This window comes from Odocoileus virginianus, chromosome 4 (genome assembly GCF_023699985.2).
Source record: "Odocoileus virginianus isolate 20LAN1187 ecotype Illinois chromosome 4, Ovbor_1.2, whole genome shotgun sequence".
NCBI classification, from domain to species: domain Eukaryota; kingdom Metazoa; phylum Chordata; class Mammalia; order Artiodactyla; family Cervidae; genus Odocoileus; species Odocoileus virginianus.
In genome coordinates, this window is record NC_069677.1 from 80,980,108 (window position 1) to 81,050,066 (window position 69,959).

At 49.7% G+C, this 69,959-nt stretch overlaps 2 protein-coding genes and 1 long non-coding RNA gene across 19 annotated transcripts; 1 reads left to right on the top strand and 2 right to left on the bottom strand.

The window, feature by feature from the left end:
- Positions 1 to 4,162: 4,162 nt before the first annotated feature.
- CBS (cystathionine beta-synthase) lies at positions 4,163 to 27,377 on the bottom strand. Of its 8 annotated transcripts, none has more exons than XM_020891535.2 (17): positions 25,948 to 26,258; positions 25,422 to 25,560; positions 22,659 to 22,881; positions 18,701 to 18,807; positions 16,590 to 16,724; positions 16,026 to 16,105; positions 15,796 to 15,930; positions 15,218 to 15,287; positions 14,021 to 14,112; positions 13,150 to 13,275; positions 12,459 to 12,543; positions 12,050 to 12,155; positions 10,184 to 10,261; positions 9,886 to 10,020; positions 8,955 to 9,063; positions 6,814 to 6,898; positions 4,163 to 4,996 (listed from the first exon to the last, which is right to left on the bottom strand). In XM_020891535.2, the coding sequence occupies exons 1-17, from the start codon at positions 25,948 to 25,950 to the stop codon at positions 4,839 to 4,841; spliced, it is 1,866 nt and encodes a 621-aa protein (XP_020747194.2). In that variant the 5' UTR covers positions 25,951 to 26,258; the 3' UTR covers positions 4,163 to 4,838. The 8 variants fall into 8 exon arrangements, with proteins under 8 accessions (XP_020747194.2, XP_070322934.1, XP_070322931.1 ...); XM_070466833.1 differs by lacking the exons at positions 4,163 to 4,996; positions 25,948 to 26,258 and adding exons at positions 5,028 to 6,458; positions 26,273 to 26,392; XM_070466830.1 differs by lacking the exon at positions 4,163 to 4,996 and adding an exon at positions 5,028 to 6,458 and having other exon boundaries at positions 25,948 to 26,266.
- Positions 26,705 to 45,755, top strand: LOC110136065 (uncharacterized). Of its 6 annotated transcripts, XR_011487389.1 has the most exons (5): positions 26,705 to 27,761; positions 29,191 to 29,278; positions 32,345 to 32,526; positions 44,517 to 44,659; positions 45,494 to 45,755. It is a non-coding gene; the product is annotated as an uncharacterized lncRNA (long non-coding RNA). The 6 variants fall into 6 exon arrangements; XR_011487388.1 differs by having other exon boundaries at positions 26,709 to 27,761; positions 42,098 to 45,755; XR_011487390.1 differs by having other exon boundaries at positions 26,710 to 28,253; positions 44,517 to 45,755.
- An 839-nt stretch (positions 45,756 to 46,594) lies between these two features.
- Positions 46,595 to 59,144, bottom strand: U2AF1 (U2 small nuclear RNA auxiliary factor 1). 5 transcript variants are annotated; one of them, XM_020891533.2, is made up of 8 exons: positions 59,038 to 59,144; positions 55,447 to 55,534; positions 52,156 to 52,222; positions 48,841 to 48,890; positions 48,599 to 48,697; positions 47,949 to 48,082; positions 47,779 to 47,871; positions 46,595 to 46,872 (listed from the first exon to the last, which is right to left on the bottom strand). In XM_020891533.2, exons 1-8 carry the CDS (start codon positions 59,079 to 59,081, stop codon positions 46,734 to 46,736), a joined length of 714 nt encoding a protein of 237 aa, XP_020747192.1. In that variant the 5' UTR covers positions 59,082 to 59,144; the 3' UTR covers positions 46,595 to 46,733. The 5 variants fall into 5 exon arrangements, with proteins under 5 accessions (XP_020747192.1, XP_020747193.1, XP_070322942.1 ...); XM_020891534.2 differs by lacking the exon at positions 52,156 to 52,222 and adding an exon at positions 53,041 to 53,107; XM_070466841.1 differs by lacking the exons at positions 55,447 to 55,534; positions 59,038 to 59,144 and adding an exon at positions 53,041 to 53,058.
- Positions 59,145 to 69,959: the final 10,815 nt, after the last annotated feature.

Here is a 69,959-nt window from a genome sequence, read left to right on the forward strand (position 1 = left end):
AGAGGCCATGATCTGCAACAAGAGAAGCCAGCACAGTGAGAGGCCTGCACACCACAACTAGAGAAAAGCCCTAACGGCAACGAAGACCCAGCACAGCCAAACATAAATAAAACTGTTTTTTTTTTAAAAGTTAGTGGCGGCACCAAGGGTCACAACAAAGTACTGGAGACAAAAGCCCATCAGTGTGGGTGCGCAAAGCCGCCGGATGGAAAATGACAGGGATGCGGATGAGCTGGAGCAGCACCTGTCAACACCGCCGATCTCGGAAGTGCAGAGCTGAGCGGAGGACGGCTGTACCACGACACGTATGACACTACACATGCCGTCTAAGGACACATGCGTGTGCCGTGAGAGGGCACAGGCAGGGCTCCAGCTCCCTCTGTGAGGGATGCTTTCTTCAGTGGGATGGTTATTCTTTTCACATTTTTGTATGTCTGAAATATTTTATTAAAAGCAGCAGAATACTGGGGACCTTCCTGGTGGTCCAGTGGCTGAGACTCCCCGTTTCCAGTGCAGGGGGTCCGGGTTCAACCCCTGGTCAGGAAACTAGATCCCACATGCTGTGACTAAGACCTGGGGCAGCCAAAAAAAACTTTTGTTTTTAACTATTTGTTAAAAAACTCAACATTCAGAAAAAGAAGATCGTGGCATCTGGTCCCATCGCTTCATGGCAAATAGAAGGGAAACAATGGAAACAGTGAGATACTTTATTTTGGGGGGGGCTCCGAAATCACTGCATATGGTGACTGTAACCATGAAATTAAAAGATGCTTACTCCTTGGAAGGAAAGTTATGACCAACCTAGACAGCATATTAAAAAGCAGAGACATTACTTTACCAACAAAGGTCTGTCTAGTGAAGTCTATGGTTTTTCCAGTAGTCATGTATGGATGTGAGAGTTGGACTGTGAAGAAAGCTGAGCGCCAAAGAATTGATGCTTTTGAATTGTGGTGCTGGAGAAGACTCTTGAGAGTCCCTTGGACTGCAAGGAGATCCAACCAGTCCATCCTAAAGGAAATCAGTCCTGAATATACATTGGAAAGACTGATGCTGAAGCTGAAACTCCAATACTTTGGCCACCTGATTTGAAGAACTGACTTCTTGGAAAAGACCCTGATGCTGGGAAAGATTGAAGGCGGGAAGAGAAGGGGACAACAGAGGATGAGACGGATGGCATCACTGACTTGATGGACATGAGTTTGAGCAAGCTCCAGGAGTTGGTGAAGGACAGAGAAGCCTGGCGTGCTGCAGTTCGTGGGGTCGCAAAGAGTCAGACACGAGTGAGCAACTGAACTGAACTGATTTGTTAAAAAAGGGACTTTCTTGGGGGTCCGGTGGTTAAGAATCTGCCTTACAATGAAGGGAATGCAGGTTTGATCCCTGGTGGGAAAGCTAACAAGCTCTTCTGCTGAGAAGCAAGCCACAACTAGAGAGTCTGAGTATGGCAATGAATAATCCTGCATGATGGAATGTAGATCCTACATGCTGCAACTAAGACTTAACACAGCCAAATAAATAAATAAATTTTTAAAAAGTCAGCAGAATATTGTGCTGAGTGAAAGAAGTGAAACACTCGACTGTAATCTGACGATTCCACTGACAGGAAGCTGCGCTCGTCTCGGGACTGCCGAAACGAAGGATCACTGATGGGGACATAAAGCAACGGACCATCATCCCCCCGCAGCCAGGGTGTCACAGGGCTGTGCTCCCTGGAGAGACATAGGGTGGGGCCTCCTGCCTCTCCCGGCTTCCCAGGTCCCTGGTGGCGTTTCTTGGCGTGTGGCCGCATCCGCCTCCTGTCCGTGTTTCAGACCTCCCCTTGCTTCTCCTGTAGCTGGGCCCTTGTTTCTCGGTACGTGAAGACGTTTAGGCCTGTCTGGGTGACCTGGGATCCCCCGTGCATCTCGAGCCTCAATCTGTTCCAATCTGCAAACACTTCCACCTGGGGACTGGCAAACACTTCCACCTGGGAACATTCTCGGGTTCCAGCATCAGGACCATGCATCTCTGGGGCACATTATTTGTCCTACCCGTTCTGTTGAAAAACACTTTTTAAAAACATTTTGCCTTTCTCAATCAAATCATCCATGAGCCACCCCCAAGGTTGGAGTTCATCTCCCACCAGCTCTGGGTGGTCCCGGGGCCTGGCTGGGAAAACCTCCGCCTGCCGGCTTGTCTCTGGGCCCGAACAGCCTCGGGGGTCGGGGGGGGGTGGTGGTGTGACCTTCTTGTGGCTCTGGGAGACCCCAGGTTGCAGGATACCTGGTCCTCTAGTCTTGGAGAGGACTAGTTGACGACTAAGGGACCAGCCGCTCCCACAAGGCATACCCCGCTGTACCCGGGATCCTCCTTGAGGAGCGAAGCCATGTCCACAACAGGAAGCCTTTCCCAGAAATCACGCTGCTCCGAGATGCAGCCCCCCGGAGATGGCGGGAGGGAGGGAGGCAGCTGGGACGGGGCGGGGCAGGGGGCAGCTGTGAGCCCCCGCCACAAAGCTCCCAAGGGACAATGGCATCGCCCACCAGGCCGTGCCCTCCGTGAGGAAGAGTGTTTCTTCACCAAAAGAAGAGCCACACAAAAGAAGGAAGCTGGACCTCAGACTCCCTCGAGGTACAACAATTAATTCAAGGTGGACCAATGAACTAAAGGTAAAAGCTATAATGATGAACTCTTAGAAGAAAATATGACCTTGGATTTGGCAGCGGGTTCTTAGATATAATACCAAAGGAAAAAAGATAAATTGGACTTCATCACAAATAAAACACTGCTGGGACTTCCCTGGGGGTCCAGTGGTTAAGACTCCAGGCTTCCAATGCAGGGGTCATGGGTTCAAACCCTGGTCAGGGAACTGAGATCCCTCATGCCGCAGGGGGAGGCCAAAGAAACCAAAAACAAACAGAACAACAAAATACTGTTGTGCACCAAAGGTCCCTATCAAGAAAGGGGAAAAGATACATCACAGAATGGGAGACAATGTTTGCAAATCACAGGTCTGATAAGGGCCTGGTATGCAGAACAGGCGAAGAACTTCTACAACTGAACAGAAGACAACCCAGCTTGGAAGTGGGCGAGGGACTTGAACAGACACTCCTCCAAAGACGATACACAAATGACCAAAAAAGCACGTGAAAAGATGCTCAACATCTGTTAGACATTAAGGAAATGCAAATCAAAACCAGGGTGAGCTACCACAAGCAGGGAATGGCCACCCACTCCAGTATCCTTGCCTGGAGAATCCCACGGACAGAGGAGCCTACAGAGTCCTCTGCAGACTATGGCTATAGTCCATAGGGTTGCAAAGAGTCGGACATGACTGAGCGACTGACATACACATCACAGCCACTACCACGGCTGTAAAAACCAAAAGCCAGGGACTTCCCTGGTGGCCCTGTAGCTGGAATTCCATGCTCCCCATACAGGGGGCATGGGTTTGATCCCTGGTTGGGGAACTGGATGCCGCAGGCTAGAGATCATGCATGCCACAATGAAAAGATCCCGCATGCCGCAACTGAGACCCGGTGCAGCCAAATATACGTATAAAAAGTCAGAAAATAAAAGTGTTGGCAAAGACACGGTGCATCTGGAGCCTTTTTGAGCTGCTGGTGGGGATGTAAAATGGTGTTGCTGTGGAACACAATCGGGTGGTCCCTCACAAAAAGAATTGAAACATAATGATAACATGGCCCAGCAAGTCCAGTCCTGAGTATATAACCAAAAGAATTGAAAAGAGGTGTTCAAACAAATAACCTATCCATGAACGTTCATTGCTCTACTAGTCACAATAGCCCAAGATCAGAAACAACTCAAATGTCTACCAACTGTAGTCTACCCATATAAGGAATACCATTCAGCCACAAAAAAAGAAATCTTCCCTGGTCGCTCAGAGGGGAAAGAGTCTGCCTGCAATGCAGGAGACCTGGGTTCAACCCCCAGGTCAGGAAGATCCTCTGGAGAAAGAAATGGCAACCCACTCCAGTATTCTTGCCTGGAGAATCCCATGGACAGAGGAGGCTGGCGGGTCACAGTCCCTGGGGTCGCAAAGAGTCGGACACGACTGGGCCACCAACGCACAGAAAGAAATGAAGCGCTGATTCATGCTACGGTGAGAATGAACCCCAAAAACATAACGTATGATAAAGTAAGCCAGACACGAGAGGTCACAGACTGTGTGATTCTCTTTATACGAAATACCCAGAACAGGTAAATCCATGGGGACAGGAAGCAGAGTGGTAACTCCCAGGCAAAGCGGGGAGATGGGAGTGACAGTTTGAGAGGCGGATGAAAGATTTTGGAATTTGACAGAGTTGGTGGCTGGACAACCTCTAATGAACACTACTGAGTTACACATCTAAAAAGCAATCATTTTAGGTTAAGGGGATATCACCTCCATTAAAAAACCCCAAGCACTCCAGCCACTTCAACTGACCCAGCTCCAAGTGGACTGTTGCCCTGACCCACACTTCCTAGGCAACAGGACCCCACTCTGGACTCCTTGGCAAGGCCCCCTCACCTCCAACTTCAGTCTCCCTACCCTGGTCATTCATGGGTCTATCCGCCTGGCTGGGTTCTCTTTTGATAGATTTGCTTGCTGAAAACTTTTAAAAGAAAGTTAAAGAAAAACACATCTAATGGAATAAACCATAAATAGATTCATTTAGGGGGACAAGTGTTAAAGACGGGGAAACTACAAGATCTCTGCCGGCCCCGGGCTAAGCTGTAAGCAGTCTTGCTACTGGTCTGGACAGAGTGACACCCAGCACCAGGCAGCTAAAAATCACCCATTTGTTTGGTATTTACAAAAGCAAAAGAGAACCACCAAGCAGGCTTGCAGTGAGGAGTCAGAGCTGGGCCTCCGCCCCCGCGCCTCCGAGTTTCAAAGCACCTTCTGGCTTTGTCCTCTGGTTCCGCTCGTGGGCGGCCACGAAGTTCAGCAAGTCGATGGCAGTGACGACCCCGAACACCATCTGTCTCTTACTGGACTCCCCGTGGCAGCGGTCTGAGGAGGGACAAGGCCAAAGGTTCAGAGGGGCCTCTGCCCAGAGCAGAGCTGGGGCCACTGAGCCCATCCCCAGGCATGGGCAGGTGGGCCAGCCCTGAGGCTGCCCCATGTCCATGGGCACCTGTGTGTCTGACCACAAGTGCCCTCCCCTCCCAAGAGTATCCATGCAGGTGAGGCTGCAGAGAGCAGGGCCTGACCCCTCTGAGTCACACCCATGGGGGGAAGCCTGAGGGTCAAAGTCAATGGGAGCAGCTGGTGCCCAAGGTCTGAGTCTTGGCCTGAAATCCCAGTCCCACTCACACCCCCTACCACTACCAGCTCGCATCTCTGGCTTACAATTCTGTGCTCAAACCCACGCCTTTCTTTCAGGCTTAGAATGAACTCGGGCCCCCTGCCCTGCAGCCCAAGGGTAGAAAGGGTGGCTGAGATGGTTAATTCAACATTTCAACCCAACTGGGCCACAAAGTGCCCCCCTATATTGGGTCGAACGTCATTCTGGGTATCTTTCGATGTGAACAACTCTTGACTGGATGGACCCAGTAAAGCAGATTGCCCTGCCCAGTGTGGGTGGGCCTTGTCCAATCAGTTGAAGGCCCAAATAGAACAGAAGAACTGACCCTCCATGAGTAGGAGGAAAGAGTCCTGCCTTTGGGCTTGGGAACATTGGATCTTGGGGTCTCAGGCCTGCCCACTCACCCTGCAGGTCTTCTTGGGGCATGCCAGCCTGTAAGCCAATTCCTTACAGGGAATCTCTATATGCACATGTCCTGCTGGTTCTCTTTCTCGGGAGAATGCTGACTGACAGCAGTGGAGAAGCCCACGGAGGGTGGGGCAGAGCTGAGCAGTGGGTGGGAAATGACCGGGGTGCATCCCATTCCACCAGCTCCCTCCTCGGTCTGTCCCTGACAACCTTGAGGGCAGAGGTCGACAGGGTGGGGGCGGGGAGGCACGGAGGTGCCAGCTTGGAGCACCTCAGAAAAAAGCTCAGGGGCCCAGGAGAGACCAGGGGCTTTAGGCAAAGGGGCAGCTTCGGAGGGGCACTGAACCCCCAGGGGGCGGCGGTCAGAGTGGCCTCCAGGCCCCCTGGGGGCACCGTCCAACACCAGGTCTTTAAACTTTCTGCAAAGGGCTGCTGGGTGTCTGTTGCGACCATGCAGCTCTGCCGACACAGCACAAACGCATCTGTGGCCGTGCTTCCCGGTAGGGCTGCGTCCACAGAAACTACTCACAGACCCTGACACTGGATCCCCGGTCAGGGTGCGCGGGTGCTCAAACACGAGGATACGGTCAACATAGAGGAGGACCCTCCCAGCTGGGCTCAGGGTCCGGGGCTGGATGCCCTCCCCCTGCGCTCGAAGGCTGCGATACTGGCCACAGCGCCACTTCCGAGCTCCAGGGGCGGGCGGGGCGGACATACCTGCCGGCCCCCCCACCTCTCCCGACAAGGCCAGGTTCCGCGCTGTGGAGCCAAGGATGGGAGAGGGGTTAGAGCTGCTGTCCAGGCTCTTGGACCAACCCTCAGTGGGAAAGTGGGTGGGCTCCAAGGCCCCCACCCAATTCTTGGGATTTCTACAACCTTGTTGTAGCTTAGAACCCGAAGGACAGCACCAGCCTCTGGAGAGGCAGCAAGGAGGCCTGGGTTATAAAGTCCCCTAGCTCATTGGTAGCCAGCACCCAGACCTGGCCCACAGCGGGGTCCCTCTGGGATCTACATCCAAGGCAGGAAAGCTCATGTGTCGGAGGCTCGGCAGCCAGCGTCCCACAGAGCTCCTGCCCCTGCCTCCCTCCCCCAGCCCCCAGGGGACCCAGCTTACACTGGATCTGCTCATGGACCACCAGGGCGAAGTGGTCCATCTCCAGGATGTGCGAGAGCTTGCCGAGTGGGTCCGTCAGGAGGATCTGGAAGAGAAGCCATGGTCAGCGCTCGCCGGTTGGAGCCCAAGGAAAGGAGCAGCAGAGAGGCTGGCATCCCCACAGGGCTTCTTCTGGAGCCTCCTGCTGACCCAAGAGACTGAACACGACTTGACACTCATAAAAAGACACCTGGATGAACTGGAAGAATTGATGCTTTTGAACTGTAGTGCTGGAAGATACTGTTGAGAGTCCCTTGGACAACAAGGAGATCAAACCTGTCAATCCAGATCAAACCAGTCAATCCTAGAGAAAGTCAAGCCTGAATATTCATTGGAAGGACTGATGCTGAAACTGAAGCTCTAATATTTTGGCCACCTGATGCAAAGAACTGACTCATTGGAAAAGACCCCCAGGAAAGATTGAAGGCAGGAGGAGAAGGGGACGACAGAGGATGAGATGGCTGGATGGCATCAATGGACGTGAGTTTGAGCAAGCTTCGGGAGTTGGTGATGGACAGGGAAGCCTGGCGTGCTGCAGTCCATGGGGACGCAAAGAGTCGGACATGACTGGGCAACTGAAGAACAGAACTGCAGAACCCAACGACTGGACCCTCAGTGAACTAGGGGCTTCAATTACGAACAATGCAGTATCCACCACCCACTGGCATGAATCCCACATCAGGACAAGACGTAGTGCTGCAGGGGACAGGGAGGGGAAGGCAGCATGGGGCCCTCTGCTCTATCTGCTCGACAGACAACGGTGAGAGCCTCTAAGAGAAAGAAGGAAGCACACTTAGGGTCCATTTTTCAACCCCCAAGGTGACCTCCAAAGCAGTGAGCCCCCGGGAAACCCCACTGGGTATGCTTTCTAGTTTGACTCCAGTAACAGAGGCAGGTTCCCTGAGAGAAGATGCAAGCTCCAGGGCGGGAGGAAATAGGCCAGCAGGCCACCTGTGTGAGGAGGGCCGGGCCCACCTGCCCGCTGGGTTTGCGTGCATGCTGAGGGGCACGCAACACAGCCGTGCTGGGCTGCAGAAGCAACTTCCCCAATGCGTCTCCACGAGGTCAGACGCTGGACGGCGTCAGATCACGGGGGTCAAGACTCCTCCTCCCCTCTGAGAGAACCGGGTTGTCAGGGGAGCCAGAGCTCCATGGGGACCTCTTCGCGTTGCTCAGTGATGGCAGCCAGCCCCCAGAGGTGGCAGTGGTGAGAAGGGGCAGCCCTGGGCAGGGAAGGTGTGCCCAGGAGACGGGACCTGCCTGGGTTTCCACAGTGCTGCATTCTTCTTGGGACACTGTCTGGACAGGGACGGGGATGCGTGGGGCCACTGAAGGACCTCCTGAATCTGCCTGCACCCACCTTAGTGGCCACCTTAGTGGCAAGGCACCGAGACCCTCGAGGATCTGAGTGGCCCTGGAGCCCAAGGCACCGGGACTCAGCCACCCCCTGGAGGAAGGGTGTGGCTGCAGGCCAGCCTGGGACACTAAGGGAGGGGGACTTCAGAGGCTCAGCTCTTCCCTGAGGGAGGGGAGGGGCATGCACACAGCAAAGAATCAACAGGAAAGGCCAGAGACAACGGAACTGGAATCAGGCATGGAAGGGTGGACGGTGTGCAGGCCACACCTTGGAGGGACCTTGAAACACTCTTCTGCGTAAAAGCAGCCAGACAAGGGCACACACATTGGAGCTGTGTGCACATGAGCCCAGAAAGGGCACAAATGGGAGGGCTGTGTGCACACACGAACTCAGGGAGGGCACACACGGGGCTGTGTGCACACGAGCCCGCGGAGGGCACACACGGGGCTGTGTGCACACATGAGCCTGGGGAGCGTGCACCATCTGTGGGACAGGGTGCACACCAGCAGGCCGGGAGGGGAGGGGCGAGGAAGCCTTCAGGTGTGGACGTGGGTGAGACCTCGCCGATGCTGGCCTCTCCCCAGCTGGGGCTTCTCACTTTGTGAAGCCACGGCAAATCCTCAGATTTATGGATCTGATGAGGTGAGCGTCAGGGACCCTGCACCCTCGAGAGGGACTCCCCGCCCCACCTTCCAGGACAGAGCTGGTCTCTGCACCGCCTGCTTGGGTCATGCGGGGCGCGTACCTGTTTGAACTGCTTGTAGATGACTTTGCAGACCTGGTCCGACGGCTGAACCTTCCCTGCGAGCAGGGACGACAGCATGTTCCCCAGGGTCACCATTCCTAGGATCACCCTGGGGAAGTGGACACAGGGCAGCAGTCAGCACTGGCGCCTCCCCTACAATATGGCAGAACTCAGCACAGCCGCCCTCAGGGCCAAACCCGGACTCCTCTCGGAATCAACCACTATCTGCCCTGGTGGCTCGGATGCTAAAGAATCCGCCTGCCATGTGGGAGACCCGGGTTCAATCCTTGGGTCGGGAAGATCCCCTGGAGAAGGAAATCACAACCCACTCCAGTGTTCTTGCCTGGAGAACCCCATGGATAGAGAAGACTGGCAGGCTGCAGTCCATGGGGTCGCAAAGAGCTGGACATGACTGAGTGACTCACATACTAACATTATCTGCCCGGGGCCTCTGTGTGGCACAGCGGTGACCCGACACCCTGCCCTTGGAGCTGACTGTCCGGTGCGGGCAGACAGCAAACCAGTGGGTGAATCCTTTGGGCATTGCCATTCTGACGAGTGTCAAGGGTCACCAACTGGCCCGCGTCCTGGGATGTGGGCCTTTTGGTGCTAGGATTGGGACAGTCCTGGGAGAGTCAGACGGGGGACCGTCACCACTGCACGTCTGCCGTGGTCTTCCAGGCAGGGACGTGCTCCCGTGCACACACTGGGCACAGGCGGGTGGGAAGGGTTAATACGAGCGGCCCCCACCCCGGCCAGGGCTCAGGGGCCAGCTGTCCAACGCTCGGAGCATCTGTATGAAAAGTGCCCAAGGTCAGCTGGCCAGCTGTGGGGCCTGCTGGGCCGCCCTGCCCAGCAGCAAGGGCGCAGAGCAGAGCGGCACACACACAGGGCCGGTAGGGCAGAGCGCTGGACGGAGGCTGAGACTGACCCCGACTCGTCCACCACGGGCGCCTGGTCGAAGCCCTTCTCCCGGAGGATCTCGATGGTGTGCTCACAGGTGACAGTGGGCAGCACGGTCAGTGGGGCTGAGAGGCTCAGCTCCTGAACCTGGAGATGCCACCACCTGAGGGAAGAGGGCGGGCCAGGGAGTCCGTGAACTGAGGGGCGGGTGAGGGGAGCCCGCGGGGGGCGTCCAGCCAGATAGGGGGCTGCACACGTGCTGTTGGGGACCAGGCACTTGAGTCCTGAGCCCCACCTGGGGGGTCTCTGCCCAGAGCTGTCCTCACCATGGTTTCTTCACCGAGATCTCCTCCTCCTTCATGAAGCCCTTCTGCAGCATCCACTTGTCGCTCAGGAACTTGGACCTACAGCATCAGAAGCCACAGGGCTGGGCGGAGGGTCTCAATACCACCCCTACCCCCAAAGAGGGCAGAGGGGCTCAAAGAAAGCCCAGACCCCATCCTCCCCAGACCCCACAGTCCAGCAGAGACCCCAAGGGGCTGGCTGGAGGCTCCATGAAGAGATCTGAGGGCTAGATGCCAGAAAGACTTCCTAGGGAATGGTGGTCAGTGTGGGTATCTGGCCAACCAGACCTGAATAAGCCCAGAGCACAGCAGAAGGCTCTGTGATGGGCTGGGACCTGGGACCCGGGACCCTTCGCTGCAATGCCTGCACCTGGACAAACATCTCTTCCAACAACAGATACAAGGAAACAAGAAGGGACTAGAAGTAACCATGTGCATGTGCAGGATGGGACAAATTGTGTACAAGATACTAAAAGACCCAAAACCCGACTGCCACTTCTGAGGTGTCAGGAGCAAAGGCAGGGCCTTGCTCATGCCCCCTGCACACACCACCACACAGCGGTGGACAAACCACCCAGGCCACCCTCTGGCCCGACCCCATGTAAGGACCCAGCTCGCCACCCCCCACACTCAGGGAGCAAGTCAGGGACCCGTTATTAATATTTGCTTTTGCTCCCACTGCTGCAGCACAGGTCCCGGTAAAGCCCTGCCTGAACTTCCTGTCTGGCCTCAGATCCATTTCTACTGATCAAAGCGTCTAAGACCCCGGTCAGTAACAGTTCTGTCCCAAATCTCGTGTCATCACAGCCCCTCAGGGCTTCTGGCAGGGGGAGCCTGTCCCACCAGGGGTCGGAGGACACCAGGCCAGGCTTCAGGGGCTGCCAGAAACCTGCCCCAAAAGGCAGATGAGGGCCAACAAAGTAGGGTGCAGAGAGGCCCCCCAGGCCCAGCCCAGAGGTCTGTGCCCAAGGACACGATCACTCACTCACTCCAGCCATCTCTCTCTCTCACACACACACAGGCACACGTGTGTGCCCACACAGCAGGCCAGCCAAGCACATGGGGAGATGGACACTCGCATGCACTATGTAGTGTGGGTGGGTAGAAAGGCTCAGGGCAACTCGGCAGTGGACACCCAGAGGTGACTCACCCCCAGCTGGAGTCCTAATTACGGATGCCCCCTGGGGGAAGCTGAGCTCACTCGAGGTGTGTAACCCATCACTCTTGGGTCAGGGAGGACACCAGAGGGTACATGCATCCATGGGGGAGGGCATTAGCCCCATGTGACCTCCCGCCCACACTCCAACCTTGGCGCTTTCAGCCAGTGGCCCGAGGCAGGGCCATGAGCCCAGAGGAGCCGGCGAGCTCCAGGTGCACACATGGCAGGTGCATAGACACTCAGAACCTCTGGACTGGAAGGGGCCTCGGGGGGCAGTGACCCCAGCCTGGGTTCCCCCAGTTCAGGGTCAGACGGTGAGTGAGCAATGGATCCAGTGGGTGGGGGTGGGGAGCTGCTCTCAGGGCGGCCGCATCTTCATCCTCATCCTCCTTGGCTGAAGGGAGGCCTCGAGAGCTCGAAGGAGTGAGGGGGCACACAGGGTCCCTTCCCTGGGGAGTCCCTCCAGGCCCCCCGGTGCTGCCACGATGAACGCGCACAGTGCAAAGACTTCCAAAGGCACCTAGGAGACCCAAGCTGGGGACAAGCCGGCCGAGAACGCGTGAGTTCCAGGGACGCGGAGAGGGGCCGCAGACCCCAGGCTCCCTGGCCCCCGCCGTCAGATCTGGGGGGAATGGCCAGGAGCAGAGACAGCTCAGGCGCTGGCGGCCGGGGGGGAACGGACGCCTCACATGTAGTTCCGCACCGAGTCCGGCAGGATCACCACGCAGCGCTGGCCTTCCTGCAGCTCCCGGGCGGCCTTCACGGCCACGGACATGGCGCTGCCGGAGCTGCCACCTGCCGAGAGGGCGGGAGGGGTCAGACCCGCTGCGGGGGAGCTGCGTGTGCACCCAAGCGTGGGCACGCCCACACCTGCTCTGGAGAGATCGTTGGTGGAGGAGCTGGGCGTGGGGTGCTGGGGAACCCCACTTTTCACTGTCCGTCCACACCTTGCTCCGTCTCCCATCTGCTCCGCACTGCACCACCAGAGCCTTCCACGGAACTCAGAGCCCTGGGGTGCAGGTGGCCGGGTGGCCAGAGCGAGGGTGTCCCTCACACGCTGGATGGAAGCCAGCAGGGCGGAGCGCAGTGTCCACTCACCGCACAGCAGCCCCTCCTGAGCGATCAGCATGCGGGCGAAGGCGAAGGCCTCCTCGTCGTTGCTCTTGAACCACTTGTCCACCACCTGCGGGAAGCCGAGGGCAGCGGTCAGCACTCGGCAGTCGGGTGGGGGAGTGGGGGTGGGCGTGGGACCCACGGCCCAGTTTGCAGTCTCGCAGACGACAGTGGTCCAGGTGGCCGTGACCTTCAGGGAGGTGGCCCAGCATCTGTCTGGGATCCAACACTCACTCTGCAGACCTAGATCGTTCCCCCTGCCCCTGCCCAAGGGTCTGGCACAGTGTGCCCATGGTGCCTAAGCCGCCCGCCAGCCCTGCACCATTGCCTCACTCTAGTCTAGGTCTCTCTGCCTGAAGCTTCCTTGAGGCCCTTAAAAGGAGCCTTCTCTGTGCTCCTCACGTCTCCCTCCTTGGCCGCTCACCTGCCCCAGCCGCTCTGCAGGGAGGTCTGTGTAGAGACAGGACGTGCCGCATCCCCACCCACGGCCTCTGTGTCCCCGGCAGGAGCTCACTGATCACAGTACCGCGAGTCACCATGTGAGGACGCCTGGGACGGCACCTCGTCTACTGCCCTCTACACAGCTCGGAACTCACTTCTCTGCTCCTGCTGGGCCGGCCACCCGTGCCCAGTCGGACAAGGCTGAGGCTGGCCCCGTCACTGCCGCCCTGCCTACCGTGCGGTCCAGCACTGTGGGGATGAAGTCATAGCCGATCCCTTCCACCTCATAAGCCGTCTGCTCCGTCTGGTTCAGCTCCTCGGGCTCTGCGAGGATGGAGCCCTCAGGATCCACGCCAATGATCTGCGGAGTGGGCATCCTTAGGGCTCCAGTCTCATGCGCCCGGCTGGCATCAGGGTGCAGCCCCGCTCCCAGGCCTCAAGACTCAAAACCCAGAAACCCAAGCCCAGGCGCTGGGAGAGCACACGTTGAATGTCCAGCTGGGGGCACTGGGGGTGGAGGCAGTGGGAGGCTGGGGGAAGTGGATTTCCGGGAAGCTCCTCCCGTGCAGGGCACCTGGGACAGCCCTGGAGAGACGCCAATGGACAGTGGGAGCCTGGGGTGAGGGGCAGTGCTGGGATGACCTCTCCTGGACATCAGAGAAACGGGCAGCAAGAGAGGATGCGTGGGCACCACCAGTGGGGTCTTTCTGAGCCCCTCCCCAGGCCCAAGTGCCCCTCCCTGATCTCAGAGCCCAGGACCTGAGCCTGAGCGCTTATGGCTCTGAGACGATCCTGGGAGGCCCCCCCAACTGGACTCTCCCACCCTAGTCCATCTGGGCACCTGGGTCACGCACTGCTGTCCTTTATCAGCTGGCAGGGACAGGTACACACACTCTACAAGTCAAGGCTATCTAGACAGAAGTGACAGGAACCAGAACTTTCAGCTCTAAAGCAGAAGGCCGCTCTGGGTGCTCAAGGCCAAGCAGACTGATGGCTAAGCCTCTGGCTGCAGTTTAGGCCACAGGTGGGAAACATGCCCACGTCCAGGCCCCCATCTCCGCGCAGGGCAGGGCGGGGTCGTGCCCATGCCCCTCGCAGTCCCTCACCTTACACCCAGGGCACTTCTCCTTCAGCTTCCTGGCCACGCCTGTGATGGTCCCACCCGTGCCCGCCGATGCCACCAGCATGTCCAGCCTCCCTGCGGGTGGAGAAGTGTGTCAGGGAGGACATCCCCAGGAGGGAGTGGCCGTGCCCCCCCAACTCTTCATAGGAATCAAGAACGCTCTCGAACATGACAAAGGCAGGTCATCCAAAGGGCAAAAGCAGACCTGTTCTCAGGTTGAAACCTCTCATCACATCCTCCACCTTGTAAGCATTCACCATAACGGGGACCCAGGAAGTCCCATTTAATCTAAACAGCAGCCAGTTGCTAAAACCCCCAGGAGTTGTGAATCCGTGAGCAGGGGACCTTCCTGCAGGAGCTGGGGCACAGGGGGCTGTCTGGTTTCAGATGACGTGGGTAAGTGAACTGAATTATCAACGGAACTAGAATTAACCGCTCAGCTCAGCTCTGACATTGTCTGGGCTCTCTCGGCACCTGGCGGCCAGCTCAGGCACCCAGCAGGCAAGTCAGCGCGGGAACCCGTGCTGAGACAGACCCAGTGTTTTTGCCAAATGAGAGGATTCTCACATGTAAAACCTGGGTGAGCAAATGCCTGGACCATGCTGCCTGGCTCCTGGGCACAGCATGAGGGCCCTTAAGCCAACACCAGGCTCCAAACAGGAAGCCAAAGGTGCCAAGCCCCTGGCAGCCGCTCCCAGGACTCTCTCAGGAAACAGCCCTTAGAGAACATTGCAGCCCCCATGGGGCTTGGCACCAAGTGTGCAGAGAGCTTTCAAAAAGCCAAGCCGCAAGGCGCCACCCCAGGTCTGCACACAAGAAAACCCGAACGCTGAATTCAGTGCTCACACTGGTGTTTGGGGTCAGTGCCGTTCAGCATGTGAAGGCCCTACTGTGAGCCTAGCACTTGTTCCCTGCACTCAGGAGCTCCTACAGGTCTGGAGGAAAGACTACCAGGTAAACAGATATGACTGCATGATAAGTTGGGTGTTGTAGGCGAGGCACGTGCAGAGTCCAAGAGGGCAGAATGGAGGGTGGAAACTGCTCCTGGGAAATATTCCGGATGGCATTTCACAGAGAAGGGATATTTGAACTGGGTTTTGAAGGATGAATAAGAGTTTACCAAGGAGCGGGTAAGTGTACACTCCCAGTCAAGATGGACAGCAGAGTTAGAGGTACCCACCGTCACACTGCTGCAGTATCTCCTCGGCCGTGATGTCATAGTGAGCGAGGGGGTTGCTGGCGTTGCGGTACTGCCAGGAAAGAGCAAAGGAGCCATGATGAGGTCAATGCACAGACCTGGCAGCAGCCACAGGGTACCAGGCAAATGACTCAGTGCCAGCCAGAGAGGATCCCGTGGCTCAACAGACACCAAGCATCAAAACCAGCTCTCCAGAAGATGAGACTGCTGAACTAAGCCAGAAGTGGGATGAATGACAAAAAAGAGCGTCCAGTTAAAAGCTCTGCATGCATTTCATGTCTTAGAGAGCTCCCAGGGTCCTTTGCAAGGGGCATTCCAACCCAGCATGCTGAGCTGAGCCCTTGAAGGCGGCACACGGGCAGCAGAGCCAAAGGCTCGCTGACCCCATCGGCCACACACTGGGCCTGGAGAGGGCAGGAACTGCATGCCAGCACATCAGTCACTCCCCGCCCCTCCTCCTGCAGAGGCGACACCACCCGCAAGCCCCAGAGATCCCCCAGGGAAGGCCCCACTCGGTCCAAACCTCTAGGAGCATGCTCACCCCCCGGGCCCAACCTCACCTGGTCCAGGATGTGAGAATTGGGGATCTCATTTCTTAGCCTCCAGGCCACCCCTACGTGCGACTCGGGGGAGTCGAATCTGGCGTTGGTGGGCGTCCTCACGATCTCAGCCCCCAGGGCCCGCAGGACGTCCACCTGCAGAGGCACGTGGCGGCCTTCACTTCCAAGCCAGGCCTACAGCGTGGGGACAGAGGCCCGGGAGCCGCCCCATCCTCCGCCCACCTGCTTACCTTCTCCGTGCTCATTTTCTCTGGCATCACGATGATGCAGCGATAGCCCTTCACGGCGGCGGCCAGGGCCAGCCCGATCCCTGGGGACAGGACATGGGGTGAGAGGGGCCATGGCACCCTCCAGGCCCCACCGCCAGCCCCAAAGGCCCAGAGGAGAGGGCGCTGGACAAAGGCCCTCCATCACCCCCTTCTGCCCTCAAATGAGGGGAGAAAATGGGGTGCACATCATGACCCCCAATTCCTCCAGCTCTTACTGGGAGCTGGGGAGGTGATGATAACAGTGGCTAAGACTCTAAGCTCCCAATGAAGGGCGCCTGGGTTTGATTCCTGGTCAGGAAACTAGATCCCACATGCTGCAAGTAAGATCCACATGCCACAGTTAAGACCCGGCACAGCCAAATGAGTAAGTAAATATTTCAAAAAGCAACAGCAGCAGACATTGTGGGGCTCACTGAGGACCCAGGGGCTGCTGCGCCGGAAGGGAGAGTGACCCTGAATGCAGCCAGAGGGGGGCACTGCCCCTCCCACCCCCACCTCGGGCCGGGAGGAGGAGGCAGCACCCACCTGTGTTCCCTGACGTCGGCTCAATGATCGTGTCCCCAGGCTTTAGGGTCCCCTCACGCTCGGCATCCTCAATCATCCGCAGGCTGATACGGTCCTTCACGCTCCCACCCGCGTTGAAGAACTCGCACTTGGCCACTGGGAGCCAGAGACACATCACGAGAAAAAGAGGCCCTGAGCCCTAACTGATGCTTGCCATCCCCTTCCCATCATCCGATACGCCCGGGATGCAGTGGCAGGCTTCAGGGGTTCTGAAAATCGTCACCTTCCACTGCGCCTCCCACACCTGACCTGGATGAAAGTGCTCACCCACTGTGGCTTCTCTTAGTTGTCTATCCCACCCTCCATGGACGATGTGGTGACTCCAGGTGAATGAGACAGAGGCGCCAAAGGGGCGCCCCACTGGATGGACAGAGCAGAGCCACCCCCGTGGGCAACACAGTCCCAAAGAGACATGCCGGGCATGCGCGGGGGCGGGGGGGGGGGGTGACTGGAGCTCAGGAATGCTGCGGGTGGTGACTGGAGCCCCAGGCTTAAATCGGGCCCAGTGGCCCTGCCAAATGACCTCATATCCTGAAGTAACAGCCCCCCATCACACGGCCAGACCACAATCGGCAGACCCTCTGCACCGCAGTCCCCTGGGCCTCCTGGCCCAGTGGGGCTCGCTGCCATCCTCAGCATCCTGCAGACAGGACCGCCCTTGCTGTGCCCAAGCCTCTGCTTGTCTTTCCGAGGGGCACTCCCTCCCACCTCTTAAAACTAGGCCGTGTCAGTAAAAGGGGCGATGTGGCTCCAAATGTGACTGGCAGGGCCCAGGATGGCCTGGAGGGCCCATAGATCGTGCTCCGCCCTGGTCTGTGCTGGCTTCTGAAATCCCACAACCAGAGACAGGCTTTCTCCCCAGGGACTCAGAGAGGCCCGGCTGGGACAGTGAAAGGGGGGCTCTCAAGTGTCTGACCTCGAGGAGGCCTGCACCCTGGACTCTTTGCGGCCACACAATTGAATTAGTTAGAAAATTCTAATGAGCCCATGGAAAGGCTGGCAGGAAGGCAGGGATTCCAGCTGATCGGCCATGGGCAAGGCACGTAACCAATCTGAGCCTCGGTTTTTCCATCTGTAAAATGGACACACTAGTCTGTTTCAAGGGCTCCTGCTGAGCTGAGGTGCAGCAGGCCCATGCCTCCAGGGTACTAGGTGATGGCTTCTATTATCTGACATGAGAGCACAGATTCCACTGTGGCACAGCCCCAACAGTGACCCCCCAAACCTGGTGGTGTGTTCTGTTCACTGCACTGGAGGAAACTCTTCACTGCCTGGGGAGGGGATGCAGGGGTGGGTGGAGGCAGGAAGGCTCTAATGATGATGCCTCTGGGGTGAATTGACCACAGGGCCTCGGCCCCTCTAGGGGGCACCAAGCCCCTAGACCCCTACACTCTCCCCTCCCCAGCTCTCTGCTCCAGCACTGGGCCTGGTCCCCTGTCCCCCCAACCAGGACCTCTGCACCTGCCACTTCCTCTGGGTCAAGGCTGACGTCTACCTGGGCTCCGGGCACCCTCCCCTGGTCCTGGAGATAAACTCCTGCAAAGACGCCCCCTCCCCACAGGACTTTGAGGAGACTCAAGGGTGATCCCCTTGTGTATGGGGCCCAGGCAAACACAGCCCCCGAATTCCCACTGCATGTCATGAGTGACAAGTGTGTCTGTCTAAGCCCCAAGGCAGCCACTTCCTGCCGGGCTGACGGCTGAGACCCTCCTCACTGTCATGTCAGCCAGTCCAAGCCACAGCGTGTCTGCTCCTCCCTGGGACAGGACAGAAGGGTCCCGCTCTGCTCCTGGGGTCAGGCCTCCTCCTCCTGCAGCTGCCGGATTACATCACCCGCATTCCCTGCTCGGGTACCACCCCGACGTCTGCCTGGACACGCTGCTCTCCACACTCAGGTCTCGGCTCTCTGACACTGACGGCTCCGGAGCGGCCTTGGTCACCCCCCAGCACCCCTCCCTGTCGTGTACGCTTCTGACCTTACCCGATGTGCAGGGAACCCACCCAGGGTCTGAGGGGCCCACACACCCCCCAGGCCCACAAGCCTCGCACAGGGCGAGGAAGCCCGCACTCACAGAGCTCACACTTGAGGCCGAAGTTCCTCCCGATCTTGTTGATCCTCACCATCGGGGTATCCCCGATTTTCTTTAGGATATCTGGCAAGATTTTTGGAGATTTTGCCCTTAAACAGAGGAGGAGTCCATGATTACTCAGAAAAAAACAAAATCGGCTTTGGCAGCCCAGCACATTCTTTTAAATAAATCAACGAAATGGCTTTCACAAGCATCAGGATGGCGATCACACAAATCCACACTTGGTAAAAGGTGTGCGCATGCACACACACACACACACACACACACACACACACACACATGGGCAAGTGCACCTCAAAACTCATGAAAACAAATGTGATTTAGTAACAGCTGCACCGGTGTCTCCAGGGTTTGAAAACGCTCTGCGGTATCAGACAGTATCAGTGGGCTGCTGGGTCAATGTCCCCACGATCTCTCTGTGCTATTTCTGCAACTTCTTTTGAGTGTTAAATTATTTCCAAATAAAATAGTTAATAAACACTGGCTTCAAAACAACAGCGGCTCAGACTGTAAAGAAATTGCCTGCCATGCCGGAGACCCGGGTTCAATCTCTGGGTCAGGAAGATCCCCTGGAGAAGGGAATGGCAACCCACTCCAGTATCCTTGCCTGAAGAATTCTCTGGACAGAGGAGCCTGGCAGGCTATAGTCCATGGGGTTGCAGAGAGTCAGACATGACCAAGTGACCAACGCTTTCAGCATGTCCTGGTCTATCTTTTCCAGGGTTCTGTTGTTCATTTTTCTGGCTGCACCACATGGTATGTGGGATCCTAGTTTCCCAACCAGGGATGGAACCTGCGCCCCTATACTGGGAGTGTGGGGTCTCAGACACTGGACCACCAGGGAAGCCCCAGGCTTTTTAGGGTTTTTGATACTCATCTCCTCTCACAGCTCCTGCCTCCTGGAATACCTCCTTTCCTTCTCTTTGATGAAAAAACTGGTGGGGACCCGAGGGCAGGGACCCCTCAGAGGGTCTGGCCACCAGACAGGTACAGCGACTGCAGAGCCCACCCAGGCATCAGTGGGGCGTCTGGCACAGGTGGTGGGAAGCCCGATTCGCAGGCCGAAGAACAAACGCTGGTGACCCCTGTGCTTGGGGCCAGGGTCAGATGACTCCCGGGTGGGCCTCCAGGCTCAGAGTGTGATTCGCTTCTCATGGGTCAACGGTCCCCCTTCAATTTGAGTGACCACCCCCTGCAGCAGTTCTTCCAGCTGAGAAGCTAGTGACAGGTGACAGAGAGTGTGGAACAGCCCAGCAGCTGCTCAGCTGTGTACACACCTTGAACCTGCATCTCCCAAGTGGCCCCCGTGATGCACCCTCCATCTTCACCCTGGAGGAGAGATTCAGGTCCCACACTCTTGCCCTGTCCACGCCAAGGAGGTGCCACCAAATATTCTTCCCAGAATATGCAAAACTGAGCTGAGTTCCAAGAAACACAAAGGCTTCCTATGCCCTGGATCTCTCCTGCACCATCCCCATGGCACCTACAACTGAAGGCACCCCGGCCCCCACGGCCGGAACCCGTTATCCGTGTGAATTCCTCACCCGCCCCCAAGGTGGTGAGCCAGCTCCCCAGGAATGCTGCCATCCGCCCCCAGCCCAGACAGGCGGCAACATGGCCCGGCTGGAACCCTTGCATCTTCCAAGGTGGCAAGGAGCTAAAACAGATGCCCTGGGCCGCCCAGGAGGCAGGCTCAGCCAACAGAGGTGCGGGCATCGGGGTGAGGGGAGAGAGCCTTGGCAGGGACAAAGGGCTCCTGACCCCAGCCTTGGAGGGAGACCAAGTCCTAGGCGCAACCCTGGGGTTGACTCATTAACTAGTTAAAGCCAAGGCAGGAGAAGTAAACACCTGGGGAGGGCAGGAGGGGTAGCTGAGTCATCCACCCCCAGCAGAGGCTGATGGGCTAGAAGGAGCGGGAGGCCTGGCCTGCCTGTAACACATCCCCACCCTACCCCTGCCCGCAGCAGGGGCTGATGGGCAAGCGGAGAACTCAGGGTTCCCGACTCAGCACCAGGCCCTGGGGGCCAGAAAGTCACGGGAGAAGTTGGCCTGAGGTGACCAGGGCAGGAGCCTGGGGGGAGGCTTTTAACACCTCATCTCAGTTGCTTTCCCTTCTTCCTGGAGGAGAGCCCACAGCACCCTGGAACAAACCTGACACCCCTCACCAGGGAGGGGCCTGCTTTCCCCTTCCCCTCTGCAGCTCTTCCCCCGGCCCAGTGCTCCCACTCTGCTCCTCTTTCTAAGTCTACCTGACCTGGGAACCATCCCAGGCACCCACATGGCTAGCATCTCCTGCCCGTCCAGGTACCAGCTCCGAAGTCTCCCCGAGTCGCCCAGCCACGCCACCCGGTGGCCACGCCACCGTCTCATCACCCCTTTGCTCTCCCCACCAGGACCCCCAGGCTGTCTCCTCCAGGGACCCAGGTCTAGAGTCCCACAGTAGGTGAGCCCTAGTGCCTCAGGCCCGAGCCCAGCTCCTCATAACAGTGAACCTGAGCTGTGTCAAGCAGCTTGCGGGGGGAGAGCAACCCCGCCAGGGCACTGGAGGAGCGTCAGGCCACCGCGTGGAGTGCGGGTGTGGTGCCAGGTTACAGGCTGGGTACAGCGGTGTCCAGGCCCGGGTGAGATGCTCACGGAGCCGTGAGCCCTTCGTGGCCCTTCACCTCCTGCCCTGGTTTGCTTTGACAGCGAGGGCTTGTGACGTATGGCCAGCAGCCATCTTGGCCTCCTGAGCTCCCAGCATCGAGACGTGTTTAATGTTGGGAGTTTCTGGGTTTGTACATGTCATTTCTGTCCATTGATCCCACTTCGGAGCACACCCCCTGCACATCCCCAGTTCTGAATCTAAAATCAATAATCATCAGCGTTGGCATAGCAGCGTATAAGGACTAAGAACCAAGCACCTAAAAGGTACATTCTTATGACACTTTTGTTCTACTGTTGGGAGGTTACACCAGGGAAATAAAGATGATCCTAAAATGTAGTGGACTTGATTTGAGTTTCACAATAGGTCAGGGATTTTTGCCTTTTTGTCTTTCCCACTAACTGATCTCCTGCACCTAGAACAGAGCACAGATATAGGAGGTGCCTAATTAAGACGCATGCACTAAAAGAACTCTATTTTCCACTGCAGTTCTTCAAACTGAGATCACTGCAGACAGTGAATGCCTGAGAGCGCTTAAAATCATGGTTTCTTCATCCAACAGTCTCAGTCCAACCACAAAAACCCCATTACAGAAAAATATTTCATTACCTGGAGTTAAGTAGAGAAGGCAGACATGGTCCTAATTACAGGAATGTGCAGTCAGATGGACCTGGATTAGAAACCTCACTCCCTCCTGTCACTCAGAGTGTGTGACTTGGGCTCATCCCTTAATTTATTGAGGATCTGCTCTGGGGCTGAGGGGGGGGGGCACCCACCTAGGTGCTAGCATGTGGGCATACTCAGCCACTCAGCCATGTCCGACTCTTTGCAACCCCATGGACTGCAGCCTGCCAGGCTCCTCTGCTCATTGAATTTCCCAGGCAAGAATACTGGAATGGGTTGCCGTTTCCTCCTCCAAGGGATCTTCCTGACCCAGGGGTCGAACCCGAGTCTCCTGCATTGGCAGGCAGTTTTTGTTTTTTTTCATCACTGAGCCATCAGGGAAGCCCACAGACATCCTTAGCATTGCAAGTGGATTCTTCATCACCCTAGAAGCCCCACCTAGGTGCTGGGCTACAGTGCAAACAAGCCTTGGCCTCTCTGAGCCTTAGGGGACTCAGCTATGAAATACCTCCCAACTCAACTCACCATCCAGCTAGAGTAACAGCAAAGGATGGAGCGGGGTGGGCGCGGGGGGTCATACCCCAGGTCCACATGACCATCTGGCTTCCAGGAAACAGACCCTCCTCCCCAGGGTAACAGATGGACCATCTTATGATCATTAGCAGGACTCACAAGGCAGCGTGGCAATGTGGGGAGTCAGTGACCGGCCTGCCCAGTTGCCAGGAACACCTGCTTGGGGCATCAGGACGGATCCACAGCAGCTCCTTGGCTTCCTTGTCCTCGGGAGGCTCCTTCTCCAGGCTTCCTCTCCCCAAGTGTGCCCCTGAGAGGTGGGGGCACCCTGCAGACCTTCGGAGGGTGTCTGCGGGGGGTGTCTCAGAAGGCATGGTGGGACCTGCCAAAGGGAAGGGGAGGAGAAGCTGTCAGTTCAGCCTGTTTCCAGATTCCTGCAGAAGAGGTTGCTTTACAGCTCTCATCTGGGGACTCCTGCTCACCGGGCCTCCTCTTGAGTGTGGGGTTCCTCTCACTCAAGAAGCTGGACAAGGAGAGGCTTAACTATGCAGGTACCAGCTGCTGTGGAAAACAACTAGGCACTTTCCCAAAAGGCTAAACGTACAGCTACTGTGTGCTGCAGCTATTCCATTCCTACACACCTACCCAAAAACATGGAAACAGATATTTGTCCACCACATTCATAACAGCACTATTCTCAATAGCAAAAACATGCAAACAAACCAAATGTCCCTCAGTGGATGAATGGATAAACAAAATGTGGCTTATCCACACAGTGGAATTGTATTTGGTCACAAGAATGGAATGAAGTTTTAACTCTCAACATATGAACACACACACACAGCAGCTATGTAGAGGTAATGAATGTTATTTATCTTATAGGTTGATTGTGGTGTCTTTTCACAATGTATATGTAAATCAAAACATCAAGTTGTATACCTTAAATATACATACAACTTTTATACATCAAGGATATCTCAACAATGTGTTAAAAAGACTACATTTAATGACGAAAATAATTAGAGGAAGATGAAGATAATAATAAATATATTTTTACCCTAAAAAAAGGAAACATTCTGCTGAGTCCAGTAAATCAGACAAAGAAGAAACATTGCATGACTCCACCTGTATGAGGTGCTCAGAACAGACAGAATCAGAGACAGTGAGAACAGAGCTTTCCAGGAGCTGGGGAAAGGAGTCACTGTTTAATGGGCACAGTTACCATGAAAAAGTATGGGGTACAGATAATAGTGATGGCTGCACAATACTGTGAATGGAAGTATTGTTACCAAATTGTACAGTTATGAATGGTTAAAACAAACAACATATTACATGTATTTTATCAAATTTTTATAATCTCATGGAACCTTAAAACAGATGACCAAAAAAAAAATAAAAGAAAGGAAAGAAAGAAAGGGGAATGGACAGCCATCACCCATCAGGCTGACGACTGAAAACTTACCACGGCTCCAACTCTGTAAGGAGCAGTGAAGACTAAATGGAATGAGGTCTCCAGAAGGGAATCCCAGAACAGAAAAGGGTACTAGGGGAAACTAAGGAACTCTGAGTAAGTATGGACTTTAATTAACAGTAATGTTCATTGATTGCAAAAAAAACCTAAGATGGTAATAAGAGGAGGAACTGTGCCTATGTGTGTGAGGTGGTGGGGGCAGCGGGGAGGGGGGTGTTGGGTTGTGAGAACTCTGTTCTATTCCCAACTTTTTTATAAATCTAAAGTTCCCCTTCCCCAACGTACCTGGAGCCCTGGGGGTTTGGAAGGTCCCTGAGAGGAGCTCAAGGTAGGGATGTGGCTCTAGGTGATCTCTGAATGGAGCCCCACTCCCGCCCTCCTCCTAGAAGCTAGAGGGACCCCAGACCCCAGCCCTGTGCCTCTGCTCCCCAGGAGGCTTAGGAAGGCAGGTATGCTGTGAAGAGGTCGGGTAGTCCAGGCAGAACTGGGCCCCACGCTTGGAAGTAAACATGGAGGGTAACAGACCAGCTGGCTCTCTCCTCCGGAGCAGGTCCTGTGGGTGCCGCTGCCATCAGCAAGGGTAGAGGCAGCCCCAGCTAGTTGTCTGTCTCCCAGGGCAGGGTCAGGTGCAGACCAGCGCCCAGCAAACAGGTCGCCCCAGATGCCCAGGCCGAAGTCTAGGGAGGCGGAGACCCCCACCCTTTGCAATCACATCCATTTCAAACCCCCGAGGCCCTTTCAAAATTTCCCCTGGCTTTCCCAGGCAGAAATCAGTCTTCCAGCTCGTCTGCGCGAAACGTGCCTGAGGCAGTGGTTCCTTCAAACCCTGGGGTCAGCAAATATTTTTTCAGGGGTTTAGGTCCCCTCATGAAACCCTGCAAGTATATCCTACGCCATTCTTGCTCCTTATCAAAAAACCCCTGAGGTAAGCGGGACACTGCCCTGGCTCCACGGGGCGCCCGCCGGGCGGGGGTAGGTGGTTCTTCCATCACGCAGAAGCGCCCCTGTCGTAGACCTCTCTCCCCATCAGAGGCCCACAGGCCGGCAGCCCCAGGCTGTGGCCAGTCCCCCGCAGACGCAGGCAGCCCCGCGCCTCCTAGGTGGCGACCTACCTCGCCTCGAGCAACCTCCGGAAAGGTAAGGAGCTACTGGGAACTCAGACCGGAGCCGACAGTCTCTACAGAACCCACAGGCACTCGGCGCGACGCTCGCTGGGCGACTGGGTCCCGAACCCGCGAACTCGGTCCCGCCCAGCCTGGCTCGGCTCCAGGTGGGCCCAGTTCCACGTAGGCACAGCGCCCAGCGCGCCGACGCACGTGCGTCCAGGGCAGGCGGGCTCACTTAGCGCCGCCCCGCGGGCTCCTGCGGCACCTCAAACCGCAAGACCCTCCTGGGGTCACGACCCCCGACAGCACCCGCACCCCGCCCCCCCGCCCCCCAAACCCCCGCACCGTGCACACGCGCTCCAGTCGGTCCAGGGGTCCAGTCAGGGCCAAGGGCGCGAAAAGTAGTAAATTCCTGTTTCCTAGTGAGACTTTCCAGGCGGGAAATCGAGCCTCTCCGTGGACCTGGAGACCGCGGGTCACCAGCCTATCGGAGGGGCATTTGGGGACACCGTGTGGGATAAACACCCCCAAGTAACCCTTGGGAGGCTACGTTTTGCGCTCCCGCCCCGCCCCCTCCACTTCCCCTCCCTACTGTCGCTCAGCCACCCACCCCGCCTAGGGCTCAAAGTATGGGGTCGAATGGCACCCTCCCCCATTCCCTTGGTTTGTGCCGGGGGCGGGGCCCTGCGTGTCCTGCACTCCCTCGCCACCCTACCCCCGCCCGCGGGCAGCCAGCGCTCGTGCGGCGCGCGCAACCACATCAATATTTTACACACACACACCCCAGTTCATAGAATAGACGGAAAAGAGCAATTTACGAAAAGACCATTTTTCATCCAAAAAGCAGCAAAAAATCAATGATGGAACGCACCATTAGAGCGCACCTTTCAAAAGTTCCCTCCCCAGGTCTCGGCTCCACGCTCCTCGGCTCTCGGCCCCCGCCGTCCCCTGGTCAGCCTCGGGAGCTGGAGCGGAGGCCCTACGCCACGTGGGCGCGGAAACCCCTGCTTCAGGAGCGTCTGGACTCGCGCTAGGAGTGGGTCTGGGACGCCCCAGGCGCGGCCCCGGCTCGGCGGCGAGCAGATGAAGATGATGCAACACTGGCCCGGGGTTGGGCGGCGGGGACCCCCTTCCGAGAACCCAGCCAGATCCTTCCGCCTATGGGTGAGGCGAGTCTCGGTCCTACAGGTGCTCACCTGGACCGAGACCCGGAGAGAGAGGAGGGCTGGGCGCGTCCGGGAGCGGCGAGCGGCGGCCGAGAAAGCTGCGACTCAGAGACGCGACCCCACTGCAGGCTGGCTACCCGCACCCGGCGGCCAGAGTGAGAGGAAGGCGATTGGCCCAGAGCAGGGGGGCGGGGGACGGCACCCGGCCAATCCCGAGTTGCAGATCGAGGCCCCTCCCCTCCCCTCGCCCGTACCCGCCCCGTCGCCACGCCCCCGGCGCACCGCCCCCCTCCCTCCCCCACGGCCTCACCCCCACTGCCCCACCCCGAATTCTGGTTAGACGCCACGAGGGGCAGGTGGCCAGTGTCTTCTCTCCCCTCGCTCCTGGGACCCCCTCCCGCCCCGCCACCCCTTCCCTTCCCGCGCTTCTCTACCCCGAGACCCCAACTTGAGCGAAGGCTCTGTACCCAGTGTCCCGATTCTGTTTTACTTGGATAACTCCTTGCTCTGCGGGAATGTAATATTTTTTGTTGAGTTGCATACAGCCCTGCGATCTGGAGAGAGGAAGGACTTGAGGATGAGCCTCAGCACGTATCACGCGGGCCCCAGGCCGCGACCACCCAAGGTTCTTTCTGGTCTCGGGACCCCAAGGGGCCGAAAGTCAGGGGCCCAGCGTGCGGACAGTAGGCGCTCTGCACCCGGGCTTCGGATCCATCATCGCGGGTTTGTCCTGCCCCTCATGGTCCAAGGGTCCCGCACATACAGCGCTTCGCCGGCCGAGCCCCGCTGTGTACCGAGCCCAGTGACCGCTCCCATCAGGGAGGAACCTGAGCGCTCATGGACATGGCATAAGCCACAAAGCCGTTGTGAACCGGGCTGCTGGCAGGCTGTCCCCAGCCCCGGGAGCCAATGGCTGACCGCCAGGATGGCCCTGGCCGTTGGGAAGGCCACCGCTAACAATAGTGTTCCAAACTGGTTACTCTCAGTTTTTAAAGAGCCTGCGTTTCTCTTGAGGTTCCTGAGCTGAATGGAGAAACACTGACCCTTGAATTTCTCCTGCATGGTAGTGACTAAGTCAGGGGCGGAGCCGCCAGGTTTGGGCAGAGGATGGAGTTACTGCGCCCAGTGCCCAACTGTTTACTGTCCGGCCACGTGCCAGCTTTGCACCCGGGCCTGCGCGGGGAAACAGAGGGAGTGCAGACGGGGCCTCTGCGCCTGCGCAGTTGCTGTTCTAGGGGAGCAGGCTCCACAGACATCTTTTTGTAAGAAACGTCCACTGATGAGACTGATAGGAAGAATGACAAAGTGAGAGAGAGAAATGGAGAGAGACAGGAATGGGAGTCCCAGATCAGGTGGTCAGCAGGCTCTCTGGACAGGTGACCCTTGAGCAGGGAGCTCAAGAACCACACCTTGTTCCGGGGACGGATGTCCCTGGCTCAAGTCGATCAGTGCAAAGGCCAGAAGCAGGGGAGCCAGAGAAGGTCAGTGCCGCCAGAGAAGGAACAGGAGCGCCCAGAGGGTGAGAGGGGTGGCTGGGTCCAGACCTGGGTTCTGACTTCAGCCTCGATGACCTGGGGTACTTGAGAGGGTTTCCAGTGGGGAGATTTTGATTATGCTCAAATTATTTTCTCTTGGCATAATTTCAGATCACCACAAAAGTGGCAAGAATAGTGTGAGAATTCCCAGATTTTCAGATTCCCAGATGTTAAACTTTTACTAACAGAGTTTGAGGTACCTGGAAATGGGGTCTTTGAGGATGTGATCAACTCAAGGTGAGGTCATACTGGACAAAGAAGGGAGTTCTAAATCCAATATGACTGATGTCCTCATAAGAGGGAAATGTGGCCACAGACTCACGGAGGGGAGACAGCCACGTGAAGACAGAGGCCCAGGCTGGAGTCATCTGGGCACAAGACAAGAACATGGGCAACTAGCAGGAGCTGAAAGAGACAGGGGGGACCCTCTGCCAGAGCCCTCAGAGGGAGTGAGTCCTCCAGGATTGTGAGAGGCAGTAAGTTTGTGTTGTTTTAAAATGCAAGCGTTAAAATTTAAAAAGATTTTTGGATATCATTTTATTTGGTCACACTGCACGGCTTGTAGGATCTTAGTTCCGAACCCAGAGATTGAACCTGAGCCCTCAATAGCATTAAGTGCCGAGTCTGAACAACTGGACCATCAGGGAAGTCCTCAACATAATTTTAGACTCTCAGAAAAATGGCAAAATAGTACAAAGAATTTCCAGATGCCCTTCATCCAGATTTTCCAAATGTTAAATTTGTATTACATTTGCTTTACACTTCTCTCTGTATGTATATCTCTCTCTTAGAGTCTTACACATTTTCAAATGGTATTCATTGCCATTTTGTAGACAACATCCTGTATTTCTTGATTTATGAACTTTAGACCATATCTATTGTAACAATAAAAATAAATGCTCTTTCCCACCACAATGAGAAGCCTGCACATTGCAACTAGAGAAAGCCTGCAAGCAGCAATGAAGACCCAGCACAGCTAAAAAAAAAAAAAAAAAAAAAAGCTCTTTCTTATGCTGACAACTTTTTATATTTGCAACAGTTTTATTTTTAAAATTTATTGATTTGGCTGTGCCAGATCTTAGTTGCAGCATGTGGGATCTAATTCCCTGACCAGGGTTGAACCCAGGGCCCCTGCATTGGGAGCCTGGAGTCTTAGCCACTGGACCACCAGGAAATCCCAATAGTATTATTGATACAATTCACATACTCTACAACTCACCTATTTAAAGTGTACAATTCAATGACTTTTAGTATATTCACAGAAAAGCGCAGCCATCACCACAGTCAATTTAAAATGTTCTCATCACCATAGAAACCTTAGTCCCTTAGCTATCACTCCTACACCAAACTTTCCAGACCCTTTCCATACCCTCCAGCCCCTGGCAAACTCTAATCTACTTTCTGTCTCTCTAGATTTGCCTGTTCTGGACATTTCATATAAATGGAATCATATAGCATGTGGTCTCTTGTGACTGGCTTCCTTCACTTACGTTTTTTCAAGGTACATCCATGTTGTTGTATGTATCAGTACTTTTCTTTTCATTGTCCAATAAAATGCTGTTGTATGGCTATCTCATGTTTACTCCTTTGTCAGTTGATGGACATTTATATTGTTTCCACCTTTTGGTTAGTATGATTAATGTTGCTATGAATACTCATGGACACGTTTTCATGTGGACATATGTTTTCATTTCTCTTGGATAGACAGCTAAAAATAGAGTTGCTTGGTCACATGGTAATTCTACGTTTAACCTTTGAGAAACTGCCTGCTTTCCACACAACTGCACCACGTTACTCCCATCAGCAATGTAGGAGGTTTCCAATTTGTTCACACACTCACCAACACCTGTCATCATTCCTTGTTCTGATCACAGCCATCCTAGGGCGTATGAAGAGGTATCTGGTTGTGGTTTTGATTTGCAATCGCCTGATGACAAGTGACGTGAAGCATGTTTCATGTGCTTGTTGGTCATTTGTATATCTTCTTTGGGAAAATGTCTATTCAGATCGTTTGGCCATTTTTAATTGGGTTGCTTGACATTTTGTGGTTGAGTTGTAATAGCTCTTTTTACATTCTGGATACTGGACCCTTTATCAGATATGTAATTTGCAAATATTTTATCCCATTCTGTGAGGAGTCTTTTCATTTTATTGATAGTGTTTTTGGATGCACAAAAGTGTTCAGTTTTAATTTACCTACTTTTTCTTCTTTTGTGCGTTGCATTTTTGTTGTCATATCTAAGAAACCACTGCCTAAATCCAAGGTCATGAAGATCCACTGTGTTGTCTTTGATGAATTTTATGGGTTTAATTATAATGTTCAGATTTTTATCTACTTTGAGTTAATTTTCAAATTATGAATTAATTTATTTATAAATGTGCTGGCTCTTCGTTGCTGTGCAGACTTTTCTCTAGTTGCCACAAGCAGTTGCCACAATCACCATCTGCAGTGATTTTGGAGCCCCCCAAAATAAAGTCTGACATTGTTTCCACTGTTTCCCCATCTATTTCCCATGAAGTGATGGGACCAGATGCCATGATCTTAGTTTTCTGAATGTTGAGCTTTAAGCCAACTTTTTCACTCTCCTCTTTCACTTTCATCAAGAAGCTTTTTAGTTCCTCTTCACTTTCTGCCATAAGGGTGGTGTCATCTGCATATCTGAGTTTATTGATATTTCTCCCTGCAATCTTGATTCCAGCTTGTGCTTCTTCCAGCCCAGCGTTTCTCATGATGTACTCTGCATAGAAGTTAAATAAGCAGGGTGACAATATACAGCCTTGACATACTCCTTTTCCTATTTGGAACCAGTCTGTTGGTCTATGTCCAGTTCTAACTGTTGCTTCCTGACCTGCATATAGGTTTCTCAAGAGGCAGGTCAGGTGGTCTGGTATTCCCATCTCTTTCAGAATTTTCCACAGTTTATTGTGATCCACACAGTCAAAGGCTTTGGCATAGTCAATAAAGCAGAAATAGATGTTTTTCTGGAACTCTCTTGCTTTTTCAATGATCCAGTGGATGTTGGCAATTTGATCTCTGGTTCCTCTGCCTTTTCTAAAACCAGCTTGAACATCTGGAAGTTCGCGGTTCACGAAAGGAAGTCCTACTTTGGGTTAATTTTTTGTTTATGGTATGAGGTGAGGATCCAGCTTCGTTCTTTTGCATGTGTATAAGCAGTTCTCCTGGGGAAGGCAATGGCACCCCACTCCAGTACTCTTGCCTGGAAAATCCCATGGATGGGGGAGCCTGGTGAGCTGCAGTCCATGAGGTCACTAAGAGTCGGACACGACTGAGCGACTTCACTTTCACTTTTCACTTTCATGCATTGGAGAAGGAAATGGCAACCCACTCCAATGTTCTTGCTTGGAGAATCCCAGGAACAGGGGAGCCTGGTGGGCTGCCGTCTATGGGGTCGCATAGAGTCAGACACGACTGAAGCGATTTAGCAGCAGCAGCAGCAGCAGCAACCAGTTGTCCCAGCACCATTTGTCAAAGAGACCATTTTATCCCCATTGACTGGTCTTGATGCTCTTGTCAAAAGCAATTGACCATAGATGTTAGGGTTTACTTATGGACCAGTAGTTCTGTTTTGAAGAACTGACTCACTGGAAAAGACCCTGATGCTGGGAAAGATGGAAGACAGGGAGAGAAGGGGAAGACAGAGGATGAAATGGTCGGATGACATCACCAACTCGATGGACATGAATTTGAGCAAGCTCTGGGAGTTGATGATGGACAGGAAAGCCTGACGTGCTGCAGTCCCATGGGCTTGCAAAGAGTCAGACACGACTGAGCGACTGAACTGAACTGAATTCTATTTCATTGATCTGTACATCTATCCTGGTGAGAATATGGTTCAGAACAGGGAGGCCTGGTGTGCTTCAGTCCATGTGGTTGCAAAGAGTTGTACACAACTTAGTGACTGAACAACAACAGCATGCATCTGTCCTTACGCCGAAACCACACCACTTTTATTACTGCAACTTTGTACTAAATTTTGAAATCTGGAAGTGCAGGTCTTCCAGCTTTGTTCTTTTTTGAGATTGTCTTGGCTATTTGGAGCTTCTTTTGTGTGCTTAGTCTCTCAGTCGTGTCCAACTCTTTTTGATCCCATGGACTGTAGCCCTCCAGGCTCCTCTGTCCATGGGGATTCGCCAGGCAAGAATACTGGAGTGGGTTGCCATGCCCTCCTCCAGGAGATCTTCCCAACCCAGGGATCCAACCCAGATCTCTGGCATTGCAGGTGGATTCTTTACCATCTGAGCCACCAGGAAAGCCCAGGGTTCCTTGCGATTCCATAGAATTTTAGGATCAGCTTTTTCATTCATGTAAAGAGGTTATTAGGATGATGAGAGGGACTGATTGGGACCTGTGGATTGGTTTGGGGGAGTACTGCCATCTTAACAATGTTAAACCTTCTAGATGTGTGAACAAAGGATACCTTTCCACTTATTTAGTTGTTTTTTTTTTCTTTTGGTTTCTTTGCAATTTTTTGGTAATTTTCAGTGTACAAGTCTTACATTTACTTGATTAAGTTTCTTCCTAATTCTTTTATTCTTGTGGATTTAGGGAGTCCACATCAAGTCTTCTGAAACACACTGCCATGGAGAAGAGAAGGAGTGGCAGAGCGTGGGTTTAACTGCTGATATTAATCGCTGCATGTGGGCTTGGGGGCAGATGTCTCCCTCTCCTGTCACGTGTGCCCGTGCAGGAGTTTCCCCAGCCTGCCTCCACTGCTTCCTCTGTCCGAGGTAAGGAGGAGCGATGTATCGGACTGGCCAGTTTGGAAGAATATGTGGGAATGTTTGGCCCAGCCAGGGGAAGAAATTAAGTCTTCTGGTCCATGAACATGGGATGTCTACTTATTTAAGTCTACTTTACTTTTCCCCCACAATGTTTTGTCCATTTCAGAGTGTAAGTTTTATACTTAGTAAGTTCTTTTAAAAAATTTTTTTACTTAAAAAACTTTTTATTGGATTACAGTTGGTCTACAATTTTGTGTTAATTTCAGGGGTACAGCAAAGTGAATCAGTGATACATAGACATATGTCCACTCTTTTAGATTCTTTGCCCACATAGGCCTGTACTCAGTAACTTATTACAGCACCTGTCAAGCCCTCACTTTGTAAAGGAAGCCTATTAGGGTTCCTGGTTATTCCTCTGCTCACCCTTCCCCACACCACCATGTCCTACCTTGAATTACTAATACCGTTACCACTAATAACAACAGCTTAATCCAGCTTAAGCACATACCTGGCACTGTTCTAGGAACTTGGCCTACAGTAACTAATGGAATCTTCATAACTCTCCTAGGAGGGGAGGCCAGTGACTTGCCCAATGTCTGCAACTAATGGGGAGCAGAGCCAGAGTTTCGCCCAGGCTGTCAGACGCCTGCATCTCTGCTTTTCTTCATCGACTTCCTTGCCTGTTTTGCAGTGGCAGTTGGGATATGTGAGGTTGAACCCCATGAAGCAGCTGATGTTTGACCACTTTTTAAAATTAATTTATTGGGATTTCCCTGGTGGTCCAGTGGCTAAGACTCCGTGTTCCCATGGCAGGGGGCCCTGGGTTTAAACTGTGGTCAGGGAACTGGATCCCACATGCTGTAACTAAGAGTTCATAAGCTGCAAGTAGAGATCTGGTGTGCCCCAGTGAAGCCAAATAAGTATATAAATAAATGCTTACCAATAATTAATTTATCTATTTTTGGCTGCGCTGGTCTTCGTTGCTGTACTTGGGTTTTCACTAAATGCAGTGAGCGGGGTTACTCTTCATTGTGGCTTGCCAGCTTCTCATTGCGGTGGCTTCTCTTGTTTCAGAGCATGGGCTCTAGAGCACAGGCTCAGTAGTTGTGGCTCATGGGCTTAGTTGCTCCGAAGCCTTTGGAATCTTTCCCGACCCAGGGATCGAACCTGTGTCCCCTACATTGGCAGGTAGATTCTTAACCACTGGACCACCAGGGAAGTCCACCATTTTTAGCCTAAGAAACACAGCAATTTCGTTTGATTCAACTTCTTTAAGAAAAAAAAAAAAAGAAGGCCTGGGATTTGAGGCAGGTGCTGGAATGTTTGCTCACCAGTACAGGTGGGGATTTTCTGAGCTTAGGGCTCTGCTGTGAAAGGTTTGAACACGCTCCCCAGAGGAAGCAGCAGCTTTGAAAAAGCCAGACTCACCTGGAGGAACCTTCTGAGCAAAGGACTGAAGTCTGCCTTGAGATGGGGGTGCCGTTTTGGGGGTGAGCTCACTCCAAGTCCAAAGGTGTGTTGAGGTAGGAAGGTCCCCCCGAGAGCCAGGCTCTACATCTGCATGAGTCATCCAGCCTCCGGGAACCTGCCACCAGGGCCGGGCGCAGCTCTGACATTCCTGGGCAAGGCCTGCCACGTCGACTGGCAGGGTTGTGTTTCCAGGCCTGTCCTGCGGCTCCTGGGACCAGTGACAGGAGCAGGGAGGGCAGCCACCTGGTGGCCTCAGGACTGTTTGGTTGAGGAGCCTCCAGTATGTAAGAGGCCGTGGGAAGAAGAGACCTTGAACTTCACTGTCTTTGAACTTTAAAGGAGAAGGAGAATTCAGCTTTGGACGTGCCCTGACTTAGGGGTTTGACATGGGAGGAGCGTTACATTTCCCTGTTCCAGCAGTTTCAGACTGCTGAAACTCGTTTGGTCTCCTGCCCAGCTGCTGGGGAGCCTCCCTGGACAGTAGGACTAAGCCGCAGGGGAGAGAGATGGAGGGGGAGTGAGGTTTCAGCCTTGACCTCAGGGCAGCCCTTGAGTTGATTACCACACTGTTCTTACCTGTTCAGACTTTCTTGGGACAGAGTCAGCCATCCAACAGGAAGGTTGGGAATCGGGTACTGGGGACATGGCCTGTGTGTGAGGGCAGGTAGTCTTGAGGGACATTCCCCCTCCAGCCCCCTCTGGACTCCCCTGGCCTCTGTGCAGTGGGCTGGGAGAGAGCACTGGGAATCCTGGGGTGGGGAGTGGCAACCCTTCAGCTCAGCAGCAGCACCCGCCGCCTCTCCCCTCTCCTCCCAAATCCCCTCTTTCTCAGGAAAGGAGAGAGGCGTGTCTGCTCGGAGGATGACCGTAACTTGTCTGTATCTCCTGACTGCAGGACACGGGTCAGTTTAAGAGGGGCAAACCCTGGGGACTGGCTCTCCTGTCTCCCTCCCCTGGCTGGACAGGAGACCCTGGAAATGCACCCGTCTATGTGTGTGTTCACCTCATCTACAGAGGCCCCCTCAGTGTGGCAGGGGAAGGTTGTGGTTATTTCCACATTGAAAGATGCTGGAGCCATGGGCTCTCCATGTAGAAAAACAACCAACCTTACCCCCTACACACAAAGCGATCAGAAAAGAATTCTAGCCCTAAATGTGCAGGGAAGATAATAAGCTTATGGCAAAGCCAGTGTATCAGTGGGGGCTCAGAAGCACGGATGTCTTAAACAGAACCCAGAAAGCATTGTCCTTAGAAGAAATACTGCTGAATAGGCCTAGTTACGTTTGAAGACATGTGTTCATCAAAACATGCCATTGGGAAGGAAAAAGAAGCCCTAGACTGGGATAGATGTTTGCAGCGCACGTCAGCAAAGGACTCAGACTGGGTAAAGATCTCCTAGAAATACACAGGAAAGAGATAAATTACTGGATTTTAAGATGGGCAGAGACTTGGGCAGGGGCTTCACAGAGATATGCAAACGGCTGGTGGTGTGAAAGGTACCAGCCTCATCCATCCTTCGGGGACATGCCGGGTAAAGCCAGGGACCTGCCACTGCAGTTCCAGTGGAAAAGCTGGAAGATAAAGAGGACTGAGACTGTCTTCCAACCTCCCCCCGCACCCATGCCTGGTCCCACAGTCCCACCTGCCCTCCCCACTTGCCTAGACCACAGCAGCAGCGTCCCTTTTGGTCCCCACTGTCCGCTCTCTAGTCTCTTCTCCAGCCTGCAGTGAGACGTCACTTTAAAAATATAAGTCAGAATGCTTTGTCCTCCCCACGACTCAGAGGAGCTCCAGTCCTACCTACCCAAGCTCACAAGGCCCTGTGTGATGTCCCTCTTTCCCGCCTGCTGGGCCTTGAATGCCCTCTGGAGGGCGCTGACCCGGCATCCCAGGACCCCTTGCCCTCCCTCTGGCGCCCCCGCGTCCCCCAGTCCTGAGAAGCCACGTGACTTGCTTTGACCCATGAAATGTGGAAGTTCATCCATTGCCCTGATTAGAGTTGAAGAACCAGCAAGGGCTTCCCCTCCCTCTGCACTGGCGACTGGCAGGGCTCCATCCAGGCAAGGGCTGCCCCGCCAGCTGTCCCGAGGGAAGACGACAGCGGGGGGAGTCACGGCGGCTGGCTCTCAGTGGACACATGGGGTGAGAGGGGAATGGGCCACGTGTTTCCAAGTATGGGCTGGTGCCAGCCTGTCCTGATCCACGCATGTCCAAGCTCATACCTGCTTCGGGGAACTTGCCCCCACTGACCGCTCCTCTGCCTCCTCCTGTTCCTCCAGGTGGTCAGCTGTGCCAGAAACACGTGTGAACTACTCGATTCCTTTCTTACCACATTCTTTTTTAAAAATTAATTAATTAATTTATTTTAATTGGAGGCTAATTACTTTACAATATTGTGTACAATTACTGTACAACATTGTGATGATTTTTGCCATACATTGACATGAATCAGCCATGGGTGTACATGGGTTCCCCATCCTGAAGCCCCCTCCCACCTCCCTCTGCATCCCATCCCTCAGGAGGGTCATCCCAGTGCACCAGCCCTGAGCACCTTGTCTCATGCATCGAACCTGGACTGGCGATCTGTTTCACATATGATAATATACATGTTTCAATGCTATTCACTCAATCCTCAAGATGCAAATTCCAAGTTCACTGAGTCCAAAAACATATTGAATGCCTCAGACAAGCTGAGCCAAAGCGAGACAAGGGGATACAGAATGATTCCATTTATATAGCATTTAAGAACAGGCAAAACTGTAATGTTCGGTGAAGCCTACGTAGATTGTTTCTTAGTTTTGTTTTTGTCATTATTTTAAAATGTTGTTTATTTTTGGCTGCACTGGGGCTTCATTGCTGCTGCGTGGGCTTTCTCCGAGTGTGACAAGGGAGGGCTACTGTCTGGTTGCAGTATGCGGGCTTCTCATTGCTCAATGCTTCTCTTGTTGAGGCTCTTCAGCTCTAGAGTCTGGGCTCAGTAGTTGTGGCACACAGGCTAAGTTGCTCTGCCATGTGTGGGATCTTCCAGGACCAGGGATCAAATCCATGTTCCCTGCATTGGCAGGAGGATTCTTAACCACTGGACCACCAGGAACGTTCCTAGCTATACAGCAAAGCACTGCAGTTATACAGATTGATACGTATATATATGTTGTTGTTCTTTGCCACTCCATGGACTGCAGCACGCCAGGCCTCCTTGGCCCTCACTGTCTCCCGAAGTTTGCCCAAGTTCATGTCCATTGCATCACTAATGCCATCCAGCAATCTCATCCTCTGACGCCCTCTTCTCCTTCTGCCATCAATCTTTCTCAGCCCTGGGGACTTCACCAATGAGTTCACATCAGGTGACCAGATACCAGAGCTGTGGCTTCAGCATCAGTCCTTCCAATGCGTATTCAGGGTTGATTTCCCTTAAGGTTGACTGGTTTGATTTCCTTGCTCTCCAAGGGACTCTAAGGAGTCTTCTCCAGCACCCCAGTTCAAAGGCATCAATTCTTTGGCACTCTGCCTTCTTAATAATCCAGATCTCACAAGTGTACATGACCACTGGAAGACTATCAGTTCAGTTCAGTTCAGTTCAGTTGCTCAGTCATGTCCGAGACTCTTTGTGACCCCATGGACTGCAGAATGCCAGGCTTCCCTATCCATCACCAATCCGGGAGACGGCTCAAACTCATGTCCATTGAGTCACTGATGCCATCCAACCATTTCATCCTCTGTTGACCCCTTCTCCTCCTGCCTTCAATCTTTCTCAGCCTCAGGGTCTTTTCCATTGAGTCAGTTCTTTCCATCAGGTGGCCAAAGAATTGGAGTTTCAGCTTCAGCATCAGTCCTTCCAATGAGTATTCAGGACTGATGACCTTTAGGATAGACTGGTTTGATCTCTTTGCAGGCCAAGGGACTCTCAAGAGACTCTCAAGGGACTCTCCAACACCACAATCAAAAAGCATCAATTCTTTGGTGCTCAGCTTTCTTTATAGTACCAACTCTTACATGCATACGTGACTACTGGAAAAACCATAGCTTTGACTAGATGGACCTTTGTTGGCAAAGTAATCTCTCTGCTTTTAACATGCTGTCTAGGTTTGTCATAGCTTTTCTTCCAAGGAGCAAGCGTCTTTTAATTTCATGGCTGCAGTCACCATCTGTAGTGATTTTCAAGCCCAAGGAAAAAAAGTCTCTCACTGTCTCCATTGTTTCCCCTATTTGCCATGAAGTGATGGGACCAGATGCCATGATCTTCATTGTTTGAATGTTGAGTTTTAAGCCAACTTTTTCACTCTCCTCTTTCACTTTCATCACGAGGCTCTTTATTTCCTCTTTGCTTTCTGCCATAAGGTTGGTATCATCTGCCTATATGAGGTTATTGCTATTTCTCCCGGCAGTCTTGATTCCAGCTTGTGCTTCATCCAGCGCAGCATTTCGCATGATGTACTCTGCATAGAAGTTAAATAAGCAGAGTGACAATATACAGCCTTGACGTACTCCTTTCTCACTTTGGAACCAGTCTGTTTTTCCATTTCCGGTTCTAACTGTTGCTTCTTGACCTGCACACAGATTTCTCAGGAGGCAGGTCAGGTGGTCCGGTATTCCCATCTCTTGAAGACTTTCCCACAGTTTGTTTGTGATCCACACAGTCAAGGACTTTGGCATAGTCAATGAAGCAGAAGTAGATGTTTTTCTGGAATTCTTTTGCTTTTTCTATGATCCAATGGATGCCGGCAATTTGATCTCTGGTTCCTCTGCCTTTTCTAAATCCAGCTTGAACATCTGGAAGTTCTCAGTTCATGCACGGTTGAAGCCTTGCTTGGAGAATTTTGAGCATTACTTTGCTAGCATGTGAGATGAGTGAAATTGTGTGGTAGTTTGAACATTCTTTGGATTGCCTTTCCTGGGATTGAAATGAAAACTGACTTTTTCTAGTACTTTGGCCACTGCTGAGTTTTCCAAATTTGCAGGCATATTGAGTGCAGCACTTTAACAGCATCATCTTTTAGTATTTGAAATAACTCAGCTGAAATTCTGTCACCTCCACTGGTTTTGTTGATAGTGATGCTTCCTAAGGCCCCCTTGACTTCACATTCCAGGATGTCTGGCTGTAGGTGAGTGATCACACCATTGTGGTTATCTGGGTCATGAGGATCTTTTTTGTATAGTTCTGTGTATTCTTGCTTCCCTTTCTTAATATCTTCTGCTTCTGTTAGGTCCATACTGTTTGTGTCCTTTATTGTGCCCATCTTTGCATGAAATATTCTCTTGGTATCTCTAATTTTCTTAAAGAGATTTCTAGTCTTTTCCATTCTATTGTTTTCTTCTATCTGTGCATTGATCACTGAGGAAGGCTTTCTTACCTGTCCTTGCTATTCTTTGGAACTCTGCATTCAGATGGGTATACCTTTTCTTTTCTCCTTTGCCTTTAGCTTCTCTTCTTTTCTCAGCTTTTTGTAAAGCCTCCTCAGACAACCATTTTGCATTTTTGCATTTCTTTTTCTTGGGGATGTTCTTGATCACTGCCTCTTGTACAGTGTCATGAACCTCCATCTATAGATCTTCAGGCACTCTGTCTATCAGATCTAATCCCTTGAATCTATTTGTCACTTCCACTGTATAATCATAAGGGATTTGATTTAGGTCATACCTGAATCATCTAGTGGTTTTCCCTACTTTCTTCAGTTTAAGTCTGAATTTTGCAATAAAGTGTTCATGATCTGAACCACAGTCAGCTCCAGGTCTTGCTTTTGCTGACTGTATAGAGCTTCTTCATCACTGACTGCAAAGAATATAATCAATCTGATTTTGGTATTGACCATCTGGTGATGTCCATGTGTAGAATTGTCTCTTGTGTTGTTGGAAGAGGGTGTTTGCTATGACCAGTGTGTTCTCTTGGCAAAACTCTGTTAGCCTTTGCCCTGCTTCATTTTGTCTTCAAAGGCCAAATTTGCCTTACTCCAGATATCTCTTGACTTCCTGCTTTTGCATTCCAGTACCCTATAATGAAAAGGACATCTTTTTGGGGTGTTTTTTCTAGAAGTTCTTGCAGGTCCTCATAGAACCATTTAACTTCAGCTTCTTTGACATTAGTGGTTGGGGCACAGACTCAGATTTCTGTGATATCGAATGCTTTGCCTTGGAAACGAACAGACATCATTCTGTTGCTAAGATTGCAACCAAGTACTGAATTTCAGACTCTTGTTGACTTTGAGGGCTACTCCATTTCTTCTAAGGGATTCTTGCCCACAGTAGTAGATATAATGGTCATCTGAATTAAATTTGCCCATTCCAGTCCAGTTTAGTTCTCTGATGCCTAAAATATTGATGTTCACTCTTGCCATCTCCTGTTTGACCACTTGATTCATGGACCAGGTTCCTATGGAGTATTGTTCTTTACAGCACTGGACTTTACTTCCATCACCAGTTGCATCTATACCTGGGTGTTTTTTTTTTTTTTTTTTTTTGCTTTGGCTCCATCTCCTCATTCTTTCTGGAGTTATTTCTTCACTCTTCTCTAGTAGCATATTGGGACTACTGACCTGGGGAGTTCATCTTTCAGTGTCCTATGGGAAGACCATAACCTCGACTATATGGACCTTTGCCGTCAGAGTAATGTCTGATGACAGTGTCTTTTCAACACACTGCCTAGGTTTGTCATAGCTTTCCTGCCAAAAGCAATCGTCTTCTGATTTCATGGCTGCAAGCACTGTCCGCAGTGGTTTTACAGCCCAAGAAGAGGAATCTGTCACTACTTCCACCTATATGTGTGTGTATGTATATACTTTTCCAGATTCTTTTCCATCATAGGTTATTACTGGTATTGAATATAGTTCCCTGTGCTGTCGAGTAGGTCCTTGTTGGTTATCTTTTTTTCATGCTTGTTCTTAGCAGCATTTAAAAAATTTTAATATATTTTAATTGGAAGATAATTGCTGTACAATACTGTTTTGGTTTCTGCCATATGGTTATCTATTTTATATGTAGTATTTTATATCTAAACTCCAAACTCTCAATTTATCCCTCCCTCAACCTTTTTCCATTTTGGTAACTGGAAGTTTGTTTTCTATTTGTTTTGTAAATACATTCATTTGTACTATTTTTTTAGACTCCACATGTCTATGTCAAATATATGATGACATATATTTGTGTTTCTCTGTCTGAATTACTTCATATCTATGTAGAGTTTTTAAGATAATAAAGCAAGACCATGACCATATGTTGAGATGCCCATCTCCTCCAGGAGGGAGGAGGAACTCTGTGGCCAGGAGGCTGGGCTGGGCATTGGCCCATGCAGCTTCTTCTTGACTGGGCAGGACCTACTCGGGGGCTCATAACCTCGTAACTGTTTACAAAATATTGTGCTGTAGGCATCACGCAGCTCATGAAAAATACAATGCTTGGCTGGCTAAGGGATACAACACAAATGTGAATGAGAGTCTCCTAAGAAAACTTAGAACAAATTAAATATTTGTTATCATTCATCCTTAATTCCTAGACTAAATCCCACTTAATTTAGCATGTTTAATGTGCTGCTAGATTGTTTGCCACTATTTTATTTAGGACTTTTACATCTCTATTTAGAACTGAGACTTCCCTATAGTTTTCTGTGTGTGTTCCATCTGTGAGGTTTTATCAGTATCATACTCATTTCATGTGAAGAATTTGGAAGTTGTTCATTTTCTGATAGGAAAATAAGCAGCACCAGTTTGGGTCAATGAGCTTGGAAATGCTGGGGGTCCTGGGGGAAGGTGTCCTTCCTCTGTCAGCATGAAGCCTGGAGAAGCTGCAGCCCGCTTGTTATTGGCCTGAAGCAACACAGACCCCTAAGAGTTGGGACGAGCTGGTGGAGAAATACAGCTGGAGCCCAGCTTTTTCATATTGTTGGCCGTGTGGGGACTCACAGGTGCTCCTCAAGGCTACCTTCTCTGCAGAACCCGAATAAGCCCATCTTTGCTGGAGAAATAACCAGCAGCCTGTCTGTTGTGGGTCAGCACAGCCATTACATCATCCTTTATTGTTGGGGCTGGAAGGCCGTATCTGCTGCTACTTGTCCTGGGAGCGAGCACCTTATCAGTTTACTTACGTTTCTGAGCAGTTTCCTCTTATTTCTTAAAAGGTTATGTGGATTACCTGGGATAAGAAGCTTGCTCCAACAAGATGCTCCTCTTCCCAACGTGCTCTGCATCGCCTGTGTCTGGCTTGGCAGGGACAGGAATCCAGCCCCCAGGGCTAGTTCATGCTGCCCTGTCCAAAGCCCTCAGAGTCTAAGTCCCCGTGCACCTGGGCAGAGCTCAGCCTCTTCCCAACTTGCTTGTCTGGACCTACCAGTTCTCGGAGTGCCTGGTCTTCTGAACCACCTCTTCTGGTTGACCATACTTTTCTCCAGGGTAGAGCCTATTTCTACCCTGAAATGCCAGGTGCCAACAACGCATTTATCCCATCCTGTTCACCTTCCACACAAGCAGGAGTGCGCATGCATGCATGCACACACAAACACAGCGAGATACCCTGATGGATGCAGCCGCCACGCCCTGACCCAAGGAGATGAAAGGCAGGGCAGGCAGGGCACCTTTGGGGGTGGAGCCAAGCTTACTGGAGGGCTGTGCTTTGCGGAGAAGGTAACATGGACAAGTCAGGGATGCGGACACTACGTACACAAGGTTTAAGTAAATCAGGCTTCGCCACAACTTCTCTACTTTTGAGTATGTTTAAAAATCTTTATGATAAAAACTTGAAATGTTCTTTCATGAACATTTTCATGAACACATGGGTGGACTTTAATGAGAGCAATCTAAAAAGTCCCATGCAGAAAATCAGAAGTTGATAATCCTATGTTGATCACAATCCTGTTTTCTTTAGGGAAATCTACATGGTCTGTGAAAAACCCCAAGTCTAGGAACTGTTGGACACAAAGCTAACCTCACCAGGGTCAGCCACACTGAGTCCCACGTGACACTGACTGCCAAGACCCTGCTGACTTTGCATCACAAAGGCTTTGGAAACACATTTCTAATACCAGTTTTCTGCGTTTTGCATAGACTTTTTAAAAAAACTCATTTGCTGTTTCACCCCTTTTTGGTAAGAACTCCTAAACTAAGAAAGGAGGAAGTGGGACTGCAGTGACCCCACCAGCAATCCTTTCTCCAGTGTTGTCACGTTCAAAAGAAGTGAGTTTTCTCTAATCAACAGAGCAGTTCAGTTCAGTCGCTCAGTCATGTCTGACCCTCTGTGACCCCATGGACTGCAGCACGCCAGGCTTCCCTGTCCACCATCAACTCCCGGAGCTTGCTCAAACTCACGTCCATCGAGTCGGTGATGCCACCCAACCATCTCATCCTCTGTTGTCCCCTTCTCCTTATGCCTTCAATCTTTCCCAGCATCAGGGTCTTTTCCAGTCAGTTCTTCCCATTAGGTGGCCAAATTGTTCAAGCTTCAGCTTCAGCCATCTGTCCTTCCAACGAATATTTAGGACTGATTTCCTTATCAATTTCATCTCCTTGCAGTTCAAGGGACTCTCAAGAGTCTTCTCCAACACCACCGTTCAAAAGCATCAATTTTTCAGTGCTCAGCTTTCTTTATGATCCAACCCTCACATCCATACATGACTACTGGAAAAACCATTGCTTTGACTAGATGGACCTTTGTCGGCAAAGTAATGTCTCTGCTTTTTAATATGCTGTCTAGGTTGGTCATAGCTTTTTTTCCAAGGAGCGTCTTTTAATTTCATGGCTAGTCACCATCTGCAGTGATTTTCAAGCCCAAGAAAACAAAGTCTCTCACTGTCTACATTGTTTCCCCATCTATTTGCCACGAAGTGATGGGACTGGATGCCATGATCTTAGTTTTCTGAGGGTTGAGTTTTAAGCAAATTTTTTCACTCTCCTTTCATCAGGAGGCTCTTCAGTTCCTCTTCACTTTCTGCCATAAGGGTGGTGTCATCTGCCTATCTGAGGTTATTGCTATTTCTCCTGGCAATCTTGATTCCAGCTTGTGCTTCATCCAGCCCAGCATTTCACATGATGTACTATGCATAGAAGTTAAATAAGCAGTGACAATATACAGCCTTGTACTCCTTTCCTAATCTGGAACCAGTCTGTTGTTCCATGCTCCATTCTAACTGCTGCTTCTTGACCTGCATACAGATTTCCCAGGAGGCAGGTAAGATGATCTAGTATTCCCATCTCTTGAAGAATTTTCCACAATTTGTTGTGATCCACAGTCAAAGGCTTTGGTCGAGTCAATAAAGCAGATGTTTTTCTGGAACTCTCTTGCTCTTTCTATGATCCAACGGATGTTGGCAATTTGATCTCTGGTTCTTCTGCCTTTTCTAAATCCAGCTTGAACATCTGGAAGTTCATGGTTCACATACTATTGGAGCCTAGCTTGGAGAATTTTGAGCATTACTTTACTAGTGTGAGATAAGTGCAACTGTGCGGTAGTTTGAACCTTCTTTGGGATTACCTTTCTTTAGGATTGGAATGAAAACTGACCTTTGTGGCCACTGCTGTTTACACTGCTGTTTTCCAAATTTGCAGGCATATTGAATGCAGCACTTTAACACCTTCATCTTTTAGGATTGAAATAACTCAACTGGAATTCCATCTCCTCCACTAGCTTTTTTCGTAGTGATGCTTCCTAAGGCCCACTTGACTTCACATTCCAGGATGTCTGGCTCTAGGTGAGTGATCATACCACCGTGGTTATCTGGGTCATAAAGATCGTTTTTGTAGTTCTGTGTATTCTTGCCACCTCTTCTTAGTATCTTCTGCTTCTCTTAGGTCCATACCACTTCTGTCTTTTATTGTGCCCATCTTTGCATGAAATGTTTCCTTGGTATCTCTAATTTTCTTGAAGAGATCTCCAGTCATTTCCATTCTGTTTTCCTCTATTTCTTTGCATTGATCACTGAGGAAGGCTTTCTTATCTCTCCTGCTATTCTTTGGAACTCTGCATTTAGATGGGTGTATCTTTCCTTTTCTCCTTTGCCTTTAGCTTCTCTTCTTTTCTCACCTATTTGTAAAGCCTCTTCAGACAACCATTGTGCCTTTTTGCATTTTTTCTTTTTGGGGATGGTCTTGATCACTGCCTTCTATACAATGTCACAAACCTCTGTCCATTCTTCAGGCACTCTATCAGATCTAATGCACTATTAATACATCAGTTATTTCAAATGGCTGTTTTCTTTAAATTTAAATGAAAATCCCCTTGGACCTGGGACCCATCCTCCTTTCGGGCTTCTCTACTGATCGTCTCTTTCGACTGGGTCCTGAACACGCCAAAACCAACAGCATGTGGGGGCAGCTTTGGGCCCAAACTGCCCCTCATGTGACTTTCACTAGGGTGTGGAGGGCGGGCAGCAGGCCTCTTTTTCCTTTACTTAGTGAGCTCTTCTCATTTCAGTGACAATTTTAAGACACTGTGGATGGAATTTTCGCTTACATTTATTTCCTTTCACAAGAAAAGGGGACTCAAAGTTAATACAAGTTAAACTCTACCACATTCCCTCTTTCAGATGGAGTGGCAGTGGCAGTATTTCTACAACTCTGACCAAATTCAGTGAGAAGCTCTGAAGTACTGGTGTTTAGTTTTTTAGAAGAAAAATTAAGATGACTTAAAACTTCCTAGACTACCTAGTCAAAAGTGCCACTAATTTATCCAAAATCCTCTACTATTATGAAAAAAATAAGTCATTTCAAGACAGCAAACTTGGACAAAACTATCAGCCACTAGAATCGCTTTTTTACAATCAAATAAAAATTGATGAAGCAAACTGATTGAAGCAGCGTATTTCCTGGCAGACCTCCCATGAACGGGATCTAAAGGGATCAGATGGGACACCCCGTGAACTCCTGTCACCGAGCGGCATGTGGGTGAGTGCCTGGAGGACTGCCTTGGGCAAGCAGAGGGACGAAGTGTGCTGCCCTGAGATGACCACCCAGAGCAATGTTTTGGTCGGTCTTTGGGTTAAGACTTTCTCTTACAAACTCTGTGCCCCTAGCAGAGGTGCGGCCATGGCGGGAATCTGGAACAAGTCCATGGCTGCAGCGAGTTACACTGCCCTCATCGTCAATGACGAAAGCCTGGGGAGGGGACAGCAGACGTGAAGGCTCTGCAGAGGCGGATAGGACGGCAGGGCTGTGCTCCTGTTACCCGGGCGGTCTTGCTACTGACAGGGTGAAACGGGAATGCGAGGGCCTGGGCATGCCCCGTGTTACATGCCCCCAAGTCTCAGGGGCACAAGGTGGCTCCGGGAGCAACACTAGATGTTCACGATATGAGAGCTGACCCCTGCAGGGGCCACAGACCGCATCTTCTCCGAGGACTGGCTCTGTTCTAAGAGCCGGCACCATTGGCAGCTTCTACCCCAGCCTACTAACAGCTTCAGAAGAGAAGACCATTTGTTAACATGAAGGTAACGGGAAACAAGTCTGACTTTTTCTCCTAAGAACTTCCCCTTAACTGGGAGGTGTTTTATTTCATTCCCTAAGTTTAAAAATCTGTCATTTATACCAAGAGTGACTGGTGGAATACCGTCACCTCAAGGTATGTCACCTCATGATGTGAAGGAAAAGATTTAAAATGGACTGTGCACAAGGAATAAGTCACCCAAGAACACTGTATCACTACAAATTTTATTCAGAAACCCATCTTTGTTTTTTTTTGTTGTTTTTTAAAAAAAATTCCCATTATGAACTGGTTTGGTCAATCAACTACAACACTTTCTAGCAGACATACGGTAAAAATGGCATGGCTCAGAATCGCCCAGACCGCTCCCGGTCTCTCGACCGCCTCCTGTCGCGCTCCCGTCCTCCGCCACCGCCACCTCCGCCGCCGCGACCACGGTCTCGGGACCGAGAGCGACGCTCCCGGGAGCGGGACCGCGATCTATGCCTGCAACAGAGGACAAGAAACAAACCATGGCACCCAAACCACAGCACGCAACCTAACACGGCAGCTTGTCGCACCGGTGACACTTGATAAAGGGAGAAACGCTGCCGTCTGAGCCACAGGTGACACTGTACCATGTGCCCTGATTTCAGACATTCAAGTGTCTGGGGTAAAAACAGGCAGCTGGGGACTGAACAGGAATGACACCTTCTGCCCCTTCTCCTGTGGAGCCAACTCAAGTGCCCAGGGGAGCCATAACCCAGAATGGAAGGGGCATGCACACCATCCCACCTGAGCCAAGCCTCTCAGATGTTCTCGGCTCAGCAACGGGCCCACCAGCCCACCGTGGGGAAGGAAGAATGGGGTTCTTTCTCTCCTACACTTTTCTGCTGACAATAAAATGATCACCAATGGTGAATTTCCAAACATATGTTTAACAGGAGAGGGACAAGAAGCCCTCTGGGAGCCAGAACACAATCTGAGCTGGAAGACTGACTGTTACACCAACACCCTGGCCTTTTCTCTGCTTAAGAGGAAAGCACCCACCTGCAGCTGAGCACCGGGACTGGCCATGAGACTGTGCCTGACTGTCTCTGGTTCACAGGACAGTACCCCCGCCCCCCACCCCCCCAGACCTGCCGAAACCAAGAAAACCCAAGAAACCCCAATGGAAAAAGAAGTTCGGACATGTAGTGGACAGAATAAGATCCTGTGCAAACAAATCTACTTTTAAATGGTCACCCGCCTGATGGGTCCCTGTTACTAAGGTCTGACCTCTACCTGACAAGCAGGAAGACGTGTGTGGAATGTCCCTCAGAGTGCCTTTTATATCCCACAGTGTACACTACATTCCCAGCAGAGCCTTCTGAAGAGAAGGCCCCAGGGCTGAGCCTGCCCAGAAGTACTCACTTCTTGCGCCGGCGCCCATACAGCTCCCGTCGCAGCTCCCGGGAGATGGGCTTCAGGTGCATGAAGTTGCAGAAGCCGCCCCGCGTGCACTCCCTGGAGAACAGAACGGTCACACTGGGTACACAACCCCGCCTCTCCTGCCTGCTCCCCCCGGGCCGGCCCGCACCTACCCCATCTCGTACTGGCGGCAGCAGGCTTCTCTGAAGTCGGTCACGGGGGAGAGCTCGGCGTGGATTGGCTGGCCATTAAACCAGCGGTTGTTCAAGTCAATCACAGCCTTTTCCGCGTCTTCTTCACGGCGAAACTGAAGAGAGAAAGCAGAACCACTCACCACCCACACTTCAGTAATAAGTATCTTCAGTGACTGATTCAAATACGTGTCACGTGCTCACACGGGTGGCATAATGCTAGAGCAATTTAAAAACTGGACCATCCTTTATTAGCGATGACTTACTTTTACAACTGTCCAAGATCATGCCATGCATGCTGCCTTGGTTTTCAAATTCAATTGGTTAAAAGCACAAATGTCATGATTTATGCAGGCAAGAGAAGTTAAAAAAAAAAAAAAAAAGGGAAAAAGAAACCAAACATATAATTCAGTTTCTCCTCCACAGTCCCACAACCACTAACCAATAGTCTAAGACACCCATCCCTCCCAGAACCCACATGCCAGCTGCCGGACTGGAGCCACGGCCAACGAGGGCTGGTCAGGGCGTTAACGCTCCAGCCTGGTCTGAACAGGGCTGTTCTCTCAGGGCTGTTAGCTAAGGTGAGGCAGGCACTCCTCACTCCTCGGCCCTAACTGCCGCCTCAGTCCTACCTTGACATACACGTTCCCCACGAGGTGGTCTCCGAGGTTGTCACAGACGTTCATCTCCTCCACCTCCCCATACTTCTCCTCCATTTCTGTGAAAACCTCCTAAGGGGAGAACAGGGGTTAGAGGATCACAATATAAATGAAACAGGAACAGAACTCATGAGCATGTATTCTTATTAACGGAGTAAAGTCCCAATCCCCATACGATGGGTGAACAGGTCTACAGGGTTCAGTCACTAGCTCACCTCAAAGAACTCATCATAATGTTCTTGCATCTCGACATCGCTGACAGCGCCTGTGGACAAAGAGAGCTTGCTGGTTAGAGCTGGGAACTGTGACCGCCAGAGCTCTGTGCTTAAACTCAAACTGCTACGTTAACACACATCAGCTCATCTAGAGAGAAAACAGAGCTGCACTCTACTGGAGACTGAAGACAGTGCATCACACAGCCACTTGTTAAAGTTTTAAAGTGTGGTGAGATTTTAAAAGCCCCTTATGACCACCTCAGTTCTGGCTATTAAAATATTAAAATCATGTCAAGTTTTCATCAGCATCAAAGGGCCAACATTTTCAGAAAGCATGAGGAAAAGGTTGACTCTCAAAAGAAATTTTTAAATTGAAAATTCTCTTCCTTTTTAGATTTAAGATACAGGCCAAGTAATCACTGACTTTTTCCCTTCCCATTCTTAGGTTAAAATGAAAGGTGGCAATCAGGCAGGGGAGATGATTAAAATCTACACTCCCTACTCGCTTCTTTTACCAATTATCAGCTACTCGGAATGTTATTCTTTCTGATGCGATTAAAACCCAAATGATGGAAAGTGAAGACTGAGAAGGACAATGACCAAGTTCAATCGCAGTAATCTGAGTGCCCTCTTTTGCATAAAGGGAAAGTTACAGGTTTTTGTTGAAGAAAGCATTATTTTAGATGTCAAACTGTTTTCATCAAGTTTATTTTTCATAATTCACATGTACTAAGTGAACTCTTGTCCATTCTGTGGACAGATTTAGCAAATTCACATCCCATCCTCATTACATTCTACCATTCAAACTCTGACACTCTCTGAACCTAAATCTGAGGAAGCAGAAAGCTGGAGTGTCAGTAAGCTGATATTTCCAACACAGCCAGACTGGCAGTAGCTTCGAGGCACAGACAACCTGTTGCTAATAGCCACCTTTCAAAGGAATCCTCCGGGACTGGCGGCCTCCTCTGGGCCCCAACCAAGGGCTCTAGGCTGTGGCCATGGGCTCTGTCCACAATGCCCTAGCTCTCTGAAAACTGTTTCCCTCTAAGGGTAAAAACTAACTTCAATCTTTTGATTCTGGCAATGATTTAAGTTCCCTTTCTAGCCATTGGGGGTGGTGGTGGGGGTGTGTGTGTGTCCCTGCATCTTAGTTGTTTTTGAACTTCTAGGAACCCAGCTCACTTTACAAAAGAGAGCTCAGTGAACACGTGCGGTGACGCCACTCCGGACAGCTCGTCTTGATTTAAAAGTTACAATGAGTGTATCTCCTTCCCTGAGTAGAAACCAAAGTCTAAACAACAGAAAAGCCAGTCAAGAGAAGCCCATTCCAAAGGGCAGATTTTAATGTTTAAAATTAATTTCCTTCTCCATATTAGGAAAATGAGAAGACAGAAAACAGTCACACACTCAAAGTCTTAGCAATACCAAGAATCACGTTTTGGTGGCCATTAAACTATTGGCTGTATTCATGGGACTGATATTTCTATTCTGTTACCACATAAACAGAATACTGTATTTTAATAACTTATATAAAGTTCATGTTTTAAAATGCTTCCTAGTGGGCATATTTTATCTCCTATACTCTGGTTAAAATTTTTTGAGTCAATCAAAATGACCTGAAAGGCAGAGGTGAGTGATTGATTAAAAAAGCTATTCAACTAAAGTATTAACACGACTCAGTATATTTTAAATACAACTTGCAAGTACCCAGTTTTCTTAAAGAAACATTCTTAAACTGGGATTCATATTTAAGCTTAATCCAAGCGTAGAAAGTTTAATTTTTCTGCAGATACAAGGTTATATTAAAAAGAGCCAGTAGTGATGAACCTAGTAGCTAAATTGTAGAATCAGAATTGCATTTAATTTGTATTGATACAATCTGGACTCCAGAACTGTAGCATTTAGTACAGCTAAACTTTTACTTTGTAGCATATGTAAAACAAGAGTCCTGTGAATCACAAATACACACACAGAGAACTAATACAACATCCTTCTGTCAATAAAGCATGCACACCCCCCAGAAAACAAACAGGGCAAAGAACGACCCACTGTCATTCCTCAGTCCCCTACTTCTCGTTCACTTCTACCCCAGGGTAGAGCTGTTACAAAATAACTTAACCATCCAAACAGCAACAGTTTCTTTCACCCATTGATCTTGTTTCTTTAAAAAAACAATACACCAAAGGCTACCAAGTCCTGCTACCATCAGATTCAAGGAAAGAAATTCTCTTATCAGGTCAGATTAGCATCGAAAAACATTTAGTGTCTTGGCAGGAAAAGCGCACCAGTCCGGTCCCCGGACGTGGGTGCCATGCACCACAGCACGGAACCGCGAGGCCTCCCAGTCTGGACCAGCTCAGGGAGGTGGCGGCGGCTGCCAGGACCGCTTCACCCACCGCAGGTCACCCTACGAACTGAGGGGCTCTGGGCCAAGGGTGTATCTGATCCAGGCACGTGGCCACCAAAGGTACTTCGTGGTGTTATTCTGTGATCTGTTTTTTTAAAGAACAGCTTTAAAACGAACTGGTGAATGAGAAGCACCTACCCTTTCGTCTGGACCCTCTGATTTTAACACGAGTCCAGGATGTTTGTTTCAGCTTATCCTCAAATGACTACATTTACTCTGGAGTTCAACAGTTATTATTTCTACTGTTCCCTAAAAACTACCCATCAATACCACATCCATGACTTGACTTTAGCATTCCCCGGCAAATAAACAAGTGATGTCCACTGAATGCCCACTCCAGAGCTATTCTCTGCCAAGTATCCTTTATTTCCCCAATGCAGGAGACACCTAGGTAAAATATCTGATGAAATCAGAGTCCGCACAGGACTGGTGCTGAAGGTCAGTGCACCCAGGAGGGCCCTACTGGGGTCACACTCAGGACAATGCTCTCACAGTGAAAAGCATGATCTCCATTCAAATGGAGTTTAAGGGAAAAAAACTCTAGTAAGAAATAGTATCTGAAAAAAAAAAATTCAGAACTCTTTATTTTAAAGTTAGAGCGACTTTCACTTTAAGCGGGTAAAACGTGAGCCCCCATTTAAGCGGACACACATTCTCCCGGGTGACGGCCAAGGTCCCAGGAGAGCAGCAGCTCCGCGCTCTTGGGAAGGGCACCCTCTAGGCACTCGCTCCTTCCTAAGTGGGCAGTTAAACCTCCAGCAGAGGCTCCCACGGGCTCAGGGGGACACAAGCTCTGACCCCTCCGTGGAAGGCGGTCCTCGACACTACAGCGGCAGACCAGGTGCAGCCGGCACTGAGCTCTGACGCGCAAGCCCAGGGAACCAGGGAAGGAACTTGTATGAACTTACAGCGCAAACCGTCAGCAGACTGGGAAGAGTTTTGAGGGTTACGGTAAATGTTCAAGAGGGCAATGGTCTGAAATACAAAACGCAACAACTTTATATTATGGAAAATTAAATGTAAACACTTAACCGGTTTCCTGTGGCGATCGCTTCAGTCAAGACTCAGTGCTGAAAAAAGAGCAAGTTATTTTCTTTTGAAGCAGTGATGTTTTCTCTCAGCTGATGGCTGTCCTGGAGCGCCCTAACACTTCAGTGCAACAGAGATCCCATGATATGCTAGTATTGTATTTCTGTCACAGACTGGAAGAATCCACCGTTTCAAAGTTCCAATCCAGTTAAGAATGCAGACAAGTCGGCAGGCTACCACCAAAACAATTTTTATAACAGGAAACTTCACAAACAACTGAGAAAGAAGCGTGCCTGTATAAACTGACTAGAGAAATACAATAATTACATATCATGAAATCTCCACTCCCTAGAGGAAAAATCATAATGGTGAAATAAAACCCACACTTACTGGGCAACTTACCTTATTGATTCCTACATATTCCTAAGGTTTTTGATTTCACAGAAAGAACTTAATAATTGCCAGGGGTTCAGCCACTGTTAAGACCAATAACTGGCTGGTGACGTTTGGCTGTTACAGAGCCAGACCCCTCTCGCTAACAAACATCCGGGGCGGGAGAGGCCTGGGCAGCGACCTCCCCGGCCAGGCTGCTGACCTCAGCCAAGTATCAAGTTCTTACTGTGAATGCCAAGGACCTCCGGCACCGTGTCCTGTTTGCAACAGCTCTATGTCAGCAGCTCAGAAGCCAACATGGTTTGTCTCAATTAAGAGTGGGCTCTTTAACACCATTGTCTTAAAAAAACTTCTCCAACTGTGGGACTTACAGTGTGAGCCGTCAGCCGTCTGTGCACTGTTTTGGGGATTACGATAGATGTTTTGAATCAAGATGGTCTGCGGGGAAAAAAAAATAAAAAGGGGAATTCTACTGGCTGCTGTGCATATATCAGACAATTGCAAAGAGACAACTTGTTTGCAAAAGGCTCGACGCCTGCTGTTTGCTTGCTTCCTGCAAGTCAGACACTTGTCTTCTGAAGAGTACACCCAAACCATCATATTATGAAAACAGAGTTTGAGCGGTGACTTAGGTCAAGTGACTCAGGTCAAGTCAGCCAGCAACCAAGAAGCAACTGTTATTCTGAGTAGGCCCATGTTATTGAAGTGTTTTAATGCAGTAGAACACTAACATTTTTTATGCTTCAAGCTAGCAGACACTATGATGTCAAAAAATTCATGTTATAATCATATTCCCCATATGAAATTGTTTTTAAAACCAAATGTGTAACTCAAGCATATGCAGTCCATCAAGCTCTCTTGATCTCGTAGGAAACAGGCACACGAATGGGTTTCCTAACTCTCAGAGGCATCTAGCACATTTACATTTTCTTGGTGGGATCTCTGTTTACATAATACAATAGCTTAAAACATTTGCTCTTTTCCGATCCTTCTTTTAAGGGAAAAAAATCCTTTTAGCCCTTGTGCTTTAAACTGGATCAGGCAGACTTGAAACCTTACATTGTACCGTTCTTCTTAAAATCAAGTTGTCTGAAAAAACAAACCATGTTTAAGTTAGTAGGCTAGCACATTACATGAATCTTAATGTCCACATCACTGTAAGAAGCTTAAAAAGAAACCCACACTGACATTATGTTAGAGATTTACAAGCTGAACCAATAAACAGCATAATTTAGGAAAATAAATATTCAGTCTCAATATGTATCCAAAGCAGTTTTGTAACTGGTTTAATAAAACTGGCCTGTTCCACTTGCAGCTAAGTGTTCAAGGGGAGTGGTCACGAGAGAGCCCCCCAGTCAAACATCTGCTCTGGGAAACCTACTTGGGAGGATGACCACCAGCCACACAGCACAGCCTTGTCCTCTGGCCTGGCCTCTCCCTCAAGTCACTGATGGCCTGTCTCAGGCCTTGGCTGTTCCCCAAAGCCAACCACACTAGGTTTTTAACTAAAACCACCTGAGCGTGACAAGTCTGATGGACAGCTACACGAAGCCCAACTCTTCAACAGGAAATTCCTGTTAGATCTCACCCAGGTCACGCGGCAGTGACCGTTTAATAAAACAACACTTAAAGGGAGTAATGCAGTTCCATTAAAATCAGAGGAGGTCAGGATTACCTGAAACCAACCAAATGAATCAAAACAAGATGTTCAAGTTAACACATACAGCTGACTCCCACCAAACTTTACAGAATCATGGCCACTGGCCTAGTGGGGGAGACTTAGTTCACAAATGGAAGCACTTAAAGAAAAAAAGAAAATGTAAAGCAAATCTCCAATATTCTGAATTTCAAAAGAGACATGCTCAAAGCAATTAAATTAGAAAACACTGTCTTTTTCTTCCACCACCAGGCTGGCTTTTGTAAACATCATATCCACTGGCGCAGAGGCTGCACATTTAGACTTCACGGGCCACATGAAGGAGCTCAAGAGCCCTCAAGTCTAGAAAGACTGGAGTCTAGATCTTTTTCAAATTCCAAATGTTCCGGTGAACCTGGGCAGAAGGTTTCTGTTCCTCTCGGAGGTGCCTTCTCCCTTAAATTCACCGGATCACTTGAAGGGTGTAAACCCCTGCCTTTTCTTCAATTAGCCAAAAAGAAACTACCAAAAATCACAATTTTGGACTAAACTTCCAATAGAGCTAAGCCCAATCTTTCAATTAACTGGCTTCTCCCCATTAACTGAACAGACTGGCCATTAACCTGAAGGGAAGCGCCCACCTTCCAAGGTTAACTTTCATTTTTCATGTTTTTATAACATGACACCATTGGCTGTGTCCTTGGCTGGGGTCTTAAGGGGACATGCCCAGGAGTACTGGACAGCCCCTCTGTGCAGAGCATGGCAGTCTCCTCCAGGGGGGCCCCCGCCCACCTCTACATCTATCAGCCTGGAGAAGAGGCAGGGTCAGCGCTGGCCTGGCTGCCCCTCCCGACCCACGTCTATTAGAGGCAGGGATGGTGGGAAGGCAGTGAAAACAAGTCACAGCCAACAAGCTTCTCTACTGATAAAAACAGGGAATGGTGCTCTCAGACCTTCTGCTGCGGTGGTTCACCTGCCTCATTCTCATTTAAACGAAACACATTTATGAACACAAATAGGAAAATAAAACTAGAGGGAAAAAAACCCTGCTTATTAACACATGGAAATTACTGCCTCTGTAAAGTACATGAAGTCTTGATAATTTACATGAAAACAGAAAAAAAAGGAAAAACAAACAAACCTGGCTAAAGGTCGGTTTATTGTGCAACCGAGAGCACCTGTCTCCATGACGACATGCTCCAATTTTGAAATAAAATGAACAGTTGACTCTGTAAGGGAAAACGAGAACTGATTATTTTGCTGGAAAGACATCAAATAGATGGAAATATGTCATCAACACGACAAATGCCACCACACTAATTTTCTTTTACTTCACAAAGACCTAGTTTTTTTTTTTTTTTTTTGGTAATAAGTACTTTCTCGTATTTTAGGTCTGCCTGCCCACCTGATCAGTTGTGTCCACCTCTTTGCAATCCCATGGACGGCAGCCCGCCACACTCCTGTCCATGGAATTCTCCAGGCAAGAATGCTGGAGGGGGCTGCCATGCCCTCCTCCAGAAGAGCTTCCTGACCCAGGGAACAAACCTTGCGTCTCCTGCATGCAGGCAGATTCTTTACCACTGCCGTACCCTGGCAAGCGCTGGTTTACTTAGCTTCAATTTGCCCCTCTTCAAACATGGCACTCTATTCAACCTGATTTCCTCCTCATTCAAACCCCCTTCACTTTCAAGTATGGCTGATCCTTAACTTCCGTTCGGACTTTTCAGGTATTAAGTCCTGCAGTACTACAGGACCCGTGGTTGGATGAATGCAGGATTCAGAGCAGCAGACACGGAGGGCTGCCTGGAGGTTAAACAAACTGGGATTGGATTACTGACTGTGCAGAGTGCTGGCACCGCAACCCCCATGTGGTTCAAAGGTTCAATTATATGTAATACTTCCCTGCTCCACTGTTTTCTCTTAAACTGAATGTAAGTTAGTCTAAAACTATATTTAACTCAAAACCTATCTGCTCCTATTCCTTCCATGATGAACTCCTCTCTCAAGACACCAGCAGTCTGGTTAGGGGTCAGGACCTTGACTCTGCTACTAGTAGCTTGGGTTTGGGCCAGTCACCCCCACCTGTCCGGGTCTCTGTAAACTGAGGAAAATGCCAACCCTGGCACTGTTCCAAGAGCCAGAATTGAGTACACTGTGTGCTCATCACATGCAGTCACTATCATCTCAATAAATACAGAGTCCAGGTTCCCCCACCCAAGACACCAGACCAACAGAAGATTTCCAAAAAGAGGTCTGAAGTAAACAATCCTCCCCAGTTTCAATACACTGAGAATAAGCTACTGGGGCACCCACTCTGCCTGTAAGAACTACACAAGGTTGTCTCTCAACATGCTCCAATACTTGGACGACGCGGATAAAACCAAAACTAGCAATCCAGCCACCATGACAGCAATGCATGGTGGCTGAGCAGATCTGTGGTGAGTTATGCAACCTTACTAGATGTGTCCCATTAAAATTCAGACTTGCAGAGGTGGGAAAGTTACCCTGTACATGCAATTATTTTAGCAAGGGACATTCACAGTTGCCAACGCGGGAGACCTGGGTTCAATCCCTGGGTTGGGAAGATCGCCTGGAGAAGGGAAGGGCTACCCACTGTTGGGCACAGCTGAGCAACTTTCACATTCAGTTAAGATTAAAGGGCCTCAGTGAAATTTGATGGCCCATGAAATCAACTAGCCATTTATTTATTATCAGGTAGCAATAAAAATGGAAAAGTCTAAATTTATGAGGAGAGAAAAATGATTACTACATACACTTGAGTACGTCATGTTACATCTTGAGAAAGTCACTTGAAAATAGTTTGACTATCTCAGAATTGACAAAAACCCGTCTCAACCATTACCACCCAACTACTCCATATAATTAAAACAATCCCTGCTGCTGCACTATCAGAAATGACTCTCATTTCACTATGGACAGTTAATCACTGAATTTAATCTATTAGTCAAAACTTTTCCAGTAGGCTCATTGGACTACTGCAATACAATGGAAAGATATTAAAATAAAGACATGGTGTACTATTTGAGAGAAGATATTAGAAAGGTTAATCCATTCTTAGATTTAGAACATGTCTAAAACCTCAAACGTGTAATTGGCTAAATATTTTTAATTGCTAGATGTACATTTTACTTTCAGTTCAAATTAAATAAAAAAAAAAAGTTAGCAGGAATTATTTTTCAGCTGAAAATTTTGAGCTGTTTCCTGGAAATTAAAACTCCACAAATCTCCCTGAAACAAGAAGCCTAGATTAAATAATCAAGTTTCCTAAATTACAGCTGTGACTTTTATAATACAACTCTAACAGATGAAATGGAGTTATTTACGGCAGGAAAAAACCTCTGTCGTCACAGAATAACAATGAGGACATCACCTTATGCAGCTTTTTACAAGAACGAGGGAAAGAAAAACTCTGAAAAACTCTGTGAGATATAAGTCACGGCCCACACTGATATAAGCTAATGAGTAAAATCGACACTGCTTGCCCTTCAGCAAACCTGAGAAGCCTCTTTGTCCAGCAGAGCTGGCTGATCTGTTCAAGACCCTGTTTCCCAAGCTGCTGCCTCTGGGGCCACAGCATTCAGGGCATGCCTCTCTTCCACAGCACTTAATGCATTTCAATTCATTTTAACTCAGTTATCCTTTGCATGACAAGCACCCCCTTGCTCCTTGAGAAAAAGATCCAAATTTTACCCATTTCTGAGTCCCCAGACACTGGCCTTGGGCTGACACCCAGTAAGTGTTTCTGGGGTGAATATGACTGATGACTGTCTTGTGAGTTTTGCTAGGAAAAAACATAACCCCCTCTTCCAAACAACACAGCTGAGTCTAGAATGTGTAAAAGAAGACATTTTACAAGATACACTGCATCCTGGAAAACAGAAACAATTTAAAGTTTTTTGTAAAGTATCAAAACATTAGCTATGGCAAATTTATGAGTTTATTGTTAAAAACATATTCACAGACCCTGTACAGCCCTGAAAAACACCAAGATGATAACCATTTATTGGAAGAATACATCCAGCTCAATCTTAAGGTTTACAAGTAGTATCCTCCCAAATTAACATCTGGCAAAGCCAAAATTATATTTTTTACTCTCAACCTAACAACTGACTACGGAAGGTATGCAACCTAAAAACTCACCCATCTTATTCCTATATTGGAATTGCACCTGAAAGTATTTTAAAAGCAGACTGTCTGTCACGGTTAGTTAACAAGTCATCTCCAAAATACTGTTTCACAACAAATGTCCTTATGATCTATTCGATGATCGCTTAACTCATACAAGAGGTTTGTTAAGCACCTAAAACCCTAACAGGAACCTCAATTATCTAACGATTTAACGCGGGCGAGTCTACACTACAGCTTGCCCGACTCGACATCAAAAGATCAAACTTGGGAGAATCGTTAACGTTGACAACTTCAGCACAACTCGAGTCGGCTTCCGAGAGCCGGGGGCATGGGTCGCCTGTAGGTGGGCAGCCGAGGAGCCCCGGCGGGAGAAGCCGCTCTGCCCGAGCGGAAGCCCGGCGCCCGCCCGACCCATCGCCCGCCTGCCCGGGCGCACGCGGCGGCGCGCGGCTCCCGAGGCCGGAAGGGCAGCCCGCCCCTCCCCCCGCCGGGCCTCCCGATGCCGCCCGGGCCCCGCCGCCGAGCTCCTCCGCGCGCCACCCGCCTCCCCAGCCCGGAACCCCTGCGGCCGGATCTCACTTACTTGTCTTTCTCGGTGCCGAAGATGGAGGCCAAGTACTCCGCCATTTCCCACCCGCCGCCGCCACCGCCGCCACCGCTGCCACCGCTGCCGACGCCGACGACCCCGCCCGACGCCCGCCGGAGACGTCACCCGGACGCGACGACGCTCGTTCCGCCCCACCAGCGTGGCGGCGCTGCCCAATCAGGAGAGGCGTTGTCTGCGCATGGGCGGGGCTTGGCGCGCGCGGGAGGCGCTCCCCTGGCTGTAGTGGAGCCGGCGCGCCGCCCGCCAGCGCCACCTCCCGGCTCTCTTTACGTTCTCCGGGCCCGCACCAACGCTCCTAGCGCCCTCGGCTGGGGCCCCGCGACCTCCACTGGCGTTCCGCAGTGCCCAGAGAAGCCAAGCGCTCAAAGTGCGGCTTCGGAGGAGGCAGCCGCCGAGGGGCTTTTCCACGCAGTCCCTGGGCCCGGTCCCTGAGCGCGCCTGTCCCGCGTGGGGGTTTCCGCGGGCTGTAAGCGGGGCGAGACCCCCCTCCCCGCACTTTCCCTGGGGGATCCCCACCGAACCCTTCCTCCGGGAAGACGCGTTCTTCAGCTTCTTCTTGTTCGGGGAGCTGAGTCGGAGCTCCCCGGCTCCCCGGTCCGGAGGTGCGCCGCCTGGGCCCGGCCCTGGGAAAGCCCGGCGGGTTTGGAGAGGCTCCGATGCCGGGAAGGCAGAGCGCACGTCTTTGGGCCGGGCTCACTGGCCCGCAAGACAGAGCGGTGCGGAGTGGGGGGTGAGGGGTGTCGGGCTTAGGACCGGTTTAGGGACGTCCAGCAATGCCCGGCACGGAAACCCTGAAGACCGCGGAGAAGCCAAATGCAGGGGCCGCTGCAGGGAGGGGCCCGGCTGGGGGCCGAGGAGAGTTAGAGATCTGCGTGGACGCTGGGTCCTTTCCCCCAGAGCTACCCACCTCCGGTGCTCCTAGTTCATTCTGTTTTTTTTGTTTTTTTTTTGAGGCACCTCCTTTTTACCCACTGTTTCCTCCTCGTTGTCTTTTTTCACTTAACGGTGCATCCCACAGATGGCTCCGTAGGACTGTGGTCTCAGTCCTGACTACTTTGATGGCTCCCCAGAGCTCCGCCCCTGTTGATGGGCCCATAGGATGAGCCGGTCTCGCCTTTACTGACAGTCCTGCAGAAAGTGTCCTGCAGGTATCGTTTTGCATTTGGAGCAAACGCACACCTGGTTTATTTGTCCACCCACGTCTGTAGTCTCAAGTTCATAAACAGAGAATGCCACAAAAAGTTTTATCCTGGGAAGAAGCCTGCACAAAAATGAGTTTTATCCTGGCAGAAATGCTTTGGCAGTGTCTACTGTGTTAAAATTTGTCATGGAGCACATTTGAGAGTGAAGGTAACAGTGATAAATCAGGTGCTTGTGTAGGCCTCAAAGCAGGTGCGAGGAGGACTCGGTTCCCTCTGAACACAGTTTGAAAACTGCTTTTTTGGTTGGGTGTCATAGCGGGGGCTCTGATCCTATTTGTACTTTATGGGAGGTGAAATAAGCCCTCAACCCTCTTGGATTCTGGTGGCTGGACTAATAGTAAAACTGACTCAAGGTAGATGACCAGGAAAAGAAGAAACTTAACTAATTCATGCACATGGAGGCCCCATAGAAATGGGACCTAAGAGGTGGGCAAGGGCTTCCCTGCTGGCTCAGAGGGTAAAGAATCTGCTTGCAATGCAGGAGACTGCAGTTTGATCCCTGGGATGGGAAGATCCCCTGGAGAAAGTAATGGCAACCTACTCCAGTATTCTTGCCAGAAGAATTCCATGGACAGAGGAGCCTGGCAGGCTGCAGCTCACGGGGTTGCAAAAGAGGCAGATACAACTGAGCAAGAAGTGGGGAAAGCAGGCAGCTTTTATTTTTTGAGACAAGCTGTGATTTTGTGAGGAATTGATAGACTTAAGTGTGGGGTGCCCAGTTAAAGAAGTAGAAAGGTTTGCTTATATAAGCTTCATGTCCCCAAATTCCCCATCTTTGGTGATAAGAATCCTTCTGCCTCCAGGTGCAGGGTTGCCCCTTTTACAGGGGAGACTTATTTCCTACTCTCAGGGAGACAGTGTGTGTCTCTTATATTGGTTGTTTCTTAAGTAAACTTGAGTGAGTGAAAGTGTTAGTCGCTTAGTCCTGTCTGATTCTGCAACCACATGGACTGTAGCCTACCAGGCTTCCCTCTCCGTGGAATTCTCCAGACAAGAATACTGGAGTGGGTTGCCATTCCTTTCTCCAGGGGATCTTCCCGATCCAGGGATCGAACCTGGGTCGCCTGCATTGCAGGCAGATTCTTTACCAACTGAGCTATGAGGGAAGCCCATTAGATCCAGGGAAGAGCAGTAATTAACTTCTGTTCTATATGTTGGAGGGAAAAATAATGTGGTAATCAATAATCTTAAGTCCATACATCTGGTCCATTGTAAAATGGCCAAGGGACATGAAAAAGGGTGTTGACTTAATCTGAGGATCGAGAAGCCATAAAGATGTTAAGCATCTTGACCTTTAAACTGATTGGTTAAAAATGATGTATTTTAAGGACAGGAGCCAGAGCCAACCCCAAATGTACAAATTAATACTGGTAAAAATAAAAAACTACTGTAATCCCCACCTTCTAAGGGGCCCTTTACCCCCTCTCAGTGTCTATGTTGAGAGCTTTGTACTGTCCTTCTCTTTAATAAATCCTGTTCACTTGCTACTGTGAGTGTTTGCAGGTTCGTGGATTCTGTTCTTTGACTCCACGAACAAGAACTCGGGTTCCCATTTCATTGTGAAAGTTCTGAACCCCATGTCAGGCTTTCCAGCCTGGGTATCTGACAGAGAGACTGGGAATCCCCTGGGAATCTGGCCTTGAAGTCCAGTGGAATTCGATTATAGGACTTCCACAGGACTGGGGGAAACAGAGACTCCGTCTTGGAGGGCACAAACAAAATCTTGTGCACACCAAGACACAGAAAGATTGAAGGCAGGAGGAGAAGGGGAGGACAGGATGAGATGATTGAATGGCATCACCAACTCCATGGGCATGAGTTTGAGCAAGCTCTGAGAGTTGATGAAGGACGGGGAAGCCTGGAGTGCTGCAGTCCGTGCGATCTCAAAGAGTTGGACATGACTGAGAGACTGAACTGAAGACCCAGAGAAAATGAGCAGTGACCCCACAGGCGACTGAACCAAAACTACCTGCTAGTGTTGGAGGGTCTCCTGTGGCGGTGTGGGTTGGCAGGGGCTCACCACAGGGACAGGGACACTGGCAGCAGCAGCCAGGAAGGTCCCCCTTGGTATAAACCCTCTTGGAGTTCACCATTAACTCTATCATAGACCCCAGCAAGAAGGGAGTGCAACCCCACCCATCAGCAGATAATTGGATTAAAGTTTTACTGAGCAAGGCCTTGCTCACCAGAGCAAAACCCAGTTTTACCCCCAGCCAGTCCTTGGGAAGCTTGCACAAGCCTCTTATCTTCATCCATCAGAGGGGGCAAGCAAGAAGAAGCACAGTCCCACAGTGGCTAAAACAAAAACCCTATTACAGAAAATCTATCATGATGAAAAAGCAGAAAGTTATGTCACAGAAGAAGGGACAAGATAAAACCTCAGAAAAACAACTAAATGAAGTAGAGATAGTTAACCTTCCAGAAAAAGAATTCAGAATAATGATAGTGAAGATGATTCAGGATCTTGGGAAAACAATGGAGAAGATGCAAGATACGTTTACCAAAGACCTGCAAAAACTAAAGAACAGAGATGAATAATACACTAGAAGGAATCAATAGCAGAATAATAGAGACAGAAGAACAGATGAATGACCCGGAGGACAGACTGGTGGAAATCACTGCTGCAGAACAGAATATGTAAAAAAGAATGAAGAGAAATGCCGGAGCCTGCCGGCAAACGAACCGGTCACGGGCACAATCGCCGAAATACCTGAGAAATAAAAGAAAGGACTAGGAAAGAAAAGACTAGAAAAGAATGGGGTTGAGAGGGACAGAGTCAGCTTGCATCTGACTCTGCCAACTTTATTGAAGAATACCACACCTATATATATGCTAACAGGAGTTGCTAATAGATCAAAGGTTTGCATATGTGCAGAGCTACAGGCACAGATGTTTTAAATTCCTCCACTTAAGATCAATAAAGCATCACCCTAGCGCCCAACATGATTAAGATCAATAGAACATTAACTAGATAGAAAACAGGCTTCAATCATGACGAGTTTATCAGCAACAGGTGAAAGCAACAGGTGAAAGATCGCTACAGCAATTTCCTTGAGGGAGGTGAGAAAGGCCAACCTGTGCTTTAATAAATCAGGGGTGGCGGGACAGAGAGGGACCTCTTGATCTCTCTCAGAGCCAAGAAGGAGCCTGAGCAGTCAGGCTGGCTCCCCGCAGAGAAATGAAGACAGCATAAGAGACCTCTGGGACAACATTAAATGTACCAACATTCACATTGTATGGGTCCCAGAAGAAGGAGAAAAGAGAGAAAGGACCTGAGAAAATATTTGAAGAGATAATAGCTGAAAACTTCCCTGGCATGGGAAAGAAAATAGTCAACCAAGTACCAGGAAGCACAGAGAGTCCCAAGCAGGATAAACCCAAGGAGGAACACACCAAGACACATAGTAATCAAGCATAAAAATTAAAGACAAAGATAAAATATTAAAATCAACAAGAGAAAAATAACAACATATAAGGGAACACCCATCAGGCTATCAGCTGATTTCTCAACAGAAACTCTACAAGCCAGAAGGGAATGGCATGATATATTTAAAGTGATGAAAGGGAGGAATATAGAACTAAGAACACTCTGCCCAGGAAGATTCTCCTTCACATTTGATGGAGAAATCAGAAGCTTTGCAGACAAGCAAAAATTAAGAGAATTCAGCACCACCAAACCAGCTTTACAACAAATGCTAAAGAAACTTCTCTAGGTAGGAAACACAAGAGAAGGAAAAGACCTACAGAAAATAAACCCAAACCAATTAAAATGGTAATAGAATCATGCATATCAATAATTACCTTAATTGTTCAGTTCAGTCGCTCAGTTGTGTCCAACTCTTTGCAACCCCATGAACAGCAGCATGCCAGGCCTCCCTGTCCATCACCAACTCCCCGAGTCCACCCAAACCCATGTGCATTGAGTCAGTGATGCCATCCAACCATCTCATCCTCTGTCATCCCCTTCTCCTGCCCTCAATCTTTCCTAGCATCAGGGTCTTTTCAAATGAGTCAGCTCTTCGCATCAGATTGCCAAAGTATTGGAGTTGCAGCTTCAAAATCAGTCCTACCAACGAACACCCAGGACTGATCTCCTTTAGGATGGACTGTAAATGGATCAAATGCACCAACCAAAAGACAGGCTGGCTGGGTGGATTTATGTATGCACTTAACTTGCCACATCACTCTGCTTGACCCTCCAAATTGTATGTAATTATCTTGTGAGGTTGACCGTGTTCCCATTATGGCTTGCAATTGTAATTATCTTTTTTTTTTTTTTTTGGTCTGGCTATTGATTGTGAAAACTGATAAACATTTTTTACTATTGTGATTATGTGACTATTACTCAGCTAATACCATTGTATTAACTGATCAGCAGAAAAATAATGGAGCTCTATATCACCAAAACTATGATTTAATAGAAAAACCTGTAATCACTTTTAAAAATCCAGTTGTGTATCAGAATTATCTTGGAATTTTTTGGAAAAATACAAATGCTTGGGTGTTGCTTTTTTTTCTCCAGAGCTCTGGATATGTTTCTAATGAGCAGTCATGTTTAAAAACAACTGGACTATATGAGGATATTTTACTTTTATCTAGTTTGTTCCACTTTTAAAATTTCATACTCAATGCTCCCACTTGATTTAGTTTATGTTTTCCAATTCCTCCATCTTGTTTTTTTTTTTTTTTTTGACATTCTTTTTCAAGCCTTTATCAAGTGTAGTAGAAAATCTTTTGTATACATATATATAAATAATAAGTGTAATGTAAATGTTTTAGAAAAGCTATGAATTTTTGCCTAACTAAAAAATTTGTGACATTTTGATTCAACTTGTTTGACTTAGTATAATGCTGTATTTCCAACTGAAAAATAGATATGCAACAAGGGTTTACTGTATTCACAGGGAACTATAGTCAATATCTTATAATAACCTATAATGGAAAATAATTAAATAATATATATGCATATGTATAACTGAATCACCTTGCCGTGCACCTGAAACATTGTAAGTCAACTATACTTCAATAAAATATGTACATTAAGAAAAAAGTAATGTCATTAAGGTATATTTTGAGATGGCCTATACTATTTGAGTAAACTCTGGGAGTTGGTGATGGACAGGGAGGCCTGGCATGCTGTGATTCACGGGGTCACAAAGAGTCAGACATGACTGAGCGACTGAATGAACTGAACTGATACTGGTTCCCCACAGTCCTCATGTGGGGGAAAGGAGAGCTCTCTGGGGTCTCTTTTATTAGGGCATTAATTCCATACATCAGAACTCTACTATCATGGCCTGATCATGAGCCAAAAGTCTCACGCCTTGGGGGTTAGAATTTAAATGTATTGGGTGGGGAGACATGAGTACTTAGCTTATAGCACTTGATTATGAACTTATTTGGACTCAAGAGTTTCTGTTTGTTCATGGGATCAGTAGTGCCTACCTTGGAGCATAGCATCAAGCTTGACAGTTCATGCTCACTGGGACAGGTAAAATGTGCCACCCAAAAATGTGTTTCTGGCCTGAGAATTAATTTAGGCTGATGGTTTTTTAAGAAAGAAGATTTGGCAAGGCTTTTTACCTCTCCCTCAGCTGCCTAAAGAATTTAGATAAGGAGCATGTTCCTGGAATAGAACCACCACCAGAGATATCTACAAAGAACAAGGGCCAGAGTGGTAGGGAAATCTACAGATCAGAGTCCACTCTGTGTCCCTCTGTCACTGCAGGGCCCACAAACATTTGTTTACCAAACATCTGCTTTTCCATCTTGGTGAATTGCCTTCTGCCCCTTTGGAGCCCCAAACCACTACCCCTAAAATCCTCTTTTGTCTTTAGCTGAAGATGGTGTTGAAGGCGAGGGCTTCAAGCTTTATGGGGTTGTTGTTCAGTCACTAAATCCTGTCCAACTCTTTGCGACCGCATGAACTAACTGCAGCACACGTTTTCCCTTTCCTTCACTATCTCCTGGAGTTTGCTCAAACTCATGTCTGTTGAGTCAGTGATGCTATCTATGATTGTGGATTTCATTCTGTCTGCCCTCTGACATATAAGGATAATAGGTGATGGGTCATGGTGGAATTCCTGTCAAAATGTGGTCCACTGGAGAAGGGAATGGCAAACTACTTCAGTATTCTTGTTTGAGAACCCCATGAACAGTATGAAAAGGCAAAAAGATAGTGACACTGAAAGATGAGCTCCCCAGGTCAGTAGGTCATTTTGGGCATATGCTACTGGAGAAGAGTGGAGGAATAACTCCAGGAAGAATGAAGACGTGGAGCCAAAGCACAAGCGATGCCCAGTTGGGAACATGACTGGTGATGGAAGTAAGTCCGATGCCGTAAAGAGCAATACTGCATAGGAAACTGGAGTGTTAGGTCCATGAATCAAGGCAAATTGGAAGTGGTCACACAGGAGATGGCAAGAGTGAACATCAACATTTTAGGAATCAGTGAACTAAAATGGATTGGAATGGTTCAAATTTAATTCAGATAACCATTATATCTACTACTGTGGGCAAGAATCCCATAGAAGAAATGGAGTAGCCCTTATAGTCAACAAGAGAGTCCAAAATGCAGTACTTGGGTGCAATCTCAAAAATGGCAGAATGATCTCTGTTCATTTCCAAGGCCAACCATTCAATATCACAGTAATCCAAGTCAATGCCCCAACCAATAATGCTGAAGAAGCTGAAGTTGAAAGGTTCTATGAGGACCTACCAGAACTTCTAGAACTAATACCCAAAATGATGTCCTTTTCATCACAGGGGACTGGAATGCAAAAGCAGGAAGTCAAGAGATACCTGGAGTAACTCCAAGGCAAATTTGGCCTTGGAGTACAAAATGAAGCAGGGCAAAGGCTAACAGAGTTTTGCCAAGAGAACACACTGGTCATAGCAAACACCCTCTTCCAACAACACAAGAGACAACTCTACACATGGACATCACCAGATGGTTAATACCGAAATCAGATTGATTATATTTTTGCAGCTGAAGATGGAGAAGCTCTATTTAGTCAGCAAAAACAAGACTGGGTGCTGACAGTGGCTCAGATCATGAACTCCTTATTGCAAAATTCAGACTTAAACTGAAGAAAGTAGGGAAAACCACTAGATGATTCAGGTATGACATAAGTCAAATCCCTTATGATTATAGAGTGGAAATGATAAATAGATTCAAGGGATTAGATCTGATAGAGTGCCTGAAGAACTATGGATTAAGGTTCATGACTTTGTACAGGAGGCAGTGATCAAGACCATCCCCAGAAAAAGGTATGCAAAAAGGCAAAATGGTTATCTGAGGAGGCCCTATAAATAGGTGAGAAAAGAAGAAAAGGGAAAGGCAAAGGAGAAAGGGAAAGATATACCCATCTGAGTGCAGAGTTCCAAAGAATAGCAAGGATATTAGAAAGCCTTCCTCAGTGATCAATGCAAAGAAATAGAGGAAAACAATAGAACGGAAAAGACGAGATCTCTTCAAGAAAATTAGAGATCCCAAGGGAACATTTCATGCAAAGATGGGCAAAATAAAGGACAGAGATGGTATGGACTTAACAGAAGCAGAAGATATTAAGAAGAGGTGGCAAGAACACACAGAAGAACTATACAAAAAAGATCTTCATGACCCAGATAACCACCCAGATCACTCACCTAGAGCCAGACATCTTAGAATGCGAAGTCAAGTGGGCCTTAGAAAGCATCACTACAAACAAAGCTAGTGGACATGATGAAATTCCAGTTGAGCTTTTTCAAATCCTAAAAGATGATGATTTGAAAGTGCTGCACTCAGTATGCCAGCAAATTTGGAGAACTCAGCAGTGGCCACAGGACTAGAAAAGTTCTGTTTTCATTCAAATTCCAAAGAAAGGAAATGCCAGAGAATGTTCAAAGTACTGCACGATTGCACTCATCTCACATGCTAGCAAAGTAGTGCTCAAAATTCTCCAAGCCAGGCTTCAACAGTGTGAACCGTGAACTTCCAGATGTTTAAGCTGGATTTGGAAAAGGCAGAGGAACCAGAGATCAAGTTGCCAACATCCATTGGGTCATAGAAAAAGCATGAGAGTTTCAGAAAAACATCTGCTCCTGCTTTATTGACTGTGCCAAAGTCTTGGACTATGTGGATCACAACAAACTGAGGAAAATTCTTCAAGAGATGGTAATACCAGACTACGTTACCTGCCTCCTGAGAAATATGTATGCAGGTCAAGAAGCAATAGTTAGAACTGGACATGGAACAACAGACTGGTTCCTAAGAGGGAAAGGAGTATGTCAAGGCTGTATATTGTCACCCTACTTATTTAACTTTTATGCAGAGTATGTCATGCGAAATGCCGGGCTGGATGAAGCACAAACTGGAACCAAGATTGCTGGTAGAAATAGCAATAATCTCAGGTATGCAGATGACACTATCCTCATGGCAGAAAGCGAAGAAGAACTAAAGAGCCTCTTGATGAAAGTGAAAGAGAAGAGTGAAAAAGTTGGCTTAAAACTCAACATTAAAAAAATTAAGATCATGGCATCTGATCTGATCACTTCACGGCAAATAGATGGGGAAACAATGGAAACAGTGAGAGATTTTGTTTTACTGGGCACGAAAATCACTGCAGATGGTGACTGCAGCCATGAAATTAAAAGATGCTTGCTTCTTGGAGGAAAAGCTATGACCAACCTAGACAGCATGTTAAAAAGCAGTGACATTACTTTGCCGACAAAAGTCCATCTAGTCAAAACTATGGTTTTTCCAGTAGCTGTGTATAGATATGAGAGTTGGACCATAAAGAAAGCCGAGCACCAAAGAATTGATGATTTTGAACTGTGGTGTTGGAGAAGACTCTTGAGAGTCCTTTGGATTGCAAGGAGATGAAATTGATTTCCTAAAGGAAATCAGTCCTGAATATTCATTGGAAGGACTGATGCTGAAGCTGAAGCTTCAATCCTTTGGCCACCTGATGGAAAGAACTGACTCATTAGAAAAGACCCTGATGCTGGGAAACATTGAAGGCAGGAGGAGAAGGGGATGACAGAAGATGAGATGGTTGGATGGCATCACCGACTCGATGGCCATGAGTTTGAGTAAACTCTGGGAGTTGGTGATGGACAGGGAAGGCTGGTGTGCTGCAGTCCGTGGAGTTGCAAATTTGGACATGACTGAGCGACGGAACTGAACTGAGCCTGGCTTTGCCACCAGCCGTTCCCCCCATCAGGAAGCAAGAACTATAAATCCCACACCCAGGAGAAAAGGGAACCCTCTTACACTGTTGGTGGGAATGCAAATTAGTACAGCCACTATGGAAAACAGTGTGGAGATTCCTTAAAAAGCTGGAAATAGAACTGCCATATGACCCAGCAATACCACTTCTAGGCATACACACTGAGGAAACCAGATCTGAAAGAGACACGTGCACCCCAATGTTCATTGCAGCACTGTTTATAATAGCCAGGACATGGAAGCAACCTAGATGCCCATCAGCAGACGAATGGATGAGGAAGCTGTGGTACATATACACCATGGAATATTACTCAGCCATTAAAAAGAATTCATTTGAATCAGTTCTAATGAGATGGATGAAACTGGAGCCCATTATACAGAGTGAAGTAAGCCAGAAAGATAAAGACCATTACAGTATACTAACACATATATATAGAATTTAGAAAGATGGTAACGATAACCCTATATGCAAAAAAAGAAAAAGAGAC

What these genes read in the sequence shown, in the direction of transcription:
- CBS (XM_070466830.1), bottom strand. An exon ending in GACTGGAGCGCGTGTGCACG is followed by an intron (nt 22,882 to 25,421) that starts GTGCGGGGGTTT and finishes TCCCTTTGGCAG; the next exon opens with GTCCCACCATGCCTTCTGAG. An exon ending in CCCGTGGTGGACGAGTCGGG is followed by an intron (nt 9,064 to 9,885) that starts GTCAGTCTCAGC and finishes CCACTTCCCCAG; the next exon opens with GGTGATCCTAGGAATGGTGA.
- U2AF1 (XM_020891533.2), bottom strand. Translation starts at nt 59,081, where the DNA reads ATGGCGGAGTACTTGGCCTCCATCTTCGGCACCGAGAAAGACAA. An exon ending in GTCTGCTGACGGTTTGCGCT is followed by an intron (nt 48,891 to 52,155) that starts GTAAGTTCATAC and finishes CTTTGTCCACAG; the next exon opens with GCGCTGTCAGCGATGTCGAG. An exon ending in TGCCGCCAGTACGAGATGGG is followed by an intron (nt 47,872 to 47,948) that starts GTAGGTGCGGGC and finishes TCTGTTCTCCAG; the next exon opens with GGAGTGCACGCGGGGCGGCT.